The sequence below is a fragment of the Prionailurus bengalensis genome, chromosome B3 (genome assembly GCF_016509475.1).
Source record: "Prionailurus bengalensis isolate Pbe53 chromosome B3, Fcat_Pben_1.1_paternal_pri, whole genome shotgun sequence".
Classification (NCBI taxonomy): Eukaryota; Metazoa; Chordata; class Mammalia; order Carnivora; family Felidae; genus Prionailurus; species Prionailurus bengalensis.
Window position 1 is genome coordinate 70,771,360 of NC_057355.1, and position 72,089 is coordinate 70,843,448.

General features: G+C 37.6%; 3 protein-coding genes and 1 pseudogene across 3 annotated transcripts; 3 read left to right on the forward strand and 1 right to left on the reverse strand.

Moving 5' to 3' along the window:
* The first annotated feature begins 4,498 nt into the window (after window positions 1-4,498).
* LOC122468045 (olfactory receptor 4K13) lies at window positions 4,499-10,739 on the forward strand. Its single transcript, XM_043554529.1, has 2 exons — window positions 4,499-4,511; window positions 9,793-10,739. The coding sequence occupies exon 2, from the start codon at window positions 9,801-9,803 to the stop codon at window positions 10,737-10,739; it is 939 nt and encodes a 312-aa protein (XP_043410464.1). The 5' UTR covers window positions 4,499-4,511; window positions 9,793-9,800.
* A 17,469-nt stretch (window positions 10,740-28,208) lies between these two features.
* On the forward strand, window positions 28,209-29,168 carry LOC122468046 (olfactory receptor 4K14). Its single transcript, XM_043554530.1, has one exon. It carries the CDS (start codon window positions 28,236-28,238, stop codon window positions 29,166-29,168), a length of 933 nt encoding a protein of 310 aa, XP_043410465.1. The 5' UTR covers window positions 28,209-28,235.
* A 3,643-nt stretch (window positions 29,169-32,811) lies between these two features.
* On the forward strand, window positions 32,812-38,832 carry LOC122468047 (annotated as a pseudogene).
* An 18,046-nt stretch (window positions 38,833-56,878) lies between these two features.
* LOC122467883 (olfactory receptor 4K14-like) lies at window positions 56,879-57,817 on the reverse strand. Its single transcript, XM_043554461.1, has one exon. It carries the CDS (start codon window positions 57,815-57,817, stop codon window positions 56,879-56,881), a length of 939 nt encoding a protein of 312 aa, XP_043410396.1.
* Between the last annotated feature and the right edge of the window lie 14,272 nt (window positions 57,818-72,089).

Below are 72,089 nucleotides of genomic sequence, written 5' to 3' on the forward strand. Positions count from 1 at the left end.
TGTGTTTTAAAAACTTGTTATGTGTCCTGCATCTGTGAGCACTACTGTATTAAAGAGGGGTCATACATTGTCTAGGGCCTGGCCTTTCAGTAGGTGTTTGTTAGAGTATGTTACTAGTTGTCTGTTGTTGTGAGTCTAGTTGCTTTATCTTCCTACTTGTAATGATGTTTCAGGCCCTACACCAGGTGTGCCTTGATTTGTTTGTTGAAGTAACCCTGGAAAAGAAAACAAAAAAACAAAGAAAAAAACAAAAACAAAATCAAAACAAAACAAAAACCCAAAACACCAGCAACAACCAAACAACAGGGTGGAGGTGATGGAAGAGGCCTTATCCCATACAAAGAGAGAAGTGACCCGGGTGAGGAAAAAGAAAAGAAAAGAAAATTGATCAGGAAGAGAAACTATACAGCTTAATCCAGAGAGAGAGAGAGAGAGAGAGAGAGAGCAAAATACAGAAGGAGATACAGAACAGGTATAAAGGGAATAGATTAAATATGTCTGGTTAAACAAACCAACAACCAGAATAACCAGACCAGAGGAGTGAAGAAATAAGGAGGAAAGGAAAAAAATTATATATATATATATATATATATATATATATATACACACACACATATATATTATATGTATATATATACATGTAAATATATGTATATATTTATAAATATATGTATATATATGATATATATATATATCATATATATATATATACACATATATATAATAAGAATAAGAATTGTCCAATAGTTAAATCAGAAAATCCAAAACCGCTGGGCTCCCTGGAACCAATGGCAGCACTGTTCTCGAGGAGGGACTGTTTCATTGGCGTCAATCCTACTCCAGTAGATACACAGTTACCAGGCAAGGAGGGGTGTGTTTGGTGTAGGCTGGTCCCGCCTCCACTGTGGGCCCACTGTTCATTCCCTGAAGCCATCCATACCTTGTTGGTGATAGGGAGAAAAGTGACACCCCAGTCTCTCCTCCAAGGACCGGCTGTCCCAAACCATTCTGTTCAGGCTGTCCTCAGTGCAGTGGGCCTGAACGAGGCAGTTTGTCCCTCTCCGCTGACTCCTGCACCTCCCTGGGACTCAGTTGGGACTTAAACCCTGATGTCTTTAAGGTTCCTACTCCCTTCGCCCAGTTTCGGGGAAGTGCCACTCCTTTGGCCGGTTATATAACTTCTTCCCACAGCACTCCAGGCAGAGGATTGCTTTCTCCCTCTGCAGACTGTGTCTCTGGACTAGTTACTGAGCCCTGGGCTGGCTCCCCTCCTCCCCAGGTGCGCAAACAGGGAAGCCGGCCCCACTCCAGAGAAAGCCCTGCAGTTAGAAATTGGATCTTTCTCCCTCTCGGTCTGTGGTTTTTCTCTTGTCCATATAAATACTTCCACAATCTCTCTTTCTCTTCCCTTTGGCTCTCTGCACAAGGGGATCCTTCCTATCCGTGTCTACACTGCCCGTTTTATCTCTCCCAGTTTGCATTCACACACCTATGGCCTGCCAGTTTGTCCCTGTGGGCCCCTGAAGATGTCTCTGTCACGTCATAGCCTGGATTCTTGGAATTCAAAGTCCTTTGGCCTCAACTCTGCTGTGTTTGAGGGATGAGAGAACTTCAGGTTCCTCTACTTTGCCATGTTGGATCTCCGTCCCTATATATAACCCTAAAATAGGCATTTTTTAAATAATCAGGGAATTTACAGGATGACATAAACATGAGAAAAAAAAATAGAAATATTAAAAAAAATCAAATGGAAGTTTTAGGGCTACAAAATACAATATAGAAACCAAAAAAATCCATTCGAAGGACAAAGGAACATCAACAACAAAAATCCCTGGATAGAAAATAGATACAGTTTGGAGCACCTGGGTGGCTCAGTCAGTTAAACGTCCAACTCTTGATATTGGCTCAGGTCATGAATTTGCTGTTCCTGAGACTGAGCCCTATGTGGAGTTCTGAGCTGACAGCATTGAGATTGCTTGGGATTCTCTCGTCTCCCTCTCATTCTGTCCCTCCCCCCACTTTCAAGATAAATAAATAGTTTTTAAAAAGTTAAAAAGAAAAGGGGTACCTTTTAGTCGGTGGTTTAGTCGGTTAAGTGTCTGACTTCAGCCTGGGTCATGATCTCGCCATTTCTGAATTCGAGGTCCATGATGAGCTCTGTGCTGGAGCCTGGAGCTCAGCTCAGAGCCTGGAGCCTGCTTTGGATTCTGTGTCACCCTCTCTCTCTGCCCCTCCCCTGCTCACATTCTGTCTCTCTCACTGTCTCTCTCTCTCAAAAATAAGTAAACATTAAAGAAAAAAAATTTTTTTAAGTTAAAAACAAAATAAAATAGAAACAATTTAAGCTAAAGCAGAAGCTAAAACATTTGTGGAAAAAATTAACAGAGCCTCAGTGACCTATGAAAAATGTCAAATGATTTAACACATGTGGTATTGGATTTAGGGATGACAGGAAAAAAATTTGAAGAAATAATGTTTAAAGAACTCGAGTAAAAAGTATAAATTCACAGAACAAAATTAGGTTTGAATGCCTCAGGAAAAACAAAAAAGAAAATCACTTCAAGACATACAATAATTGCTGAAAATGAGCAATTTATAAAATATTAAAATCTGTCAGAGAAAAAAAGATACATTTTATACAAAAGAACAAAAAATTGATAACTCTAGACTCTTTTCAGAAACTATGCAAAGTATCTTTAAAATATGAAAAGAAAAAACCCTCTCAAACTAGAATTCTATACCAAAATTAAGGGTGAAATAAAGACATTTTCAAGCAAATAACGATTACATATTTCATGGCCATCAGAAATATTAAATAAAGCTGTAATGACAATTTATTACATTTATAATATGTACAAATAAAATGATGACATGATAATATAGTACAAAGGGGAGAAGCAGTAGAGAAGTTCAGTATGTTATATGTGAAATGGAATAATATTATTTGAAGATACTAGAATGTGATAATTTAAAGTTGTATAATATAAACTCTAGAACCATGAAAGAGAGAAAATGGGGCTGGAAAGACAGAACAACCGAATGAAAGAAAGAAGAAGAAAGGAAGGAAGGAAGGAAGGAAGGAAGGAAGGAAGGAAGGAAAGAAAAACAAAGTAGTTAGCTAAAATAACCATGTATGTGTAGTGGCTAATAACTTGGACGGCCCAGGTTTAAACCATTTTATTCCCTCTTGGTCAAATTAAAACAAGCTCCTTGCTTATTGATGTAGTTTGCAAAATGAAGGCCATGTTATTGTTTGTAAATCAACCACTTTAAGTCCTGAAGACAGTAAAACTGAGGAAGAGGAAATCTGTATGGTGGATGCTGTCAAGTACCCTTACTTAGCATTGCAGGAGGAATTAGGTTCATGGGCCAATGATACCTTTAGATGTTGATAGTCTCTTAAGCCAGGGGTCTTGCTATAGGGGCAAGTATACTGGCTCTAGGTAGTTGGAAAATAAAACTACTCTCACTTCCAGCATTCAGTCATGTAAACATTTATGGGAACTTAGAGGAAGATTAAGACAAATCATACAGAAACCACCCAAAAAAGTCCTGGTGCTGAGCCAGGAGATTGGAATATTGAGGTTTATGTCAAATGGTTTAGGGATTCCTGAATTAGCTACTGAGGATAATGAAATAAAATGACATGGAAATATCCAAACAGAGAAAAGGTGGGCATACTTCTCTCATACCCACGGAAGCCATTAGTGTGAACACTGTGGGCTTAACTCAGCATCCATAGGAAGAAACCACCTACTGATGATTTTAGGCAGATTTCTCTGAAGTCAAGGGTCTGCACAAAACCAGCAAATAAATCATACTGGACTCCTTCCAGAAGCCCCAGTGGTCTAAAAACAGGGATTCAGTAGAACTGACACCTACTCAGCTCTAGGATTTGGTTATCCTTTTGTTAGTGAGACTTCTTGCTCAACTATAGACCCCAACAGTTATATCGCACTTTATTAGAACATTGACAATGAATGAAACACTCCAGTCCCTTTATCAGAAAAGCCCTGATAGCAATGGAATGCCTAGAAGACATCCCCCCATATCCCCTTCCTTGCTCATGATCAGGGGCTAAACATATACTGACCTCATCTGTGATCACATGCTCCCTGCCTTCTCTCCTGCATGTAACCCCCTAAACCTGTCCTAAAAAATTCTAGGTGTCCACCTTGCAAGCAGAGAGCTCAGTTGTTAAGGCTTGAGCCTACCAGTTCACACAGATATAGACACCTGGAACTAAAATTTTCCCTCTTTTCTAAGCCCTTATCTCTTGAGTTATTGTTTTCTCTTGCAATGAGTTTATCCAAGTTTGTTTAGCAATAATGTTGGCAAACCCAGCCAGGACCTATTCTTTCAATCTGTCCAGCCACCTCAGGGTTCTCTGGGACAGAGCAGTTGGCTCCATCAGTTCATTAGGGCTCACCCACTCATTTCCTGAGTTAATGGCTGTGATGCATGGTTTCTTACCAATCTTACAGAAGCAGCCAGTGAAAATACAATTAAAGGTTTATAATATTGGAGAGTCTATCAGTGTATTTCATGTGGAACAGTTCCTCTGATCAAGAAAGGCACTTTGCTTTTACTAATCTACAAAAGGGACCAAAGGAACATTGGATTATCTGGCTATATCACATTTCATATCACATTTGGAACAGTGGTCTCATTAAACACAGAAACAGAAATTCAATGTTACTTTAAATAGGCATGGAAAGAGGCATGAACATATGGCTAATATATTGGATAGATATGTTTTTCAATTGGATATGAAAGAGAGCCAAGGAAATACTCCACAGGAAACATTTCTTAGAACCAGAGATGGGACTAAGGAAATGGGGAGACTGCAGTTCCCCAGCTTTATATCTTTATATATTCTGTTTTGATAGACCCAGTTATGCTTATAATAATGCCAGGCATAAGTGTAATATACAGTAAAAGGTAGCTATGTGTTTGTGATTGACCTTTTTTAATACTCTTCAAGTAAGTTTTCATTTTGGAACATTCCAGACCTGATAGTGGTTTTATAGTCCTCTGCTTAACTGTTGTTGATAGTAAAACATGTCAATTTCTATAAGTGTGCAATGCCATAAAAAGTTTTTTCTGTTGTCATTCAGGGAAAACAACATGGCATCTTTAATAATTCCCATTGGTATTTATCATCAGTTGGGTATTGTTAGGTCTCAAAATACATCACATCTATATTACTACCCTCTCAATATATATGACTCGTTATGGAGAAAATAGAGAAAATATTAACATTTGTCATTATTTTAGGGAAATACTATTATTTTTGGAAAGAGAACCTCTCCAGGTTTCAATGTGTCTGACTCAAGTAATGCTCTGAAACACTGTAAAACTGGTAAGTTGTAGGGGAAGCTTTAACATACATTAAAAAATATAGAACCATTTCTAGATACTGAGTTTCAATCCCGTTGTTCATAGGTAGAGTCAAATGTGAAAAGTTCTTTAGGTGAACACCATGATAACATTAGAGAATTCTAGAAGGCATTATCATTCTAGTTGTCATACAAATACAGCATATTTTCCTTATAAGTGTGACAGTATGGGGCAAATTAAATAATTGAGTACACTTTGATATACTTCAAGTGATGTTATTTTCCATTTATTAAAGAATTTTCATGTCAAACTTCATAATGTCCATATCATTACTAATATACATTTGAGAGCATTTCCAATCCGTGCAAAATGGTGACGCCTCAAGAAGTAGGTAGCTGAATGAAATCTTTGCTTTTTTTCTTTTTTTCCAAAGAAATGTGTTATTCCCTGTGCTTATAAACCTACTAGACCTAACACTTCAATTTATCCTGTTCTGTTAAGCAAACAAACAACAAATATCAGCTCAGATGACTAGTATCATGTGGACAAGAATATGATTTTTGGCAAAACTAAGCCATAATAGATTTTATTTCATATTCTTCTGTGTTAAGATTACAAAACTTTTAAAACATTCATTTTAATGGAATAAATTACTCATATATTCTCAAGTAGTTTGACAGATTGTGCTCTGTAGATCAAGCAACTTGTAGATCAATCACAATTTGTCCTTTTTCTTCGTAGTATGATGCCTGTGATCGGTGATTAAATTTCTACTTCTAATACTCAGCTCAACTATATTTTCTGCACGGTGAGTCTGTGTCTTAGAATTAAGAATCAAATGTTGATTTCATTTGTTGTTTATAAAATGCTGTTTATTTATCTTTCTCCTCACCCATTTTAGAACAGTTTGAAAGTTGTTTACAGTAAGAAGAAAGCTAAAGAACTTTGTTTCTATGGGAAGGGGGGATGCTGGGCAGATAATCAAAATGATTCCCTTGAAAACATAAAATTTTTCTTTTTACTCTGTCACCCCTTGCCTCTTCTACACTTGTAGGGAGTGTGTGGGAGAATGTGTATGCATGTGTGTCTATGTCTATGGTTTAGAGTAAAAACTAATATGTAAAAATGTGCTTTAAACAAATATTACAGATTGGTGCAATTTACACTATCAAAGCAGAAAAAAACATAAAAAGTAGAAAAATTCTTTGACTTTGAATAAACCTATCTTTTCTACAGTTATCACTAATTCATTATTCCAAAGTTTTTCTCTTTAAATATCTGTCAGCTTTCACTCACTTCATCAACATCTCTATTGATGACCCTTGTAACATCTATTATGGAGAATATAAGAATAATTGATCTATTTTCAAGGAGCTTAAAAGTGATCTGGGGAAAGAAGAATCACAACACCAAAAATGACAGACCTTGGATTAGAACAAATTTCCATAGCTCTTATTCTAGTGTTCCTTCAATTTCAGAATATTTACACCTAATGCACATGGTATACCTAGTGAATAAGTAAATGGTAGAGCACATGAAATGGACCGTAAATACACTGGAAATTGGTATGGGTTTTATAAAAGAGAGGCCTCAAGGTGTCCTGAAGGATATGGCTATATGGACAGGATTTGTCTACCCAAAAAGAAGAAAACATGTACGGGTAGAAAAAAAGAAATGGACGGGGAATACAGAAAACCACAAATTTGTTTTTTTTACCAAAACAGAAGTTGTATTTTGGCACTATAAGAAAACAATACTGGATATTTAGAGTAGATGAGAGGCTGATTGTGAAGGACTAGGTGAACTTGGGTATTGATGAGCGAGTTAGGTAATTGTTGTTTTTTTAAGTAGACACTGATAGGATGAAAACAGAATTCTTATGAGTAATGTTCAATTCCTAAAAGTAAACTATATTTTTGGGGTAATTACATTATGCATCATCAATAAAATGCAATTCTATATAGCCATAAAATGATTTGGATTTTCATGTGCTCTTAGAAATGTATTTTTTTTTTTTTTTTAGAAAGTCATTTTATTTTTTTTTTAAATTTTTTTTCAACGTTTTTTATTTATTTTGGGGACAGAGAGAGACAGAGCATGAACGGGGGAGGGGCAGAGAGAGAGGGAGACACAGAATCGGAAACAGGCTCCAGGCTCCGAGCCATCAGCCCAGAGCCCGACGCGGGGCTCGAACTCACGGACCGCGAGATCGTGACCTGGCTGAAGTCGGACGCTTAACCGACTGCGCCACCCAGGCGCCCCTAGAAATGTATTTTTAATGTATTGACAAACCCAAGGAAAATAATTATACATGTGAACACTATTCTCTCAATAAATAGCATTGAACACTATGGTTTTAATAAAAAGCATATAAATGTAAACATATACTAGTACCCACAACACACAAAGAACACACACACACACTGTACTAATGTGTATATTACTATTCTCAGAGGATATCCAGGAAATAGATTGTTTACCCAGGAAATAGATTGTTATATCCTGCTGCTCTGTGTACCATGTTTTCTTTTCCATTCACATAAGCTACTTTGATCCTTTTCAAAAATAAATTAGGGAAAAATACGTACTTCTAACAATTTTATTGGAATGGTTATTCTGTTTCTGTTTAAAAATGCTTCAACATCCAATTTGACATTTAAAAGTAAATATGCTTAAAATTCCTAATTTACATGGATTTTGCTTTAACACTGATTTTAATGTAGATCCTGAATATTCATATATATTTTATTAATTCATTCACTCCCTCAATAAATATTAGTAATATGCAAGAATGTGTATAAACTATTTCATCTATATTTGAAGTCTATCCTGTTCTCCTCAAATGCAGTTTTAAAAATGAGATTTCAAAAAGCGTAGTGTGGTTATTTTAAATATTACCCATAAAACTGAAAGAAGATACAACTTTTCCAAACATGGAAATAACTTTATGTACTTAGCGTGGCTTAGTACCAAATTTGTGTCAATCCAAGTTTCTCAGAGTAAGAACTTGGCCAGAGGATATGTCTATGTAGGAAAAATACATCCCCAGTTGGATAAATGTACCCATGGGATTGCCTCAGAGAAACAGAGTGTACAGCATTATGATGCTTCTTCCTTCTGTTTCTGATGATTGGGAGCATAAATTGCAGGAAATTGATGGCAATATGGGAAAAGGAGATGCAAGGCTATTCCTGGGATTCACACGAGGCACTTTCCTATGAAAGTATTTTCCCCGCTCTGGTAAAAAACAATGGCACAAAAGGAAGGCTTTAATTACTGCAGGAGCTTTTTAAGAACCTAGATAACGAGGAACTATTATGGTTGAAAATATTTTTTTAAGAACAAAGCCAACAAAACCAGTGTTGTTATAAGGATGGGCTGATGGGAAAGCTATGGTATAAATTTAGATGACTGTGTTGAAAGAATGGTATTTCTATTACCCACATCAGTCATTTACCTCAATTACCTCATTTTATCGTTTTGAAGCTGTGATAAGTAAACATGCACAAGCTAACCAGTGGTCCTCTGTATAGCACTAAACAAATGAATGAATGAATACACACTGAAAAGAAAATAAATTCAGTTCCATTTGGCTGGGGACTTTCTATATCCTTGGTATATCCTGCTTAAAATTACAGAAGAGGCATTTGAGGTGAATAATGTTAAATTTTGAGTGAATGAATTATATATGCCATATATATATTATGTATACATATGTAAATTCATGGTTTGACTCTACTAATGTGCAGTGACCATCGCTGGTATTAGCATAAGCTATGAGGGATTCATGCAAGAATGGAGCAGGAAAGAGAAGATGTGCTTTTCTCAGGACCTAAAAACTTATAAGGAAGACTTAATTTAAGACATTAATTAATTGTTCTTTACCAGAATCTCTTTCAAAGTATGGGTCTCTAGAATCCTTGCTATATTTTATACATTTATCATTTCCAGGTTAAGAAACTCAATAATATTCTGTGAATGTGGAACCCACCATGATCCTTATCTTATTTATGAAGATCTTTATAGCACAAAGAGACATTCAATATCATGGAGTTTGATTTTTTGTTTGTTTGTTTACTGAGGAGGAAACATAACCCTCAAAAGGAGATACTCGTCATATGTTGCCCAATGAGTAACTCAGCTAGGTGTTGTATTGAGGGGTTTGGAATCCAAGTTCACAGTCTATATGATTGTTATTTCATGTGCTGTTTTTTTTTGTTGTTGTTGTTTTTTTGTCTCTCAGAAATGTATAGTCTGAATTCTTCTTACTGTTTGGAATGCTGCTCTGGGCCATTTATAATATCACTGACCAATAAAATTTCCCAAAAGTGGGAGGTGCGTTAAGTTCACCTGTCTGAGTATCAAAATTAGACACCAACATGAACCATCCTTTGTATAAACACAACTTTTCTGCCCACAATTCTTACTCATTTGGATTATGATGACATAAAGTTGATAACATGGAAAGAGTGAACCATTCAGTGGTGTCTGAGTTCATTTTGCTGGGACTTTCCAAATCTCAGAATCTTCAGATTTTATTCTTCCTAGGATTCTCTGTGGTCTATGCTGGGATTGTGTTAGGAAACCTCCTCATCTTGGTCACCGTGACCTTTGACTCACGCCTTCACACACCAATGTATTTTCTGCTTATCAACCTCTCCTGTATTGATATGATCCTGGCTTCTTTTGCTACCCCTAAGATGATTGTGGATTTCCTCCGAAAGCGGAAGACCATCTCTTGGTGGGGATGTTATTCTCAGATGTTCTTCATGCACCTCCTAGGTGGGAGTGAGATGATGTTGCTTGTAGCCATGGCAATAGACAGGTATGTTGCCATATGCAAACCCCTCCATTACATGTCCATCATGAACCCCCGAGTGCTTGGTGGGCTGCTGCTATCCTCCTACACAGTTGGATTTGTGCACTCATCTAGTCAAATGGCTTTCATGTTGAATTTGCCCTTCTGCGGTCCCAACGTGGTGGACAGCTTCTTCTGTGACCTTCCCCTTGTGATCAAACTCGCCTGCAAGGATACCTACATGCTACAACTGCTGGTCATTGCTGACAGTGGCCTCCTGTCCCTGGTCTGCTTCCTCCTCTTGCTTGTCTCCTACACGGTCATCATACACTCAGTCAGGCACCGTGCTGCTAGTGGTTCCGCCAAGGCCTTCTCTACTCTCTCGGCACACATCACTGTTGTGACTCTCTTCTTTGCCCCATGTGTCTTTATCTATGTATGGCCCTTCAGCAGATACTCTGTAGATAAAATTCTTTCTGTGTTTTATACAATTTTCACACCTCTCTTAAATCCTATTATTTATACATTAAGGAATCAAGAAGTAAAAGCAGCCATTAAGAAGATAAGAACTCGACATATAAATTCAAAGCCCACTTTGTAGATGATGCTTCCAAAGAGGCAATCTTTTGTTTTGGACATTATTAAGGAATAAACTTTTAATGTATTTCAAGTTCTGTATAAGGAAACAGTAGATGTAATTGTTAGATAGGAAACCCCTCTTCTGTCATCATCACTGGTTAAAGCATGACATCTCCATTCTGGAAGACATGCGTTTAAATCCTCTGTTCACTGGGGCACCTGGGTTGCTCAGTGGGTTAAGGGTCTGATTCTTGATTTCGGCTCAGGTCGTGATCTCACTCTTTGTGAGATGGAGCCCTACTTTGGGCTTTTTGCTGATAGTGCAGAGCCTGCTTGGGAGTCTCGTTTTCTCCCTCTCTGCTCCCCCCCCACTCATGCTCTCTCCTTTCTCTCTCTCTCAAATAAATGAACTTAAAAAAATCTTCTCTTCACTACTGTTTCTAATGCAAATTTGAAAAAATGAATAAATTATCTACTTAGCTTCTCTATCTATAAAAACTTCTTTATACATTTCTTTTATAATTTTGGCATGTTTTTAAAGTTTATTTATGTATTTTAAGACAGACAGAGAGAGAGAGAGAGAGAAAGAGAATGAGTGGGGAAAAGGCAGAGAGAGGGAGAGAGAGAATCCCAAGAGTTTCCACAATGTCAGTTCAGAGTCTAACTCCGGACTCAAAATCACAAACTTTGAGACCAAGGACCTTGATCATGACCTTGGAGTTAGATGTTTAACAGACTGAGCCACCCTGGCACCCCAGCGTGTTTTTAATCTTTACAAAATACATTATTAGTGTTGCTATTATACTTGTAGTTTTTGTTGGGAATCTGTATGTAGAAAATGCACACAGATGATGCCTCACATTGCTATTTAGCTGAGTGCCTGGGTAACTGCTCTTTGGTGCTGGAAAAGTACATTTAGTACATAATCCCTACTTAATGTGTCTTAACTTTGTTACTGAGTTGCCCCAAACACAGTGCCTCCAACCATCCTTCACATATGTTGTGAGCCTGGCACAGTGTGCCAGAAGGCTCATCCAGGGTTTCAGAAAGTTTACAGCCCACGGATGGAAAGAGTGAACTAAATTTGCAGTTGTGCTGTGGCATGAACAGTACTATGGTACATGGTTGTAAGTCCAAAACAAATTTTTCAGTAATAACACCAATATTTGTCTCTTCTTTTTTTCTGAGTCCACTGGTAAATTGATTCATGGGGCCTACATGGGGTAGGGGTGATTGATACCTCTGAAAAGTCTATAATCAATTCTTTGTACCAGTATCAAGCCTTTTTGTTTTTAAATACGGTTTACAAATAGAAAAAAAAATCACTGTCTTTAGTATACAATTTTGTGAGTTTTGACAAATGCACAGCCATGTAACGATCACAATGAGATTATAGGAAAATGTCCTCAACCCTCAAATTCCCCTGTGCCCCTTTGTGGTCTATCCCTCTCTCCTAACTTCTGGCTCTGATAATAGGATCTGTTTTTTTGTACCTAGGTTGCCTTTTCTAGACTGTCATGTAAGTGAACTCATATAGTAAATGGCCTTTTTAAAATGTTTTTGTTTTATTTCCAGTTAGTTAGCATATAGCATAATATTAGTTTCAGGTGTACAATATGGTGACCCAACACTTCCACACAATACCTTGTGCTCATCACAAGTGCCCTCCTTAATCCCCATCACCTATTTAATCCATCCTCCCACCTACCTCCCCTCTGGTAACCATCAGTTTGTTCTCCATAGTTCAGAGTCTATTTCTTAGTTTGCCTCTTTTTTCCCCATGCTTGTTTCGCTTCTTTAATTTCACGTATGAGTGAAATCAGATGGTGTTTGTCTTTCTCTGACTGATTTATTTCTCTTAGCATAATACTCTCTAGCTCCACCCACATCCTTGCAAATGGCACAATTTCATTTTTTTTTTATGCCTGAGTGATATTCCATTGTATGGATACACCATGTCATTTTTTTCCCTCCAGATATGTGGTTAGAGTTAGGGTCAGGATTAGGACCAGGGTGACGGTATGTTCCTGGTATCCTGCAGTTCAGAGATTTCTCCAGAGGGTTAGGTTAGGGTTAGGTTTAGTGTTGGGGATTAGGGGCTTGGGGGAGTTATCATTTGGGTAATCGTTAGGTTTAAAGTTAAGGGTAAGGTTAAGTTTAAGGTTAGGTTTAGGATTAAGGTATGTGCCTGGTGTCCTGCAGCTCAGAGACTTCTGCACAGAATAAAACCCCAGATTTCTGCTGGGGTGAGAATAGACATGGCAGCCATCCACTGAGCTGGGCAAGGAGGACATTTGTGGCTGTAAATACTCTCTTGTTATTGTTGTTTCTAAGTTTTTATTTAAATTCTAGTCAGTTAACATACAGTATAATATTAAATTCAAGTGTACAATATAGTGATTCAACATTTTGATACAACACTTGTTCAGCACAAGTGCACTCCTTAATCCCCATCACCTATTTGATCCATCCCCCCACCTCTCCCTTGGTAACCATCAGTTTATTCTCTATAGATAGGAGTCTGTTTCTTGGTTTGCCTCTCTCTTTGTTTCCCTTTGCTCATTTGTTTTGTTCCTAAATTTTACACATGAGTGAAATCATATAGCATTGGTCTTTCTCTAATTTATTTTGCTTAGCAAAATACTCTCTCACTCTATCCATGTCATTGCAAATGTCAAGATTCCGTTCTTTTTTATGGCTGAATAATATTTCATTGTATATATCTAACACTTCTTCTTTATCCATTCACCAGTTGATGGACATATGGGCTATTTCCATAATTTGGCTATCATAAATAATGCTGCTGTAAACATTGGGGTGTATCTTTCCCTTTGAAATAGTATTTTTGTATCCTTTGGGTAAATACCTAGTAGTATGATTAATTGCTGGATCCTAAGGTAGTTCTATTTTTAACTTCTTGAGGAACTTCCATATTGTTTTCCAGAGTGGCTGCACCAGTTTACATTCCCACCAACAGTGCAAGAGGAATGGTTCCCTTGTCTCTACATCCTCACCAGCACCTAATATTTCCTGTACTATTGATTTTAGTCATTCTGACAGGTGTGAGGTGGTATCACGTTGCAGTTTTGATTTGCATTTCCATGTTGATGAGTGATGTTGAACATCTTTTCCTGTGTCTGTTAGCCATCTGCAGGGCTTCTTTGGAAAAATGTCTATTCATGTCTTCTGCCCATTTTGTAATTGGATCATTAGTTTTTCTGGTGTTGAGTTGTAGAAATTCTTTATATATTTTGGTTACTAACTTTATCCAATATGTCATTTGCAAATATCGTCTCCCATTCCATAGGTTGCCCTTTAGTTTGTGCACAGTAAGTAGCCTTTTAAGCATGACTTCTTTCATTCAACATAATGCCTTTGAGATTCCTTCCAGAGCAAGTTGTTTTAATTATTATAAATCTATGGTACATTTTAATATCTGTTAAATAAGTATCCTCATTGCTATTCTTCCTCAAATTGTCTTGAAACCAGTTCAGTTATTTATTAGTTTGAACTAGAATGATTTTATCAAATGACATGAATACTTAGTAATTATAATTGTGTTAATCTTATACATTGATTTAGGGAAAAATATGATATTGACAATATTGGTCTTTTTAATCCTACACATGGTTTATTTCTGTACTTTTAAGGCCTTCTTTTGTATCTCCCAGTAAAGTTTTATAACTTTCTTCATTAAATACTGAAAATATTAATGTTATGAATTATTTTATTTTAATGTTTATGAGGTCATTTTAAAAAATGTTTATTTTAAAAATTTTTTAATGTTTATTCATTTTTTGATAGAGACAGAGCATGAGTGGGGGAGGGGCAGAAAGAGAGGGAGACACAGAATCTGAAGCAGGCTCCAGGCTCCGAACTGACAGCACAGAGCCCGATGTGGGGCTCAAACTCATGGACTGTGAGATCATGACCTGAGCTGAAGTCAGACACTCAACCGACTGAGCCACCCAGGCACCCCACCAAAAATGTTTATTTTAAGAGAGAAAGAGAGAAGGGGGTAAGGGCAGAGACAGATGGATAGAGAAAATCCCAAGCAGGCTCCACGCTGTCAGTGCAGAGCCGGATGTAGGGCTTGATCCCACCAACCGTGAGATCATGGACTGAGCCAAAATCAGGAGTCAAATGCTCAACCGACTGAGCCACCCAGGTGCCCCAAGGTCATTTTTAACTGTCACTTTTTGATAATTCTGTAATGAAGAAAATGTGTAGTTTTATATAGTTATGTGTGTGTATATATATATATATATAGTTTTATATATATATTTACTTGAAATTAGCCACCTACCTGAACACTAAATAATTGACATTTTTAGTCGATTTTCTTGGGCTTAGAATATAATGTTTCAACTATGATAATCTTATTTTTTCCTATTATTTTCTAATATCTTATTTCATATTTTAGCTCATGACATTCTAAGACAATACTTTTTCTGAAATTTTTCTTGAATTCCAATGAACACTATATATATACATATATATATATATGTCATAAATGTTCTGAGATATGTATGGAGAACTACTGATTTTAATATGTTTATACAATATGTTGAAAATGTTATACATTTTTATAAAATAACATATTTGGGATGATAAAAACTAACATTTGCACTTAGCCTATTTGACATAGAAAAATTTACTAATTTCAGGCTATTGTCAACATTTCCAGTGGGTATAAATAAATCTTTTTTAATTGTAGAAGAAATGAATCTAAAGTTCAGTGTGCACAGCTCAATAAAAACTGGAAGAAGTTTACAAGAAGCTTCACTGCCACCTAGTGGCTGAAATCACCTGTTTCTCTTCCTACCTTTAACGAAAACCAAGAATTAGGAAGGAGGATTTATAATGGTCTGGAGTCTTTCCAATCCTCCAGTAGGCAATCTATATGCAGCTTATACCTTTCAAAGAGGCAGTAAAGTTGATTACCATCTCACCATTACCCAAAATAGCCATTTTCTCAGACAGATTTTAATGTTACTTGAAGGTTTTCAGTCTGCTAGTACCCGTCAGGTAAGTCCAGAATTCTAGGGGACATCATAACATATTAAGTCACCATGAGGAATTAGAATATTCTGAAAAAGGTAAGGCAGACTAGGACCAAAAAATTATCTATATGTCAAAAACATTGTTCATGATTTTTAAATCTATTGCCTACCATAGATTTACAAAGCTAAATCTTTAACCTCCCTAAAGTGTGGATGATCCTTCCAAACTGCAAGAGGAGCTAAAAATATATACTACTTGTCATCATTTTGGTCTGCAAGGCTAGAACACTTTGCTCAGAGTTGTTCTGCCATATGATTTTACTTTGAGCATAATTGGCCAGATAGGTTGATGTGTCTAAAGGAAAGTAAGACTCATTTGAGGCTACTAAAGAGAGAGTGGCCTAAAGCAATTCTTCAGTCTGTATCTAAAAGACAGTATTTGAAAAAATAATGAAGTAAATAATTAGGCTGTCTGGTGAAGTCTTTGACTATCTCAGTCTTATGATCTAGGTGCTGTTTTCATTCCCATTTTATGTATGAGAGGACTGAGGCAGAAGACTTTTATAACTTACCTAACTGTCCATAGCTAGAAGAAAACAGAACAGATTTCAACTCAGTCTGTTTTTAGAAGCCATGCACCTCTTTATGATTTTCTATGTTGCCTCTACTAGCGTTAACCAAATTCTGGAAATACATTAATAAATTACCTCTTCCCCAAATTCAGAAATTGTTTAAAATATAATGGAGGGCTTGGAAGGTGACTCCATGGACAAATAAGGCAAAGGTTAATTTATTGCTCTTATATGCTCAAGTCAAAGAAAAGTGATATAGACACTTTCAACTGTAAGATTTACTTTCAAATGGCAATATTTCATTCTTTTTGGTGGCTGAGTAACTTTCCATTTCCACATATATATACCATATTTTCTTATCCATTCACCAGTTGGTGGACATTTGGGCTCTGTCCATAGTTTGGCTATTGTTTATAATGCTGCTGTAAACATTGAGGTTGCATGTACCCCTTCAGAGCTGTATTTTTGTATCCTATCAGTAAATACCTAATAGTGCAATTGCTGGATAGTAGGGTAGTTTTAGTTTTTTGGAGGAACCTCCATACTGTTTTCCATAATGATTGCACCAGTTTGCATTAGTAGATAGAGCTAGAATGTATTATGCTAAACAAAAAAAGCCAGTCAGAGAAAGATACCTAATGATTTCACTCATGGAATTTAAGAAGCAAAACAAATGAACACATGGGAAGGGACGGGGAGAGATGAGAGGGAAACAAATCGTAAGAGACTCTTAATGACAGAGAACAAACTGAGGGTTGACAGAGGAAGGTGAGTGGGGGATGGGCTAGATGGGTGATGGGTATTAAGGAGGGCACTTGTGATGAGCACTGGGTGTTGTATGTAAGTGGTGAATGACTGAATTCTGCTCCTGAGACCAATATTGCACTGTATGTTAATTAACTAAAATTAAGTGAAAAAAAAAAAAAAAGAGAGACTCACTTGTTCACAGGTATTGGGTTTTGAAAATGACTGCATATAATAAAGAGGATAAAATTTACAAATAGTGTTGATTGAAAAAAGCGAAATGATTTACATTTCTGTCCTTGGAAAATCAAACTTGTCCATGCACCCAATGTCCAGGAAGCCAAATTCTGAGACACTTGTTTTGAAACAAAGAAACATTTATTATGAGAAGGCAGACCATCTCGGAAGCTAAGCAGAGTCGGGCCTGGTTAGTACTTGGATGGGAGAAGGCAGCCCAAGGAGAAGTCAGGGGATTATTCCCAAAGCTGCCTTGACCTGTTGACCCTAGGGACAGCTTATATACATGAGAGGAGTGTCATGAGTTTCTTAAAAACTTGTTGGGAGGGGGGTCCTTGAAACAAACTGGGGGTAAGCATTCTTCTGGTCAGTGAGGAGCTTTTTGGGACCTGGTATGATCAGATACATCAACACCAATGCTACTCTCCAGCCCCATTAGGTTTCTAGAATCAGTGGATAAACAGGGAATAAAGGTAAAAAAGACAAAGGCCAAGTTAATGATTGATTGGAATAAGGTTAAGAGATTCATAAACGATGGTTATGTAGAGAGCAAACAGAATGCGGACCTAAGTTAATAATGCAACTAATAGAACTATAGTTCCCCTTAGGCCTTCAAAACGGGTCCAGGAACCAAGCACCTGCCTCAAATCCCCACTCTTATTTTATAGTTCTTCCATCTTGGAGAATAGGGACAATGACCTCTCTGGCTGCTTCCTGCTGCTGAGGGGCAAAGAGCAATAGCCAAGGGAGTGGAAAAGGGAAATCTGCCTTCGAAGACGTTCTCCAGTGTCTGGGCACAGGGCTTGGACCTCGGTTTTCACTGTGACTGTTTCTCGGGAGACTTTCCTCAGGTGGCCACAGCTAGCAAAGTAGCATGCTGTCTCATTACTTTAGTTTGTTTGCTTCTCTGTTTTCTGGACTTGATCCCAGTTATTAGAAACCTCAAAAGCAATCCCTACCAATGCCCAAATAGCCCTCTCTAAAGCTACCACTGTTTTTTGTAATTTCCTTTGACTATCTGGGGCACTTTGGCTAATAAAAGTCATATGTATCACTTTTAAATTTTCAGGTGCTTCAGGGTAGATGTCAGCATACTGACAATATGCTTGATGGATTCATTCAGGAAAAGATGAAGCGTCTTCTAGAGGCAGCTGATTAACTTATTGAATCTTATTTAAAATTTTTTTAAAGGTTATTTATTTATTTTGAGATAGGGAGATGGGGGAGGGGCAGAGAGAGAAGAAGAGAGAGAGAATCCCAAGCATGCCTTGTGCTGTCAGTGCAGAGCCTGACACGGGGCTTGAACTCATGAATGGTGAGATCATGACCTGAGCCAAAGTTAAGTCAGATGGTCAACGACTGAGCAACCCAAGCACCCCTCAAAAATTTTTTTTAAGTTTATTTATTTTGACAGAGAGAAAGAGAGAGAGAGAGAGAGGAAGCGCACAAGTGGGGGAGGAGCAGAGAGAGAGAGAGAGAGAGGGAGAGAATCACAGGCATGTTCCCTGCGCTCAGCACAGAGAGCCTGACATGAGGCTTGATCCCATGAACCTTGAGATCATGACGTCAGTCAAAATCAAGTCGGGTGGTCAACTGACTGAGGCACTAGGCAACCCAAACCTTATTTAGATTCTTTTGTTGAGGTACCTCTGTTTTTTAATCCTATCAGGATACATTCTAGGTAATTTTGAAGTCTCAGGAGTACTCTTGAGTTTACATATTGATTTGGTTGCAGTGTCTCTGGTGCCTCTAATGCCTCTGTTTGGTAGTATTGTTTGAATCTGGTCGACAAAACTCATGGGCTTGTTTCAAGTTAAAAGAATGGGAGGAAATGGGAAACCTTAGTTGGGAGAGTCATAGATGTTCAAAGAAAGCAGAGGAATATAGGATCCAGCCCAGCTGTATAGGCAAACTGCACACATGCAAAGACAATTAATCAGAATTAGAATTTAACATCCACAAAAGTGTGTTACTGAAATATAATTTTTCTCTCCAAATTTACCCTCCTTTTTATTGAAGGTAGCCAAATGAAGTCTAATTTGCTGCAAAATAAATCCAATTTTAACAAACCTGGCCTAATTATTCACATAAGCACAGCAAGAATAGTGATTGGCTATATAGGTTCTTTTAAATCTGCTTCGCTAGATTGTTTCATAAGGAATTTCAGATTAACTTTTAATAGTCTTTTGAGGCCAGAAGCCAAGCCAAGTACTTATCATTATTTTTCTCTGCAATACGTGTAGATGTGGGTTGTTTCCTTTCTTCTCGAGGTCCCTAAAATATCCTGAGGTTCCTGTACCTGCCAGCAAGTGACATTCTTTACTGTCCTAGTACAGGTCCCGGGAGTCTGCAAGCAAGGGACCAGGATAACATTTCCAAGGGCTTCATTGGCACCCGAAGTCAACCTTAGTTTCTTAAAGCTGGTCATATCTGAGTTTATGTGTGCCTCTCTCAACTATGACATTCCAGTCAAAGTCTTAGTAAAATAACCAGTGTTTTCAATGATGTTCTGTTACATGAAAGATTCTTACTGAACTTATGGAAATAACTATAATTGCCATGAAAGAAAGAATACTTACTGAGAGTTTCTGAATTCTGGAGGGTTCAGGTAGGGAGAAAAGATCAATGTGTTCACAAAAGAATACTTTATCAAGTTTCTGTAAGTCATAGATCTCTTAAGAGAAAATTGTTTCTTAAGTCTGGAAAAGCAAACATTCAGATAAGAGTAGTCAAAACTGTAACTCCAAAAGACATGCTTATTTTAATTAAACCAGCAAACTCAAGCTTTCATTTATCAGAGGTTATGCCAGATCATATGAACCTGAGAAGAATTTGAATTAGTTTCCATCTTTGCTTGTAAGGATGTCCCATTCTTAAAAGTGCTTGTTTCTAACTAAATAAAGCTCTTTTGTCATTAATTTTAGTAATATCATCCAGAGGTAGACAACACCATATAAGACAGGCAAAAATAAGAAATTTTAAATAAAGATTTGTATTTTTTTCTTGGCAAATGACCTTATGGAAATTGTGGGATTGATTTTGAGCAAGGGTGTTTTTTGAGTCATTTGTACTTTTAAAAGTCCTTTTTCTTTCCTTTTTTTACTTTCAGTCTCAGGGATGCAAAATGATTTAGATAAGTAGTTCCCAGAGAGGTTAAAGGACTTTGCATTGTCTCAGGGGCAGTATTCCTGGTTTTGCAAAAGAACAGTTCCAATTGTATTGTGGCCAAGATACATTACAAAAGAATATGATTGTTTTCTTTTGATTCATAGAAGCATAGCTAAAAGAAGACCAGTTTGCATAGTGCAACCCAAATCACTACATTCTGGATTGAACTGGTGTTCCCCATAATACAGATAAGGCAGACAGACAGGACTAACAGTATTTTAGCACTGTGGGAGAAAAACAAAAGCAAATGATCCATCAACAAAAGCACTTAAGGATGGCTGTACAACTATTCCATCTTGCAAAATGTGAGGGTCCCTCTTTAAAGGTCTTCTTTGGAAAGATTTCTAAAAAGAACCGAAAGCAAATGAGAGGGAATGCAGTTGCTGATTGCACACACACAAACACACTCTTCAACAACAGAAGCTCTCCCAGAGCCCATGGAATATGTCTTTGCTTCAATTGAGGCTTGGCCTTGAGAAGAGGCCAGTGTAGGTCTCTGGGGCAGCCAGGGGAATTTCCTTGGATTCAGTGGCAATCCAAGCAGCGGTGGGAAATTCCCATGAGGTCACCCCTCTGGCCAGGGCTGGCCTGCTTGGGGCACAAGGCTCCTGGCTGGCTCACCAAATTTCTTAAGGAACTCAAACTTGTCAGTGTGCCTGATGCATAGTTAGTCAATGTCTGAGACATTGGTTTTGATCAAAGAGAGCTTTATTATCAGAAGGGCAGCACAAGGAGAAAGCAGGGGATCATTCCCAAAACTGCCCTGCCCTGTTGAGCCTAGGGATGACTTATATACATGAGAGGAGAGCAATGTGTTTTTAAAAACTTGACGGGGAAAAGAGGGTTTGAAACAATCTGGAGGTAAGCTGGCCATCCTCTCAGCCACCCTGTGCTCTCAAATCTGCCAGAAAGTCCCCCAAGTAGTTACAACACTAATCATAGTCTTGGTGGGGAACTTGCTAGTGTCCCCAGTGCCTAGACTAACATCTGGCACACTGAAAATGAAACACAGAGAGGTTGAGCAATTTCCAAAGATCACACAGCAAGTCAGGAGTAGAGCCAGTCTACAAATCTCATGTTTAATCACAAAGCTGTTTCAAAACCCTGTTCTTGGTGTCTTTGAGTGGAGGTGGATAGGAAGGCTGTGCTGTTGGTCAAGACAACATCTGGGGTGCATTCTAGCTCTGAGGTACTAGAGATAGCAATTCTCCACTGAAATGAGATCTCAGCACCCACTAAGGCAGACCATTTGTCATTTCCTTGTGCTTTGAGGTTCGTTTTAATTATTAAAAAGAATTTGTTTTACTCTCCTGAATATGTGCCTTCAGAGAAAACTTGGCACAGATATACAATGTGGTAGAGCAAAAATGTCCTATAGAAATATCCCAAAATCTTGAAAGTGTTTGAGATTACCCAAAAGTAAAACACCACTCAATCATAATGCCTAGAAAAATTTGTCGTACAGTAAGAATTAAATGTTTGTCAAAAAAATGCCTTCATAACATTTCTCATTATGTGACAAATGAATGCAAATGTTACATTTGTTCTCAGCAGAACCTATAAAAGGACATGGGAACCATCTAATGTCTTAATTAATTAATTAATTAATATATAGCATATGTCTTACAGGGAGCTACAGGGTTTGGGCACCACCCACAATTGTTTACCGTCCCAACGACTCTGTACTTCATTCCACTTTAGTCACGGGAATTGTTTGAACATTGTCGGCGGCAGCCACCTAAGTGCCTCTTCACTGGCTGTTTTCTCTGTTTCACTTTCCGCATCTAGATGTACTCCTGGAGGATCCCATTGCCTCCTTTAAGTCTTTGGTCAAAAGTCACGTTTGCAATGAAGCCTATTCTCAACATCCTATTTAAAATTAAAACTCTGGCATTTCTTTTTTTTTAAATTTTTTAAAACATTTATTTATTTTTGAGAGACAGAGAGAGACAGAGCATGAGCAGGGGAGGGGCAGAAAGAGAGGGAGACACAGAATCCGAAGTAGGCTCCAGGCTCCAAGCTATCAGCACAGAGCCTGATGTGGGGCTGGAACTCACAAACCACGAGATCAAGACCTGAGCCAAAGTCGGACGCTTAACTGAGCCACCACGTGCCCCCAAACTCTGGCATTTCCATTATCTCTTAACCTGCTTGATTTTTTTCCCTTACATTTATTGTAAATTACTATTTTGTTTGTGTTTATGTGTCTGTGTTTTCTCTGAGAATGTAAGTACCGTAAGGGAAGCAATTTTTATCAGTTTCATTCACCAATGCATTCTACAAATGAACACTACATGTGTAGTGTAGCATCCTTTTTTTTTTTAAAACAAAACACCATCATCCTTTCTTAACATATTGAAATATGTATTGAAAATGTTATTTTTCTTGTCATTACCTTCTATACACTGATCTACTTTAATTGATATTAAGTATTGTGGCAAAATTAAATTGTTATAATTTTTAACATATTAATCCACAACTCTGTAATACACATCTTTTACTATAGAAATGCCTAGGTCAAGGTCTATTGGCATTTTTCAAGGAACTTGATTTATATTTCCAAAGTGGCTATCTGAAAGTTGTACTGACATTCTTTTTGTTTGTTTGTTTGAAGTTTTTATTTAAATTCTAGTTAGCTAACATATAAGTTAATATTCATTACTGACATACAATCTTATTAGGAGTGGGGAGGCAGCATTCCACAGTTTAAGAATATGGATTCTGTGCCTGGGTTAGAGCAACGACTCTGCAGCTGACAGTGTGTGCATCCAAACATGTTAGCTTCAGCGTCCTCATTTGTAAACTGGGAATGATAGTGTTTCTCTCATTAGAATTTTGTGAAGATTAATTGAAAAAATCAACATAGTGCTGACATAGAGTAAGCCCTCAGTAGATGTCAGGCATTTAAATTTGTATTGTTACTTTTATTACTAAATTATCCATTTTCATCAGACCTGACCATGAGTTTGATATATTTATTACAAATTGATATGTGAATACAAGTATCTCTTGTTATTTTTGGTTATTGAGGTCAACTTTTTAATGTTTATTGGACTATTCTCTTCCTTTTAAAAAATAATTTTTTTGAATTCTTTACTCATTTTCCTCTTCAGGTTTCCCTCACTTATTGATTTCTAAATACTTTTTCTGTGTCAAGGGTATTAGGACTTTGTCATCAGGGCTAATGTAGACACACTGGAGCTTTGTGGGGGTTAGGAAAAAAGTACTTCCAAAGTACTTCCAAAGGCCTGGTCAGGATATATTGTTTGTTGGATGGGTGGGGCACAGGCTGGATATTAGTCCCCACAGACCTTGGCCCCCCAGTAGATCTTGAGCAGTTAAAGTCTACACAACACTATGTAGTGACTTTGGGGGTCACAAGATTGGAAATAGAGTTAACTAGTTTGTAGTTGGATATAAGTGACACTTCCTCAAATACAAAGGATTTTTTTTAATTTTACATATTTTTGTATATTGTTATTTTGCTTTCTGAATTCTTCTATTACTGAATTTATAGTTAGCATATCAGTTAAGGTTTTCAAGAAAGAGAGAGAGAGAGAGAGAGAGAGAGAGAGGCAGAGATGGGGGTGGGGAGATATTTATTACAAGGAATGGTTCATGTGTTTTTCAGAGGCTGGCAAGTCCAGAATCTATACTGTAGACTAGAAGGCTGGAGTCCCAGGAGAATTGGTGATGCAGATGAAATCCAAAGACAGTCTACTGGAGAATTCTTTCTTGCTTGGGAAGGCCAGTCTTTTTGTTATAGTCAGGTCTCCAAATGATTGGATAAGTCCCACCCACCTTGTGAAGGGGAATCAATTTTACTCAGAGTTCAGGAATTTCAATGTTAACTTCATCCAAAAACACTTCCCCAAATTGACACATAAAATTAATCATCATGTTTAGGAAATCTTACTCTACCTTCAAATCAAACATTCACTTGTTATTTGTCATAAGCTTCTCCATAATTCTTGGCTTTACATAGCATATTTGTACCTGCATAATGACTGAATATCAAAAACAAATGACATTGATGCATAGAAGTTAGTTCTACAATTTTTCTTCAGCAATTATTGTGTGTTTTAAATAGAGAAAGAGAAACTTAGAAAGGTTTTGTGATTCCTTTACAGCGAAACACAATAATCTAAAGCCAGTTTAGAACATGAAACATCTTATTATACCCAGATACTGATTTGGCACTGACATCCCTTCTAAACTGGGTTGTGCTCAAACACCTAATATGGAATTGAAGGTAATGTGAATAGTTGCAAACATGATGATCATTCACCAGAACGTTCTAGGATATTTGTAATTGATGTATGGCCATTAGCAAAAGAATTTTGAATTAACTTCAAAATGATTCAGGGAGGTAAGTGGGATAACAATCATAAATAATGTACAAAGTAACCCAGATGCTAGGAAATTTCATTATACATGACCATACGAATCTGGAGAAATATTTTGGCACATACAAATCTGATGCTCCAAAGTATTTTGCATGATCAAAGTTACATTAAAAAAAATGTACAAGGTTGGCAGATTTTCAATATATTTTTTTAAATGTATGCTGTTGGGGCACCTGGGTGGCTCAGTTGGTTAAGCAGCTGACTTCAGCTCAGGTCATGATCTCACAGTTTGTGAGTTCGAGCCCGTGTTGGGCTCTGTGTTGACAGCTTAGAGCCTGCAGCTTGCTTCAGATTCTGTGTCTCCCTTTCTCTCTGCCCCTACTCCACTTGCACTGTGTCTCTCAAAAGATGAAAAAATGTTAAAAAAATTAAAATAAAACGTATGTTGTTAATTTTTTCATCTAAAGGAAAAGCACATTTTCAGTCTATTAACTGGATAAGTATACATTAAATAATTGCAAATGTGTTTATAGAATTTGACATCTTTAAAATCTTTCTTTTTTGTCACTTGGGGAAATGAACATGATTTATTAGCACAAATTTCTACTTGAAGATAGTTTATTCCCCAAGCTCCATTACGGTAATTGGCCATCAATGTCCCATCTTTAAGGGATTCTTAGCTTTAGGGAAAGAAGAGATAGATATTTATATCTAAAGTTAAAAGAAGATTCACATATGAAGTTCTCTACCTTCTTAAAGTGATGCTTTTCTTGAATTATTTTCCAGGAATAGGAGAAAGAGATTATTAAATCCTCTACAGAAAAACAAACAAACAAACAAAAAACACATGTTTTCAAAAGTTCCATTCAAACATAGTAGATTTGAGATACAAATTGAGGGATCTGCAGCATCAGCAGTGAGCATCTTAACTCCAGGTTAGTAAACAGCCTTTGTTAGATATTTAGTGAATATGTGTCTGAATATACAAGTTAGCCAGAGACTAATTTATTGTGTTGTATTTTTACATAAAAATCATTGGAGGAAATAAATTAACTTGTCAGTTAAAATCAAATTTTGTTATTGTTTTATTTTTTTTCATTTGAGAGAGAGACAGAGCAAGCGAGCACAGGGCAGAGGAAGAATCTTAAGCAAGCTCCGTGTACAGTGTAGAGTTCAACATGGGGCTCAATCCTATGATCCTGGGATCATGACCTGAACTGAAATCAAGAGTCAGAATCTCAACTGACTGAGCCACCCAGGTGCTGTATTTGTTTTTTAAGTAGCATTTATAAGTATGTAAAATCAACCGTAATTGTTTCTGATTACAAATTTAACATTCATTGAATAATGTTTAAAATGCCATTGTAAATCACAAAGAGTTCTCTGAAATCAGAGCCCTACTTAAGTTCATTTATTCTGCTTCTTTTAACTTACATTTTTAAAAGAGCTTTATTGGTATATAATTTACATACCATAAAGTTTACTTATTTTAAGTGTACAAGTCAATGGTTTTTAGTATATATACAGAGTGCAATTATCACCAATATCTAATTTTAGAGCATCTTTAATTCAATAGAAAGTTAAACATTTTTTAAAAAATTTTGTTTCCTGAGTTTTCCTTTTGATTATTTCAACTTTCCATTCACTTAATCTCTAGAAAACACTAAATTAAACCCAGTAATATGTATGCTAGGATGGTGTCAGGGTCATCTAACTAAACTTGTGAACAGATCCTGAATTGTGATTATAGCCATTGTGTCCACAGTGGTCTTTAACTTCAGATTTATAATTTCCTCCTCCTTCTCTGCCCCCTCTTCCTGCTTCTTCTTCTTCTTCTTCTTCTTCTTTTTTTCTTCTTCTTCTACTTCTCCTTCGTCCTTCTTGTCCTCTTCATCTTCTCCTTCTCCTTTTTTTTTTTTTTTTTTAGAGGGAGAGTACAGCCCAAGTGACGGAGAAGGGCAGAGAGAGAGAGAGAGAGAGAGAGAGAGAGAGAATTTTAAGTAGGCTCCATGGTCAGGATGGAGCCTGATTTAGGTCTCGATCCCATGACCCTGAGACCATGACACCAACCAAAATCAAGAGTCAGACACTCAATAGACTGAGCCACTCAGGAATCCCTATAATCCTCTTCTAAAGAGGGGTAGTACCTATTCACAGAAAGTTTTGCCATTAAATCTTTTAAAATAGTTGATTTGGAAAATGTCAAGTTGGAACTGAAGAATTTGAATTCCTATTATCCTGACAAAAGCCTGGGCAAGATGGGTGCTATTTGAGTAGACTAAAAGAGATATAACAACCATGAATTCCTCTAGATTTTTAAATTCTATCACTATATCATGTTTACATCATTGGAATATTTCAGATATGGAATATGTTACTTTAGTTCCCTGTAGAAGTATTACCAACTATTATTTCATGTTATATCCTTCAATTTTAAAAAGGGCCAACATAAAAAAAACTCAAACGAGGACAATTCTACATCTTTTGTGAAATTACCCATGAAGAATTCTGTTCAATGTCTTTGTAAAACATTTTATACTATATCTTCCTCCTAGTGAGAAGACTGGGGTGCCAGTTCATTTATCATGATAAATGGATTAGACTTATTCATCCCATCTCAGTTCTTATGGAAATTCAGAACTACATTTTTAATCAAATGTTGAATTTATCAGCCACTCATGTATATTGTAAAAGCTACGCACCAAGATATTATTGCATAAGTTTTATGCTCTGGTCCTTATTGAGAGGTCTTGGAAAACATCTTTTGCATTGAAGCCATCCCCAAATCCTATCATAAGTAGTCAATTTATACAAAATAAATATACAAATGAATTGGATCATTGGCTTTTTAATCCCAAACCCAATGGATTAAAAGAGATTAAAAGAGATTAGGGAACTATATAAACCCTAGGTTAATTGATTTATTTCTCTTTATGCTAATTGCTTTAACAACTGAATTAAGTGAGAATGAGAGACTGTCAATGTTACATAGATGTGGTCTGAATGAGTGAGCTTGTGAATGAGCAAACAAATACAGTAGAAGAAGATTTCTCCTTCTACCAGGAGAAATCTGGAAGGAGTCTACATTGTTAAGATTTCAAAACAAGCATTATGGGAATGGTTGCATAACTTTGTAAATTTGTTTAAAAATCATTGAGTTTTACACTTAAAATGGGTGTATTTTGGTAGGTAGGTACATTTTATTTTAATAAAGTGGTTTTTTTTTTTTAAAGGAAGATTCCAAGCAGCCTGAACATGGGAGAAAAGCAAACTCTGCTGTTGGACTTCGTTTTAATCTTCTCTGTATTCTATTTTATGTTATGTCTTACAAATTAAAATTATATTCTGATAAAATTTAGTTGATCACTTTCATGTGCCTGATAGTTGACAGGTCCTTTCATATCCATCTCTTTATATAGATTCAGAACAAAATCTGAAACTTGAGATAATGGAACTGCAGAATTATTCCTTGGTGTCAGAATTTGTGTTGTATGGACTTTGCACTTCACAGCATCTCCAACATTTTTTCTTTATATTTTTCTCTGGGATCTATGTGGTCACTGTGCTGGGTAACCTCATTATTGTGGTCACTGTAATTTCTGACCCCCACTTGCACTCTTCCCCTATGTACTTCCTTCTGGGAAATCTATCCTTCTTGGACATATGGCTAGCCTCATTTGCCACCCCCAAGATGATCAGGGACTTTCTTAGTGATCGAAAGCTCATCTCCTTTGGAGGATGTATGGCTCAGATCTTCTTCTTGCACTTTATTGGTGGGGCTGAGATGGTGCTTCTGGTTTCCATGGCCTATGACAGATATGTGGCTATATGCAAACCTTTGCATTATATGACCATGATGAGTCGGAAAACCTGTATGGGACTGGTGTTGGTTTCATGGGTCATTGGATTTGTGCACTCCATCAGCCAAGTAGCCTTTACTGTGAATTTACCTTACTGTGGTCCCAATGAAGTGGACAGCTTCTTCTGTGACCTTCCTCTTGTGATCAAGCTTGCCTGCATGGACACCTATGTCTTGGGTGTACTCATGATCTCAGACAGTGGGTTGCTCTCTATGAGCTGTTTTGTGCTCCTCTTGGTCTCCTACACTGTTATTCTCATCACTGTCCGACAGCATGCTGCTGGTGGGGTATACAAAGCACTCTCTACTTGCTCTGCACATATCATGGTAGTCCTGCTCTTCTTTGGGCCCTGCATTTTCATTTATGTGTGGCCTTTCAGTCGGTTCTCTGTGGACAAGCTCTTATCTGTATTTTATACAATTTTTACTCCTCTCTTGAACCCCCTTATCTACACATTGAGAAATAAAGAGATGAAAACAGCTATGAAGAAGCTGTGTAACCAACATGTGACTTCTCACTGAATTCCAGCTTTGCATAGAGCTACATGTTCTTACTCATTCAGTGTATATAATTTCTTTAATATGATTCTGCTCAAATATTTCAATCTGATGGTTTATTGATAGAATTTGTATTGTGTTATATTTCGGAGAAATAGTTGATTTCAACAAAAATCATATATATAGTTTTATTCTATATAATATAATTTTGTATTATAATATAATTTTATAATATAACTATAACATCACTTATTTGTTTTTGTATATCACAATATTATATAATTTTATATTATAAACATAGTTTATAACTGTAACTCCATTGTACTATGACATTAGTATGATCATTTAATAACTATATAATATAAATCTATATACACACACATACACGTACATACACGTTTAACCCAACAATTTCACTTTGTACTTGGCGATTTTCTTTCTCTGTTTTTTTAGAACTTTTTTTACATGTTTATTGATTTCTGAGAAAGAGACAGAGCACAAGTTGCCCCTGAGAAAGAGGGGCAGAGAGAAAGGGAGACACAGAATCTGAAGCAGGCTCCAGGTTCTGAGCTGTCAGCACAGAGCCCAACATGGGGCTTGAACCAACAAACTGTGAGATTATGACCTGAGCTGAAGTTGGACACTTAACCAACTGAGCCACCCAGGTGCCCCTCTTCAACTCTGTTATGATGAGATTTCTCTTACTATTTTATTTTGTCTAAAATATTTATATAAAATGGATTTTATTTTCCTAATCATAGTCCAACACAGCAAGAGCTGTCAGTTCATAGGCATTCAAGACACGAGACATTCAGCACAAGGAAACTAACCCAAGAATAAAATGCTCTATGAATCTTTCTCCTGGCTTTCAAAGACTGCAAGGAGGAAAAAAGACACTATTTCAAGATCCTATTGATTTAAAAAGTGTACTTTTTCTTGTGAATGTGTATTATGCTTAACGTTTTTATTGAAAAATATGAATGTATGCCAGTAAAATTCAATTACAGAAGTTAATTTTCACATGGGAAGAATCAGTATTTTATGGCTCAATATTTCATGGTATAAATTAAGGTATTGTGTTACTATTTAATATGCACTGGATCAGGAAATTAAAACCTTTTTACCCACAGATTTTTAAACACTGGATCTACACTGCATCTTAATGAGTTGATCTGTCCCTTGGGGAGTCATCTATTAGGAAGTATGTTTGAGTATGACAGATTCAGATCTTATGCTGAGCTTTTAAATGTCTTTGGAACCTAAAAAGATAATCATAAGCAAGAGTTAAATTTTATATTAACCAAATGGTCAGAGAATTTAAACAATTTTCTTATATGTTGATTCTGGAACACCAAACCAAAGGAGAGAATTGGGTAATATTCAAATTATGTGAATAATTGGATGAAGCTTCCAGTAATTTTAGACAATGTTTTTAATCAGGAGAAACATGCTCCTGGGTACTTCTGGCTTCTCTAATGACTGTAATCTTACACATTTGCATAAACACTAGAAGAACACAGTTTGAAAACATCTGCCTTAGGAAAAATTTCTCAGCACTCCCCTTGCTTGCTACTGCAATAATACTGTGTTTTGGTTTCATAGACTTTAGACAGTTAATTTTTATTATGTTTATATGTAAACATTTAAAGAGTTTAAAAACTCCAAAGAGATATATACACCCCTATGCTCACTTAGTATTATTTACAATAGCCAAGATTTGGAAGCCACCTAAGTGTCCAAGTTTAGATGAATGAATGAAGTAATTGAATATATTTATGGTGGAATATTATTCCACCATTAAAAAAGGAGGAAATGTTACCATTTAGAACAAAATAGATGGACCTAGAAGGTTTTATGGTAAGTGAAGTCAGAGAAAGACAAATGCCATATGATTGCACTTATATGTAGAGTCTCAAAAACAAAAGAAACAAACAATGGAGACCCAGACTTATAGATACAGAGAACAAACTGGTGGTTGTCATATGGCAGGAGGGAGAGGGATGGGGAAAAAAAATGAAGGGAAATAGATACAAAGTTTCAATTATAAAATAAATTTCAGGAATATGAAGTACAGCATAGGGAATTAATCAATAATATCATAATAACTTAGTATGTGGACACCTAGCAACTAGACTTCCTGTGGAGATCCTTTTCATAATATATAAAAATATCAAATCACTGATGTACACTGGAACCTAATAGGACTGTATATGTCAATTATACTTAAAACGAAGAAAAGAGTGGTGTTAAAAAGCTTTCAGGAAGATGACACCTTATTCCTCTCTTATATTGTTGAAGAGAGCAAAAGAATGCCTAAAATCTGAAGGATAAAAGTTATATTTATAAACCTGCTAGAATACATTGAAATAAAAAAGGAGGAAACATATGTCGTGTCTTCCAGGTTAAATCCCATTTTGAAGAGAGCAAAAGAAGGCCTAAAATCTGAAGGATAAAAGTTGTATTTATTAAATTTTTTTAAATGTTTTTATTTATTTTTGAAGGAGAGAGAGAGAGACAGAGCATGAGCGGGGGAGGAGCAGAGAGAGAGGGAGACACAGAATCAGAAGCAGGCTCCAGACTCTAAGCTGTCAGCACAGACCCCGATGCGGGGCTGGAACCCACAAACTGTGAGATTATGACCTGAGCCGAAGGCGGCCGCTCAACTGACTGAGCCACCCAGGCGCCCCTAAAAGTTGTATTTATAAACCTGCTGGAATACATTGAAATAAAAAAGGAGGAAAAATATGTCGTGTCTTCTAGGTTAAATCTTTTTTATAAGTAAACAGCATTTCTATGGGACTCTATTTCATTTTTTCCTCTTAATGGCTTTATTGCAAAATTTTGCAGGGACACTTGAGTTTCCCTTTGAAGAAATGGGACAAAAAGTGTTGGTTGCCCTGACTCCTCTCCCCGCCCTCCAGCCAAATAAGTTTCAGCTGTTTGGGCATTTCTGTTGCCTCTAAAATCAAAAGAAACAGCAGCAAGCAAGAGTTACCGCGCGGAGTAGGACCCAGAAACCTGTGAGGCGGGGCATTCCCAGGTGTGCTGAGAATGCGAGGGCTCCAGGCCTTGGTGGAGCCGCAGGTGGGCGGTGCGCAGGGGCAGTGGGGAGGTGGGCCAGGGCTCAGGGCGCCGCCAGGAGGGCTGCAGACAGTGTGGTCAGGACGTGGTGCCCCCTGGCTTGCCTTCTTTCGGACCTCTGTGCTTGCACGTCTATGGCACCACCTGGCTGGGCGGCCGGTGATGTCCAGGGGGTCTCCGGGCAGGATTGGCCGCTGGTCGAACACACACTGGGGGGAAGCCTGGCTGCCTCCGTGAGACCTCAGGTGGGCGTGGACGCCTTGAGGGCAGATGGGCCTTCCTGACAACGTGGGGGCGCTGGCCAGCGGGGACTCCTCCGAGGCATGGCCTGCTTCCTGTTGAGGATCCTTAGATGTCAGCAGCCACTTTTTGGGGACCCTGGATCTCGGCCAGGTAGGTGGACCGTCAGCACGCAGGTGTAGAGGCGGTGCCGGGCCGTGGAGAAGAAGCGGGTGGGGTCCACGGGCGGGTTCTTGCTGTGGAAGAGCGTGCCCCGCGTGTTGTCCTCATGCAGTGTCCCCTCTTTGTGTGATGTTCCTGCCGGGCACGTTCTTGATGGGTCCCACATAACGGCTCCCCGTAAGGAATGTTCTCTGGGTCGGCCTCTGGTACAGCCCTCCTTCCTCCTGGTCATGTAGTTGGGGGCCTGTATTGTGATGATGATTTCACAGTATATACAAACGGAATTATTACATTGTACACCTCAACTTTGACCCAACCTCAGGCAGCTTTCTGTCAGGGACATGGCAGTGATTTCTCAGTTGTGTGGGGCACACAGCAGCTGTGGTCAGTCTGGTCCCCAAAATGAGGGGAAAATAAGTTGTTGTGGTTGTCCCAGTGAGGGGGTGATTAGTACTCTTTTACACGTAGTCCTGGTTAAAATGCCAAAATTGAGAGCTTTCCAGAGAGTTCATGAGAATGAGACGCAGAGAAGGGACTAGTCTTGGACTGTCTTCCACTTGAATTGAGACAGTGTTCTTTTGGGACAAGAATCACATCACAGACATTTCAGCTTCTGCAGTGCTTCTATAATGCCTGTAACGGGGAGAAGAACTTAAAAGGAAATCTGCCTTAGGATTAATTTCCTTGGTTTTTAATGGTGCAATACTGATTATTGACTTTGTAGACATTACAGATAGCTATTTTTTTTTTACCATCAAGGTATATTTAATACTATTCACATATTTATTTATGCAATTAAATGTTTGTCAAGCATCTGCTGTGTTTCAGATTCCATGAATGGAGCTAGGGGTGGATATAGAGTATTTAGGAACACACATTCCCAGCTTAGTGGAATTAAAGCAAGTATATAGTCACAAAATATTCTATCAGGTGAGAGCTATGATAGAGATAAACATGATGTATGGGAGTATAGGAGAGGGAAACTTAATCCAGTCCTGATGATTAGCAAAGGCTTCCCTTATTACCTCAATTTTTCTCTGATTCCTGAGGACCCTGTATTTTGTCCGGTTACTGTGCACACATACACACACACGCACAGCATGTTTAGCACAGAACCAGTCCTAGAGTAAATGCTGAAATAGATGCTAGATCCCACAGGTGTTTATGACTTTTTAGAGGTATCCGTGGCTCTTGTCTCATCCCCAATCTCTGCTCAGCTCTCCTTGCTTTGGTCAGATCCATGAAGATGGATATGGACCCTGCACCCTCGCTTTAGGCACAGAAATCCCTGGAGTTGAGGTGTCTGGACTGGGTAAGGATGGCTGCTTGCCATGTTAGTGAAACTTGAGTGAGTAAAGTCACCAGTTTTCCCCAAACTGTGGACTTTTGCAGGGAACTTGTCATTGTCAGTGCACAGAGAGCCATACATTTATTTTATTTTTTACACATTTTTATTTAAATTCCAGTTAACATACAGTGTAATGTTGTTTTCGGGTGTACAATATAGTGCTTCAACATTTTTGTACGACACTGGGTGCTCATCGCAAGTGCACTCCTTAATCCCCATCACCCATTTTACCCATCAACCCACCCACCCTCCCTCTGGTAACAGTTCTCTCTAGTTAAGAGTTTGTTTCTTGGTTTGTCTCCTCTCTCTCTCTTTTTCTCCTTTGTTTCTTAAATTCCACCATAGATTTTAAACAAAGGAATGTCTTTGAATTTTGAAGAAGGATTTATGAGACTCACTTTCCTATTTTGAAATAAATTAAAATACAGAATACAGTGTTTTCAAACTGTAATTTGAAAACTACTTATATTAAAATCACCTGAGATGCTTTTAAAATGCAAACAATCTGGATGCATCATTGCTTTGCTTAATTAGAATTCTGGGAACAAATCCCAGAAATATGCTTTTTACTATAAACTACTTCAGGTAATTAAAATTCACAGTCATGACTGAGAACCTCTGGATTATTGTCACATTATCCATCCAGAAGAGTAGTTGCTATTAAAGGATGGTTAGAATAATTTCCTTATGTGAGGAGTCTCTGTTAATGGACCATGATGCATTCTTAGAAATACATCACTAGGATATATTAATTCTAAAACTGTGACCTCATAAAATATGTTGTTTATGGACCGAAGAGTAGGTCACTGAGAATTTGCTCAGTGAAGTTCAAGGCATCTTTTTCTATTTTTAAATAATTAGCATGAGTGGGAGACAGGGGAAGAGGGAGAGAGAGTCCCATGACCCTGCTATCATGATCTGAGCTAAAATTGAGTGGGATTATCCACTGATTGAGCCACCCAGGCCCCCTGAAGTTGAAGGCATCTTAAATATTTATTTACCTGTAGTCACTAAGAGATAAGCTGCTTCCTCTTTTAGTTCTCTGTGTTTTATAAATGTTTTTCTTTAACATAAATATTTAAATAGTCTAAATCAAACTATTTTTGTCTAAAGAATCCTTCAAGTAAGTAATTTAAATGTCAAATTCTTAAAGCAGGGCCCCCAAATTTAAGAATTACCATCTGAAGTAAAATTTCATTGGATACTCCTCCTGCTTTGTCAAAGATTAGTTGGCCATACATTTGAGGGTCCAGTTCTGGAGTCTCTATTCTATTCCATTGGTCTATGTGTCTGTTTTTGTGCCAATACCATACTGTCTTGATGATTATAGCTTTGTAGTAGAGGCTAAAGTCTGGGATTGTGATGCCTCCCACTTTGTTTTTCTTCTTCAATATTACTTTGGCTATTCGGGGCCTCTTGTGGTTCCATAGAAATTTTAGGATTGCTTGTTCTAGCTTCGAGAAGAATGCTGGTGCAATTTTGATTGGGATTGCATTGAATGTGTAGATAGCTTTGGGTAGTATTGACATTTTGACAATCTTTATTCTTCCAATCCATGAGCATGGAATGTTTTTCCATTTCTTTGTGTCTTCTTCAATTTCCTTCATAAGCCTTCTATAGTTTTCAGCATACCGATCTTTTACATCTTTGATTAGGTTTATACCTAGGTATTTTATGGTTCTTGGTGTGATTGTAAATGGGATCAGTTTCTTTATTTCTCTTTCTCTTGCTTCATTATTGGTGTATAAAAATGCAACCAATTTCTGTATGTTGATTTTGTACCCTGAAACTTTGCTGAATTCATGTATCAGTTCTAGCAGACTTCTGGTGGAGTCTGTTGGGTTTTCCATGTAGAGTATCATGTTTTCTGCAAAAAGTGAAAGCTTGATTTCATCTTTGCCAATTTTGATGCCTTTGATTTCTTTTTGTTGTCTGCTTCCTGATGCTAGGACTTCCAACACTATGTTAAACAACAGTGGTGAGGGTGGACATCCCTGTCATGTTAGTCACTTAACAAATGGTGCTGGGAGAACAGGACAGCAACATGCAGAAGAATGAAACTTGACCACTTTTTTACACCATACACGAAAATAAATTCAAAATGTATGAAAGACCTGAATGTGAGACAGGAAACCATAAAAACCCTAGAGGAGAAAGCAGGAAACAACCTCTTTGACCTCAGCCACAGCAATTTCTTACTTGACACATCTCCAGAGACAAGGGAATTAAAAGCAAAAATGAACTGTTGGGACTTCATTAAGATAAAAAGCTTCTGCACTGCAAAGAAAACAATCAATAAAATTAAAGGCAACCGATGGAACGGGGAAAAATATTTGCAAATGACATGTCAGATAAAGGGCTAGTATCCAAAATCTGTAAAGAACTCAGCTAATTCCACACCCAAAAAACAAGCAATCCAATGAAGAAATGGACAGAAGACATAAATAGACACTTCTCCAAAGAAGATATCCAGATGGTTAATGGACACATGAAATGATGCTCAGCATCACTCATCATCAGGGAAATACAAATCAAAGCCACACTGAGATACCACCTTACACCAGTCAGAGTGGCTAAAACAAACAAATCAGGAGACTATAGATGCTGGCGAGGATGTGGAGAAAGAGGAACACTTTTGCACTGTTGGTGGGAATGCAAACTGGTGCAGCCACTCTGGAAAACAGTGTGGAGGTTCCTTAAAAAATTAAAAATAAAACTACCTTATGACCCAGCAATAGCACTGCTAGGAATTTACCCAAGGGATAAAGCAGTGCTGATGCATAGGGGCACATGTACCCCAATGTTTATAGCAGCACTTTCAACAATAGCCAAATTATGGAAAGAGCCTAAATGTCCATCAACTGATAAATGGATAAAGAAGATGTGGTTTCTATGTACAATGGAATACTATTTGGCAATGAAAAGAATGAAATCTGGCCATTTGCAGCAACATGGATGGGACTGGAGGGTATTATGCTAAGTGAAACAAGTCAGTCAGAGAAAGACAAATACCATATATTTTCACTCATGTGTGGATCTTGATTAACTTAACAGAAGACTATGTGGGATGGGAAGGGGAAAAAGTAGCTACAGAGAGGGAGGGAGGCAAACCATAAGAGACTCTTAAATATAGAGAACAAACTGAGGGTTGATGGGGGATAGGAGAGAGGTGGAAAGTGGGTGATGGGCGTTAAGGAGGGCACTTGTTGGGATGAGCACTGGGTGTTTTTTGGAAACCAATTTGACAATATATTTAAAAATAAATAAATAAAATAAATAAATAAATAATAAAATGAAAAATAAGTAAAATTTCATTTCTATACAATGAGAAAATTAGTTTTTTCATTTCTGTGTTTTCCTCCTTGATCTCAGATGCAGTTTGAAGAAGAAAAGGTTAGGAAGACTTTCATAGAAAGAAATGTATGTCCAGCTGTTGGATCTCCTGATATTGCCATTTTCTTCCATTAGAAGGGCCCTGAGGATCTTGCTGAAGGAAGGGTCACTTGCAGTTTTATGATTCTGCTTAAGAAACATATTCTTCCCAATTCATTCCTTTAAATCAGTTATCAGAATTCTGTGAAGCTATTATGTAAATAATATGTAAATAGCTATTATGTAAAGCTATAATGTCTAATTCCAACATTAACCTGTAAATCTCCTGAAGTCAGGATCAGTGTTTTACCTCAAAACTTTACATAGTACTAGGCAAATGGTAGAAGCTTATTAGGAATATTAGTTATTAAATATTTTAGCCAAATGGATAAGTTAACACACTATTTAAAAAAAAAACCTTATAGCTTTAACGAAGATTTCTTCTTAAATCAGATTTAATAAAAGCTTAAATGTGTGTTTTTAAATAATAATTTTTGATAAATTCTTTATTATTTTGGTTTTGGTCTTTTAGGTATCACCAGACATAGCCAATATGTGAAGCAAATTACTCTGAAGTCTTAATTTGTATTCCTGGGACTTTCTACCTGTGGACCAGTGCTACATTTTCTCCTTGCTTTCTCTACTGGGTTTTCTGTAACAATGGTCCTGGGAAACCTCCTTGTGTTTACAGTGACCTTTGATCCTCATTTACATTACCCCCCATGTACTTCCTTTTAGCTAAACTCTCCTTTATTGATTTGTGTCTTTCCACCTTAAGGGTTTCTAAGATGATTGTGACCTGTATTCTGGGCACAAAACCACATACTTTCAGGGGTGTGTCACCAGATGTTTGCCCTTCATGTTCTGGCTGGATCTGAGATGGTCCTGCTCATTGCTCTGGCCTTGGACAGATATGTGGCCATATGCAAGCCCCTCCACTACCTGACTATCATGAGCCCACAGATGTGCATTTTGCTTCTGTCTGGTGCTTGGGTTATTGGCCTCATTCATGCAGTGGTCCAGTTAGCTTTTGTCGTCCATTTGCCTTTTTGTGGTCCTAATGAGATAGATAGCTTTTACTGTGACCTTCCGTGGCTTATCAAACTTGCCTGCACAGACACCTACAGAATGGAATTCATGGTTAATGCCAACAGTGGATTCGTTTCCATGGGCACCTTCTTCTTAGTGCTTATCTCCTCTATCTTCATCCTGGTCACTGTATGGAAATGTTTCTCATGTGGTTTGTCTAAAGCCTTTTCTACTCTGTCAGCTCACATCACTGTGGTGGTTTTGTTCTTCGGACTGTGCATCTTTGTTTATGTGTGGCCATTTCCCACAGTGCCAATGGATAAGTTTTCTTGCCATGTTGGACTTTATGATCACACCCATTCTGAATCCCATTATCTACACATTGAGGAACAAGGACATGAAGTTGGCAATGAGGAGACGGAGTTTGAGGATGATCTTCTAAATAGCTCTAAATGAGAAAACAAGTCATGCCTTCTGCAAGCAATACTGTATGCACAAGTATTGAAGGGTTAAATATTATCTTAAGACCATTTGTTTTCTTTATTTCAGTAGCACAAATATCTTGGGTAGTTTATTTCATCTTAAAGGCCAATAGTGTGATTATAAATTTATTTAAGGCTATTTTGCATATTTTAAGATTTTAAATTACTGAAATACACATTTTGTTTCACTTACATATTGACTGGTCTATAGAATATTGGAAAGTTTTTTGAGTTTCAAGGCACATTTGCAGAGGTACCGGTGTATGCTGATATTTTTCTCTGTCACTGGGTTGAAAATATTCTTATGTAAAGGATGATTGGTTCTCCTAAGTTATTTTTGGCAAGCAAATCAGGCTTGTCCTTAAGTTGATTCAGGTGTGTTGTTACTTTTGTTAATAGATGCACTCAGTTACATGAATATAATTTTTGTCATATATTAAGTATTGTCTGATAATCATATATGCACAAAGTAACACATTGGGCAAAGATAGTTAAACAGTTTTTAGTGTTTGAGATCGTATTAGGATCTGGCATCTAAGAGGACAATGTTATATCTTTTTCATCTCAACTTTGCTTTCAACTATTCCCTTTAAATGTACAAAGTGACAGCAAAAAGATATGACTTAAGAAATAACATTCATTAAAGAGAGTAGAACTAGGATGGGGTTTAGAAAATGTTAAAGAGAAGGAACTCCTATGTAGTATTGCTTAACTGTGGATACAAAGCAGCACTGAACACTCCATGCTCAAGCATTAAGCCTGTGCTGTTTAGACTTGCAGGACTGACAGTTCACCACCCCACAAAGCAAAACAATGCCTTTTTAAAAACTTTGTTGAAATTTTATTCTTATAGTGGAGTGGAATTTACTTCCCTTTGTATTTCATATTTCTTGTTTTTAATCTACAATTGTGCAGAATGAAATATCTTCCATAATGTCTCCTCCTTTTGTGTTTGAAATTTACACATGATGATATAGCTTATAACTTTAAGAATAAATATTGCCTCTGATGGTAAACATCTTAAGTCTTTTTAGGCAAAATTTCCCAATTTGGAAATTTCATGAGATTTATTTTGAGGCTACCTGAAATGTCCATTTAATTTTCTGTTAAAATCTGTTTCTTTTGGAACCTGGGTATAAGCTGATATTGATTCCAGCCATGAAGCAGGGAAAAATATATGATAACATTCCATCATAAAATGAAATGTCATTAAATCTGTAATATAAGATCTGTAAGAACATCTGAATCAGAAATTAAAAATCTTTGACTACAAAGGACTGAAAATTTGGAAATAACAGTAAGAGTCATCTGCTACTCAGAAGAAAATTCAACAAGACAAAATTACAATTTACAGTAGCCAAACTATGGAATCAGTCCAAGTGTCATTTAATAGATGAGAGATAGATAAAGAAGAGGTGGGACATATATACCCACCTCTGTGTGTGTATGTGTATATATATATACACACATATATACATTTACATATACATACATGTACATATACATATATACATACATGTACATGTACATATATAATATATACATGTACATATATAATATATATACATGTACATATATAATATATATATATACACATATACATAAAAAATGAAATCTTGCTAGTTGCTACAATGTGGATAGATCTCAAGAGTATAATGCTAAGTGAAATAAGTCAGTTAGAGAAAGACAAATACCATATGATCTCACTTATATGTGGAATTTAAGAAACAAAACAAATAGGCAAAGAGAAGAAAAGAGACAAAGTAATAGACTCATAACTATAGAGAACAAAGTGGTGATTACCAAGGGAAGGGTAGTGGGGGGTGGGTGAAATAGAGGATGGGGATTAAAAAGTATACTTATCATGATGAAAAAAATAAAAAAAAAAACCCTACAAATTCTTTTTCCAAAACCCAGGAAAAACAATAATCAAAAAACAAAAAACCTTTACAGAATAGAGCTGGTCAAATTGTCACTTTCTTGAAATTTGGGAATCATATGAATGTTCCCTTATGCTCCTTGGTTGTTCAGGGAATAAAATACTGCACACAGTCTAACTCTGAATTCATATTATTATATGTTGTAATATAAAACATTGTGTAATCACCCAAACTGCAGCTATTAGAATTTGTGTAAAGTCTGTCTTATTAAGAAAAAATGGGTTAAAAGAAACACAGGTTAAAATTGTTAGTTTGTTCTAAAGACCGTTTTGCTGAACCTCACAAACACAAAAATGAGGAATCAACTACCAGATACCCAATGGAGAACAGAATGGCCAAAATTACAATGAGAGATACAGGATAAAAGGATGTTTCATAGAACTGGGCAAGGGGTAGTCAATATTTGTATAATTTAAAATGCAATAGAGTAGAATTAACATATCAAAATTTTTTTATTAATGTGTCAAAAATAAAAGACCAGAATATATACATAATGATATATCTTATAATGAATTTGGAAAAGTTGGTACAAAATGGTGAATTCCAAGGCCTAGCCTAGTAAAATTATTACCTATTTAAAATGTTGTACAGGGGCGCCTGGATGGTTCAGTCAGTTAGGCGTCCGACTTCGGCTCAGGTCATTATCTCTGTCCATGAGTTCGAGCCCCGGATCGGGCTCTGTGCTGACAGGTCAGAGCCTGGAGCCTGTTTCGGATTCTGTGTCTCCCTCTCTCTCTGTCCCTCCCCTATTCACGCTCTGTCTCTCTCTGTCTCAAAAAAAAAAAAAATAAACGTTAAAAAAAATTAAAAAAAATTTTTTTATCTTCTGAGCCTCTTACCAAAATAACTGAACAAGGTCGATAGGAAAGAAAGTCAGGATGGAATCTGACTTCTAGATAGTAGTATGCAAAGAAAGGCAACAATGGATCTATATTTCCAAAAGATTCAAAGAAATAAAATGTGATATAAAAATTAGTTTAGAGCCAATCTATCTTCCAAGTATATGAGGGTTAAAGGAAACAACTTTAAGTATGCAAACCTTTGTAGGATGTTGAATGCATAAGCACTTCCTGAGATACCTAGAGGATTCTCCATCTAAGTTAAGGGAGATTGGGAGAACCTTCAGTTATACTGTTGCTTAGAATTTATTTATTTATTTTTTTCAATATATAAAATTTACTGTCAAATTGGTTTCCATACAATGCCCAGTGCTCATCCCAAAAGGTGCCCTCCTCAATACCCATCACCCACCCTCCCCTCCCTCCCACCCCCCAACAACCCTCAGTTTGTTCTCAGTTTTTAAGACTCCCTTATGCTTTGGCTCTCTCCCACTCTAACCTGTTTTTTTTTCCTTCCCCTCCCCAGTGGGTTTCTGATAAGTTTCTCAGGATCCACATAAGAGTGAAACCATATGGTGTCTGTCTTTCTCTGTATGGCTTATTTCACTTAGCATCACACTCTCCAGTTCCATCCACGTTGCTACAAAGGGCCATATTTCATTCTTTCTCATTGCCACGTAGTACTCCATTGTGTCTATAAACCACAATTTCTTTATCCATTCATCAGTTGATGGATATTTAGGCTCTTTCCATAATTTGGTTATTGTTGAGAGTGCTGCTAAAAACATTGGGGTACAAGTTCCCCGATGCATCAGTACTCCTGTATCCCTTGGGTAAATTCCTAGCAGTGCTACTGCCGGGTCATAGGGTAGGTCTATTTTTAACTTTTTGAGGAACCTCCACACTGTTTTCCAGAGTGGCTGCACCAGTTTGCATTCCCACCAACAGTGCAAGAGGGTTCTCGTTTCTCCACATCCTCTCCAGCATCTATAGTCTCCTGATTTGTTCATTTTGGCCACTCTGACTGGCGTGAGGTGATACCTGAGTGTGATTTTGATTTGTATTTCCCTGTACAATGTCCTCCCTGATGAGGAGCGACATTGAGCATCTTTTAATGTGCCTGTTGGCCATCCGGATGTCTTCTTTAGAGAAGTGTCTATTCATGTTTTCTGCCCATTTCTTCACTGGGTTATTTGTTTTTCGGGTGTGGAGTTTGGTGAGCTCTTTATAGATTTTGGATACTAGCCCTTTGTCTGAAATGTCATTTGCAAATATCTTTTCCCATTCCGTTGGTTGCCTTTTAGTTTTGTTGATTGTTTCCTTAGCTGTGCAGAAGCTTTTATCTTCATGAGGTCCCAGTAGTTCATTTTTGCTTTTAATTCCCTTGCCTTTGGGGATGTGTCGAATAAGAGATTGCTACGGCTGAGGTCAGAGAGGTCTTTTCCTGCTTTCTCCTCTAGGGTTTTGATGGTTTCCTGTCTCACATTCAGGTCCTTTATCCATTTTGAGTTTATTTTTGTGAATGGTGTCAGAAAGTGGTCTAGTTTCAACCTTCTGCATGTTGCTGTCCAGTTCTCCCAGCAGCATTTGTTAAAGAGACTGTCTTTTTTCCATTGGCTGTTCTTTCCTGCTTTGTCAAAGATGAGTTGGCCATACATTTGTGGGTCTAGTTCTGGGGTTTCTATTCTCTTCCATTGGTCTATGTGTCTGTTTTTGTGCCAATACCATGCTGTCTTGATGAGGACAGCTTTGTAGTAGAGGCTAAAGTCTGGGATTGTGATGCCTCCTGCTTTGGTCTTCTTCTTCAAAATTACTTTGGCTATTCGGGGCCTTTAGTGGTTCCATATGAATTTTAGGATTGCTTGTTCTAGCTTCGAGAAGAATGCTGGTGCAATTTTGATTGGGATTGCACTGAATGTGTAGATAGCTTTGGGTAGTATTGACATTTTGACAATATTTATTCTTCCAATCCATGAGCATGTAATGTTTTTCCATTTCTTTATATCTTCTTCAATTTCCTTCATAAGTTTTCTATAGTTTTCAGCATACAGAGCTTTTACATCTTTGGTTAGATTTATTCCTAGGTATTTTATGCTTCTTGGTGCAATTGTGAATGGGATCAGTTTCTTTATTTGTCTTTCCGTTGCTTCATTATTAGTGCATAAGAATGCAACTGATTTCTGTACATTGATGTTGTATCCTGCAACTTTGCTAAATTCATGTACAGTTCTATCAGACTTTTGGTGGAGTCTATCGGATTTTCAACGTATAATATCATGTCATCTGCAAAAAGAGAAAGCTTAACTTCATCTTTGCCACCTTTGATGGCTTTGATTTCCTTTTGTTGTCTGATTGCTGATGCTAGGACTTCCAACACTATGTTAAACAACAGCAGTGAGAGTGGACATCCCTGTCGTGTTCCTGATCTCAGGGAAAAAGCTCTCAGTTTTTCCTCATTGAGGATGATGTTAGATGTGGACTCTTCATAAATGGCTTTTGTGATGTTTAAGTATGTTCCTTCTATCCCGACTTTCTCGAGGGTTTTTATTAAAAAGTTGCTGAATTTTGTCAAATGCTTTTTCTGCATCAATTGACAGGATCATATCATTCTTATCTTTTCTTTTATTACTGTGATGTATCACGTTGATTGATTTGCGAATGTTGAACCAGCCCTGCATCTCAGGAATGCATCCCACTTGATCATGGTGAATAATTCTTTTTATATGCCATTGATTTTGATTTGCTAGTATCTTACTGAGAATTTTTGCGTCCAAATTCATCAGGGATATTGGCCTATAATTCTGTTTTTTTACTGGGTCTTTGTCTGGTTTAGGAATCAAAGTAATTCTGGCTTAATAGAATGAGTCTGGAAGTTTTCCTTCCCTTTCTGTTTTTTGGAATAGCTTGAGAAGGATAGGTATTATTTCTGCTTTAAACGTCTGGTAAACCTCCCCCGGGAAGCCATCTGGTCCTGGACTCTTATTTGTTGGGAGATTTTTGATAACTGATTCAATTTCTTCTCTGGTTATGGGTCTGTTCAAGCTTTCTATTTCTTCCTGATTGAGTTTTGGAAGTGTGTGGGTGTTTAGGAATTTGTCCATTTCTTCCTGGTGTTCCAGTTTTTTGGCATATAATTTTTCATAGTATTCCCTGATAATTGCTTGTAATCTGAGGGATTGGTTGTAAGAATTCCATTTTCATTCATGATTTTATCTATTTGGGTCCTCTCCCTTTTCTCTTTGAGAAGCCTGGCTAGAGGTTTATCAATTTTGTTTATTTTTTCAAAAAACCAACTCTTGGTTTCGTTGATCTGCTCTACAATTTTTTTAGATTCTATATTGTTTATTTCTGCTCTGATCTTTATTATTTCTCTTCTTCTGCTGGGTTTAGACTGTCTTTGCTGTTCTTCTTCTATTTCCTTTAGGTGTGCTGTTAGATTTTGTATTTGGGATTTTTCTTGTTTCTTGACATAGGCCTGGATTGCAATGTATTTTCCTCTTGGGACTGCCTTCGCTGCATCCCAAAGCTTTTGGATTGTTGTATTTTCATTTTTGTTTGTTTCCATACGTTTTTTAATTTCTTCTCTAATTGTCTGGTTGGCCCATTAATTCTTTAGTAGGGTGTTCTTTAACCTCCATGCTTTTGGAGGTTTTCCAGACTTTTTCCTGTGGTTGATTTCAAGCTTCATAGCATTGTGGTCTGAAAGTATGCATGGTATGATCTCAATTCGTGTATACTTATGAAGGACTGTTTTGTGACCCAGTTTGTGATCTATCTTGGAGAATGTTCCATGTGCACTTGAGAAGAAAGTATATTCTGTTGCTTTGGGATGCAGAGTTCTAGATATATCTGTCAAGTCCATCTGATCCAATGTCTCATTCAGGGCCCTTGTTTCTTTATTGACCGTGTGTCTAGATGATCTATCCATTTCTATAAGTGGGGTGTTAAAGTCCTCTGCAATTACCACATTCTTATCAATAAGGTTGCTTATGTTTGTGAGCAATTGTTTTATATATTTGGGGGCTCCCGTATGTGACGCATAGACATTTATAATTGTTAGCTTTTCTTGATGGATAGACCCTGTAATTATTATATAATGCCCTTCTTCATCTCTTGTTACAGCCTTTAATTTAAAGTCTAGTTTGTCTAATATAAGTATGGCTACTCCAGCTTTGTTGTGACTTCTAGTAGCATGATAAATAGTTTTCCATCCCCTCATTTTCAACCTGAAGGTGTCCTTAGGTCTAAAATGAGTCTCTTGTAGGCAGTAAAGAGATGGGTCTTGTTTTTTTTTATCCATTCTGATACCCTATGTCTTTTGGTTGGCGCATTTAGTCCATTTATGTTCAGTGTTATTATAGAAAGATATGGGTTTAGAGTCATTGTTATGTCTGTAGGTTTCATGCTTGTAGCGATGTCTCTGGTGATTTCTCTCACAGGATCCCCCTTAGGATCTCTTATAGGGCTGGTTTAGTGGTGACGAGTTTCATCAGTTTTTGTTTGTTTGGGAAGACCTTTATCTCTCCTTTTATTCTAAATGACAGACTTGCTGGATAAAGGATTCTCGGCTGCATATTTTTTCTGTTCATCACATTGAAGATTTCCTTCCGTTCCTTTCTGGTCTGCCAAATTTCAGTAGAGAGATCCGTCACGAGTCTTATCAGTCTCCCTTTTATTTAAAAAAATTTTTTTTCAACGTTTTTTATTTATTTTTGGGACAGAGAGAGACAGAGCATGAACAGGGGAGGGGCAGAGAGAGAGGGAGACACAGAATCGGAAACAGGCTCCAGGCTCTGAGCCATCAGCCCAGAGCCTGACGCGGGGCTCAAACTCACGGACTGTGAGATCGTGACCTGGCTGAAGTCAGACACTTAACCGACGGCACCACCCAGGCGCCCCTTATCAGTCTCCCTTTATATGTTAGAGCACGTTTATCCCTTGCTGCTTTCAGAATATTCTTTATCCTTGTATTTTGCGAGTTTCACTATGATATGTCATGTAGAAGATCAATTCAAGTTACGTCTGAAGGGAGTTCTCTGTGCCTCTTGGATTTCAATGCCTTTTTCCTTCCCCAGATCAGAGAAGTTCTCAGGTATTATTTCTTCAAGTACACCTTCAGCACCTTTCCCTCTCTCTCCCTCCTCTGGAATACCAATTATGCGTAGATTATTTTTCTTTAGTGCATCACTTAGTTCTCTAATTTTCCCCTCATATTCCTGAGGTTTTTTTATCTCTCTTTTTCTCAGCTTCTTCTTTTTCCAAAATTTTATCCTCCAGTTCACCTATTCTCTCCTCTGCCTCTTCAATCCGAGCTGTGGTCATCTCCATTTTATTTTGCAGCTCATTAATAGCATATTTTAGCTCCTCCTGGATGTTCCTTAGTCCCTTGATATCTGTAGCAATAGATTTTCTGCTGTCCTCTATACTGTTTTCAAGCCCAGCGATTAATTTTATGACTATTATTCTAAATTCACTTTCTGTTATATTGTTTAAATCGTTTTTGATCAGTTCATTAGCTGTTGCTATTTCCTGGAGATTCTTTTGAGGGGAATTCTTCCGTTTCATCATTTTGGATAGTCCCTGGAGTGGTGCAGGACTGCAGGGCACTTCCCCTGTGCTGTCTTGAATAACTTGCGTTGGTGGGCGTGGCCGCATTCAGTCCTGATGTCTGCCCCCAGCCCACAGCTGGGGCCACAGTCAGACTGGTGTGTACCTTCTCTTCCCCTCTCCTAGCGGTGGGATTCACTGTAGGGTGGTGTGGCCCGTCTGGGCTACTTGCACACTGCCAGGCTTGTGGTGCTGGGGATCTGACATATTAGCTGGGGTGGATTGGCAAGTTGCACAGGAGAGGGAAGGGCAAGCTCAGCCTGTTTATCCTTGGGTTATCTGCTTCGGTTGGGGCCCTGCGCTGGGAGGGAGTCAGACCTGCCCCAGCCAGAGGGATGGTTCTGCAGAAGCACAGTGTTGGGTGTTTGCATGGTGCAAGCAAGTTCCCTGGCAGAAACTGGTTCCCTTTTGGATTTGGGCTGGGGGATGGGTGAGGGAATGGCGCTGGTGAATGCTTTTGTTCCCCGCCAAGCTGAGCTCTGTCGTCTGGGGCTCAACAACTCTCTCTCCCATTGTCCTCCAGCCCTCCCGCTCTCCGAACAGAGCTGTTAACTTATAACCTTCCAGATGTTAAGTCCCGCTTGCTGTCAGAACACACTCTGTCTGGTCCTCCACTTTTGCAAACCAGACTCAGGGCCTCTGCTTGGCTGGCGGGCTGCCCCTCTGCCCTGTCTCCCTCCCGCCAGTCCGTGTAGCGTGTACCGCCTCTCTGCCCTTCCTACCCTCTTCCGTGGGCCTCTCCTCTGCGCTTGGCTCTGGAGAATCCGTTCTGCTAGTCTTCTGGCGGTTTTCTGGGTTATTTAGGCAGGTGTATGTGGAATCTAAGTGATCAGCAGGACGTGGTGAGCCCAGCATCCTCCCACCCCACCATCTTCAATATATTGTCTTTTTAAGAACCTTTAAAAAGTTCCCAGGTGACTCTTGATACTTTTGCACAATGCCAGAGTGGAGCATATAAAGACTAAGATATTCTTATGTATTTCAGAGTGCCCTTAGGGAAACAACTTGCACTTTGTAACTGGGCAGGATATTGTTTGGTTAGAAGGGTAAAGGAAACGGAGGCCGGTGGTGTTACCCTAGCACAGGCCCGCCATTACTCCTGAGGAAACTGCCTCACTCCGACAGCTCCTCATCCACCTAGCAGGACAGCTTTTCCCACCTAGAATTTAATACATTGTGTTATACACTTAAAGATGAGGCTACACATGAAAAGAATAGTATGTAAGGCTTAATTCTGTGATAAATTGAATATTTTTAATGGGGGAGATATAGAGAAATAAAAAGTATGGAATAATTTTGATTTTTCTCATCAGCAATAGGTAGGAGTCAGAAAATATCGTAGAACTGTCAATGCCAAAAATGAAAGCCCTTTATTAAGTGAGGGAACTCAGCACATTACATAAATGTAGACAGTATAATAAGGTATAAAATTTTATACCAAAACAATACAGAAATAAATTTCAAAAAATTAAAAATAGCAAATAAAGGAGACAATATTGTGGAGGAAATGTTAATAATAGCACAAAACAAAGCAAGACAATAAACAATGGAGGGAGGTTTTATTTATTAATGCTGTCAATGTTCAATCTGAAATAGGCCAAGTGGGAAACACAATACTTAAGTATTAAAATCTTCAAATAATGTAATAGTAAGCTAGATACTTGGGGGTCTATGAACATAGATCAAATTTTATAGCACAGTAATAGAATACAGTTTATCAAGTGTACATGTAACATGGAACTGGACACACCAGTGATCATTTAATGTCTATTTCCTCTACTAAGGAGTATATTTCCTGAAGGCAGATGAGAGTTTTATGCCAGAACTTGACACAGTATCTGGTATATTTTTGGGTATTTTCAATAGGTGGTCAGTGAAAGCTGGTTGAATGAATGCGCTCTTAAAAGCCTCTTGTGTCTGATAGTAAAGATTGTTTAAAATTTCCCACAGTTGGCAACCAATTAAAATCTTCTTTCAGCATTTCTACCATACTTAGTTTTAGTTTTTTCTTTTAATGTAAACACAGAGTCAGTGAAGAAAGGGAACTCATTTGTGGTGACTGAATTTATGTTCCTGGCGTATAACTTTTGGCCAAGTTAACTTTTCCTATTATCTATTTCTTAAAACATGTTCATCACCCTAAATAAACCTCATACCTGTTAGCAGTCAGTCCCGGTTCTGTCTCCTCACATCTCCCGGCAACCATGAAGCTGCTTTCTGTCTCTATGGATTTGACTTCTCTGGACATTTTATATAAATGAAATATTATGTGACTTTTTGTGTGTCTGGCTTCTTTCACTGAGCAAACTGTTTTGAGGGGTTATCTATATTGTAGCATGCATCAGAATTTAAGTTCTTTCATGATTGAATAATATTCTATTGAATGAATATACCACATTTTATTCATCGGTTGGTGAATGTTTGGATTATCCCTACCTTTTGGCTATTGTGAATAGTGTTTCTACAAATATTTGTGCACGATTTTTTGTTGAACACCTGTTGTCAGTTCTCTTGAGTATAACTGCTGGATCATATGGGTCCTATAGTAACTTTATGTTTAGCATTTTGAGGACCTGTCAAATGGTTTCCACAGTGGCTGCACCATTTTATGTTCCCACCAGCAGTGTATACACATTTAAGTTTCTCCATATCCTCACCAAAACTTGTTATTTTATAATTTTTATTATAGCCAATCCAGTTGGTGTGAAATGAGAATGCATTCTGGTTTTGATTTGAATTCATCTAACGATTAATGATATTGGGCATCTTTTCATGTGCTTCCTGGTTGGCCATTTGTTTATCTTCTTGAGAGATATGTATTTTCAAATCTTTCATTCAGTTTAAAATGAGATTGTGTTTTTATTATGGAGTTTTAGGAGTCCTTTATATTTAGACCTGTATTAGTTTTCTAGGACTGCCATAATAAATTACCACAGTCTTGGTGGTTTAAAACAGAAATTTAGTGTCTTGCAATTTTGGAGGCTAGAAATTGGCAATAAGTATGTTGACATACTCATAAATATCTAGGGAAGAATCCTTTATTGCCACTTCCAGCATCCACTTATGTCTGCATGATTTCATCCTCTACCTCCGCTTTCACATGGTCCTATTCCCTGTATTCTTGTCTTTTCCTCTTTGTCTCTTTTTAGGACAGTTGCTTTTAGATTTAGAGCCAGCCCAGGTTCTCCAAATTAATGTCATCTCAGTACCCTTATTACATTTACAAAGACCTTTTTTCCAAGTAAGGTCACATCAGTAGTTTCAGGAGTTGTGATATAGCATATAGACCTATCTCTTTGAGGGCCACCACTCCACTGGCTACCAGATCTTCATTAGAGGAGTCTTACAACTACTTTCTCTTATCTGCAGGTCTTATTTTCACTTTATTGAGTGGAGGCTTTGACACAAATATTTTTAGTTTGGATGAAGTCCAGTGTACCTATTTTTTCTTTTGTTGATTATGCTTTGGGTGTCCTTTAAAAAAAAATCACCCACAATAAACCAACAGCAAATAATAAATATACTATGAATTTCTAGGATTGTATCATCTGTGGTTTTTGTTTTGTTTTCCATTCATGGCCTGGAGAAGCTGAGATGATAATGAGGATCGTGGTTTTGGGGTGTGTCTGCAGACAGAAATCATATTATGCAGGGCCTTTAAGGTGTTGAAAAACATCACAGTTTGAACTTTATCCTAACAATAAATGGATGGCCTTTGGGAGCTTTCATAGTATGTATGTTTGCTTTGTGAAAGACACTGTTAAGTGTTTTATGCAACTTATGTGTTTTATCCTTGACATGCTATGAGAATGTAGTGCTATTTTACAGAAACTGGTTTAGAGAAGTTATGCTTCTTCTCAAAACTCCTACACTGACCCCCTTTCATAGGTGTGAGTTTCCAGTGTGGGGTCCTCTAAGCTTCTGAGTTTTAATAATGCCAAACTCTCCCCTTTATTCCTCCAGCTCTGAAGTTGGTATTTTTTTTTCCTTCAGATGCTTTTAAAATGATCCCTTAGTGCTTTAAAAAGTCTATTTTTAGTTCTTCAATACCTAGTTAACCATCTTTAGATTATATTATTTTATTAGAAGAACAAATATGCATTTTTGTAATATATTCTGATTCATAAATTTGTAACAGAATTGGTCCCAGGAAACAGCTCCTTAAATATGGGGATTGGGAATTGGCTTGGTCTTGTCCTTGGGAATGAGCACAGCCTGAGATCCTTGTCCGTGGGAAATGGCATGCTAGTGACCCATTACCAGCAGGCAGTGGCATTGCAGATAATTGTGTTGATTGCATTGAAGGCTAACTGAAGCAAGTGGCTATTGTACTTGACCATTTTGCTACTAATGATGATTATAAGGAGTGTGGTGAGTGATGGATTCTTCTGAATACTTATAGAAAGAAATGACAAACTCAGATTTTTAAAATTTGATTTCAAGTTATAGTTTGAGAACCAGAAAAGTTCTATGACAGTTCTTAAATATCTTGCTTTTGTAGTTATGGATGTAATCCTGCTGAAATCAGCCACAGAATTTAATTTTGTAGTTTTCAGAATAACAACTTAATTTGCAAAATTAAAGGCATTGCTTAGTAAGAAGGGGAAATATGTTTGGAATTAACATGCATAGAGCCTTCCAAACTTCCAGAAATATGTGTAATTTTTCTTTAAGTGCTGGCTTCCTAAGAGTTGCCTATGGATCAGAGTAGCTTATTTTTCAGGCCGTGTTTGTTCAGAGGTGTACTTTATTCCTGAGCCTTTGAAACTTCATTTTTCATTGGATCTTTGTGTGGCTTAGGAGATGCTTTCAAGTCTTCCCTAATTCTCCTGAGTGGGTGCAGCCTAGCACATGCAAACAGCCTTCCTGTCCCTGAAGTTTATGATCTTAGGAGGGATCTTAGATGGTTCTTTCTGTCTGATGTCTAGTTTCTCTGCTGTTTTGTTAATGGCTGCCAGCATCAAGGAAATTCTAACACTTGTTCATTGTTCTTAACCAAGATTCCCGTGTTTTTTGAGAATGTCCTTCATCATGGAATTCTCCACACCAAGTTCCAAAATGAAGTCAGCCACCTCAGATAAGGCTGCAGGGCTTTTTGTCTTTAAAGCCTTTCTCTCCCCGAATCAGAACCTTTGAACCACTGCATAGGAGTTGGGGAAGAAGATCTTACTTATAATTTTTCTTCACCACTATCAATATAGTCCACATTCCTTTTTATCTTTAGGCTAAACTATTCTAAATGTTTATGACTATTACTCATGTAATATGGTTCTGTTTACTTACTGTCCTTGAATGGACTTCAGATTCTTTGTATTAAGTTTGATTCTCTAAATATAATCTGACCACAAAGTCATAAAATATGGGAGGAGAAGAATGGAAAAGAAAGGAGAAGAAAGAACATGAATGAAGGCTTCCTCTTTCTTTATGAATGACTATAGCATTTATGATTTAAAAAATAATCTCACAATCTCCCTTCTGCATTACTGTGTGGACCCAGGTCAGAAGAATGTGTCTGGCTTCCCTTTGCCAAGTATTACTTTCAGTATTACATTAAGAGAATTGTTTTGAGATTAACTTAATGTACTAAGTAAACTATCTTGTGATTGTTTAATGGAGGCATCTTTACATTTGTAGTTATTAACTTGAAGGTATACATATTTGTGTAGTTAACAGACTTAATATTTAAAAGTATATACATATGCATATATATCCGTATATATATATATGGATATATATGTATAATGTTTATTATGAAGCAACAATTCACATACCACAAAATTCATCCATTTGTCACAATATATTCTGTAGAAATCTTGATCATTCAATACTCCACAAAACATCATACCAGTCCACTACATTGATGTGGTAAATCTGACTGGACCCAATAAAAGGAAAAAAGCAAATATTTTGGATGCCATAGACATATCTGAGTTAGATCGTGGGAAATAAACCACCTCAGTAAAGTTTCTAGGGTTCCCATGGCTAGCATCCCCCTGAGCTCTAGTGTAGCTTGTAGATCTCAAATGCCTAAACTTGGGCTTCAAGTGATTGTGTGATCTCAGCTACCTATGATGAACTGAATGCTATCTTATTCTTTAAGCCATAAAATTGAAATTCAGAACCAACATTATATCATTAAGTGGAAATGGCACATAATAAACTGGGCTTAGCAGGTCAAGAGGCATAAGAAGTTACATTAGATTATAGTAAAGTCCTTCAACAACTATTACTGCCTGATTGCCTTATCTCTTTATTATATATCTATGACTACATGGACTAAAAATTAAATATTTAGAGCTTAATATACAGTTGGTTTCTTTTATATAATTGACAGCAACTAGAAGTGAAACTCTGAAGCTCTACTACTGCAGTTTAGTGAAGTATTGTGGTTAGATTTGGTTAGTTATGGTAGTATTATGATTTTGCCCCTGAATGAGTGTGGTGAGGAGAAATTCTCCTAAGGGAAGAATTTCAAGCAGTACTTTTAGTTGTCCACTTTGTTTGACTAGAAGCATGGGTATATATTTATTCCTGAATAGTTACTAATGGTGTAATTAGATGGTCAGAGCTTGGACTGAATAGTAGGAAGCCTACTGACAGAATTCCTGGGGGAGAGTTCTAGTGATAGACCTCTCAGAATGGGCATAGATTATGAAAATAAAGATGTCCCATGTGAGTGATACTACGGGGCAGCTCCTACAGAGGAATCTTTAGAAGTCAGGTAGGCAAATTACAAGTTATGTGCGTGTTAACATCTTTCTTCAGTCACCTCAGCACTTGCTGAATGGGTTCCTATGCAAAATGACCAAGGTTAGAGATCATTCATTGCTAAACAATTTGGAATTCCTTACAAAGCTTGATCTGGCTGTTAGTGTTACCTGACCTTTAATGCTGAGCCACTAAATGGCACAATTTACTGCGGGGATCAGCCAGTGAACTGATGGCAGGTTAATTATATTGAAACATGTCCATTGTGGAAGAAGTAGAATTCTGACCTCACTGAAATGAACATATGGGTATGCATTTTTTTCCTAACTAAAATACCATAGGCTAAACTCCCATCCATGGATTGAAAAAAATGCTTTGTCACAACGGTGGTATTCTATATAACATTGCATCTGATGAGCCAAACAAGTGCAGCTGTGGTCTCATGACCAAGAATGCCCTGATATTAACACTTGTTCACTCATAAACAGCTGGTCTAATAGAATGATAGAATGATATACTGAAGACTCATTTATGACTATTTTGGGAGGTGAGATCTTCATTCTCTTTGGGAATCAAGATGTAGAAATTGTAATAAATCCTGTCACTGTTATATCTAACAACTCAATAATTTTTTGCTTCCCATTTGCATCACTCTGAGCTCTACTGTGTTGGAGGTCTTGGTGCCTAAGAAAGAATGACTTCCACCAGAGTAGACAATATTTTCATTAAATGCAAATTAAGACCAACTGCTGGCCATTTGAAGTTGACTAGAGAATATAAGTCTTCTAGGTTAATGTCTGTGAAGATGATTCTAATAGAAACCAGTGAGAATTAAGGAGAATTTGCCTATCTGATAAATGTAAATACTAAGCTTGAATAGCATGGAAAAAAGTGACTAAAATGTTTGAGTTGAGAGCATGTAATTCTTGGATTTTGTTGTGGCAAATTATATTACAAAGAAATTTATAAGCTTATTTTTTACTTAAAAATTTTTTAATGTTTATTTTTGAGTGAGAGGGAGAGACAACAGACAGATAGACACAGAGTGCAAGCAGGGGAGGAGCAGAGAGAGGGAGACACAGAATCTGAAGCAGGTTCCAAGCTCTGAGCTGTCAGCACAGAGCTTGACACCAGGCTCAAACTCACAAACTGTGAGATCATGACCTGAGCCCAAGTTGGACATTTAACCGACCAAGTCACCCAGACGCCCCTGTATTTTTTTTATTCTTAACCCTTCTTTTTCACATGTTAGGAAATCCATAAAAATAGTACTTAACACTCAGGTTTATCTTATAAGGACAAACAGAAAAAAAAAAGATACTTAGTGTTCTGGGCAGAAAAAAATTTCTTATACAGTGGTGACAATAGAGTGAATGAATAGTATACCCATGAGAATGAATTGGGGCTATCGCCCAAGGTAGAGACAGCTAAATGGTTGACTGTTAATACTTTACCATTTGTGTGCAGGTTTGTTCTTAGGTGATGTTTCTCCCATTCCCATTTTATACTGCATAATCAATTTAGATTGCAAAATGCCATTTCCAGTATATTATTTATTTTGTTTGGTTAATATTCTATTATTGACTTAGGTTCTCTGGTTCTATTAATTGACTCAGGTCATGATCTCACAGTTTGTGAGTTCGAGCCCCACATTAGGCTCTGTGCTGGCAGCTCAGAGCCTGGAGCCTGCTTCCAGTTCTGTCTCCCTCTCTGCCCCTCCCCTACTCATGCTCTGTGAAGAACTTTAATTCACATTTCCGAGTCTCATTTTCTTATTCATAAATTGGAAATAATAATAAAAGCACTTAAATTAATGCCTATAAAAGAGTGGCATACAGTAGGCATTCAAGGAGGATCAGTGCATTATTTTTATTGTCATTTTGTTGTTTTTTGTTTTGATGTTAAGAGATATAAAACCTGTGTATGTACTAAATTTTTTTTCTGACTTTTATTGTTGATTCTTCCAAGTGAATTTCAATCCACTTAATTTACAATTCTGCAAGAAATAAAATAAATTTTATTTGTAAGTTGAAACTTAGGAAATTCTTTTAATGACAAAGGCTGCACTTCAATACGCCACGATCAATAAATGTTATGGGTATTTGAATGGATAAATTATCCTTTATATATTCATTAAAATATATTTATTGAGTGTTTGTGTATTAACCAATATACTAAGTACTGCTATTTCAAAAATTGATCAGGTAAGGCATGGCTCTTGCCCTTGAAGAGCATACATTTTAGGACTTTTACACAGATGATTAATAATAGTTTGAAGTATAATAAATATTAGTCCTTGAGACTGAGATAACCAAGGGAAATATCATCAGGTTTTACCTTTTTTTTTTTTACATTTATTGAGTTAATGGAAATGAAACACAGAATATCCTTCACTCTATGATTTTACCACTGTTGTCACATTCTCTCTAGTTTTTTCTCCCACTGCTTCCCATTGGTATTTGCATGGAAGCTAAGTTAAAGAAAAAATAATAATTGAGTTACCTCTTGACAAGAAGTTGGATGAAAGATTTGAGAGAAGGAGTCAGTGTTATAGGAGTACTTTCCAAATGGAGTTAGGAGAAAATTCAAGAGAAATTTGTTAAGATACTATCCATCAGGATGGATGGATGGCTTTGTTGAATGAATTTTAGATTCTCAATTAGCATAGTTAAAGTCATAGGAAGACTGATTAGCCAATTCCCTCAGAAAGAGGGATCATTAGTGTTTGGGCTTTAGGGATATATTTTGTGGTGTTCTACTGGATGATTAATAAATGTTGCCATTTCTTGAATTATATTTACCCTATTCCTGAACTTGGAGACAACTATAATATGTAGAAATAAACTGAATGCCTAGAATTTTCAACTTATTTTACAAGGTCAATGTATTATCAATTTGAAATGCTTACAGTAAGGTTTTTGGGGCATTAAATATTTCCCTTGTAATGCATATAATAGCTTCTGAATCTCTTCATGGCATCTTTAATCTCTTTATTTCTCAGAGTATAAATGGCTGGATTTAGGAGAGGTGTAATAACAGAGTAAAACACAGCAAGAAATTTGTCCACCCAGGTGATGCTGAGTGGCCACACATAGATGAAGATGCAAGGCCCAAAGAAGAGCACCACCACTGTGATGTGGGCAGTACAGGTAGAGAGTGCCTTGGAAGCACCAGTTTTAGTGCTTTGGCGGATGGTGAGAAGAATATATGTATAGGATATCAACAACAGAATAAAGCAAGTCATAGCTAGAACCCCACTGTCAGCATTCATTAATATTCCCAAATTGTAGGAATCTATGCAGGCAAGCTTGATGACCAGTGGTATGTCACAGAAGAAGCTGTCAATTTCCCTGGGGCCACAGAAAGGCAATTGCACAATCACAGCCATCTGACTCATGGCATGCACGAAGCCAATGCTCCAGGAAGTTACCACCAGACTAGTGCATTTTTGCAGGCTCATCATGGCCGAATAGTGGAGTGGCTTACAGATAGCCACATAGCGGTCATAGGCCATTACCACCAATAGTACCATCTCACCCCCTCCAACAAAATGTACATAGAGGATCTGGCACATACACCCTCCAAAGGAAATAGTCTTGTTCTCCCTGAGAAAGTCCGTGATCATCTTTGGAGTGGTGACTGAAGAAAGCCACATATCAACAAAGGACAGGTTGGCCAACAAGAAATACATGGGGGAATGAAGATGGGAATCAGTGATGATTAGGATCATGATGAAAACATTTCCAGATACAATAATCAGGTAAAGCATAAAAAATATGATTAGGAATAAGACCTGCATATTCCATGAGTGGCAAAGTCCCAGAAGCACAAATTCTGACACTATAGACAAATTTCCTTTATCCATTTTATTCACTGTGTCCTCTAAAATAACCTAGGAAGAAGGATAGATTGTCAGTTAGTGGTGTGGGAATGGGTACTTAACTTTTAGTATTTAATTGAAATTCTATTTCATTTAAATTTAAATTTCCTTGAAAATTAGCATTTATACCTGAAAGTGGAAAATATAACTGGGAAGACAAATATTGGCAAAATATTCCTGACATTATGCCTTTTTTTAAAATTCTCAAGTCACTTAACATACAGTGTAGCCTTGGCTTCAGGAGCAGAATCTAGTGATTCATCACTTACATATGAAAACCCAGTGCTCATCCCAACAAGTGCCCTTGTTAGTACCCATCGCCCATTTTCCCTACCCACATCAACCCTCAGTTTGTTCTCTGTATTTAAGATGCTTTTAGGGTTTCTCTCCCTCTCTGTTTTTATCTTATTTCTCCTCGCCTCCTCCTATTATCATCTGTCAAGCTTCTCAAATTCCACAGATGAGTGAACCTCTTTTATAAAACACCATAAACCTAATTTTTTTGCTTATTACTATAAAATATATGTTGGAACAGTCAGTAGGAGAAAAGCTATATAGAAAACCTTATAATAAATACCATGGCATGATAATTTAAATGCAAAATCAGGCACACAATTTATCATTAAGATCACAGTTAAATGAAATTCATTTAGTAAACTAAATGTATTAGAAAAAGATGTCTGTGGGGAATTAGATGAGAAAGTGATTAACCACAGAGGAAGGTAACTCAGAGTCTGACTTGAAGTCTGAATGGAAGCTTGTTATAATCAAGCTTATCCATAGAGAATATTTATTTTCATTTACAGTTGACTTTTGAACAACACAGGATTGAATTCTGTGGGTCTATTATATGCAGATTTTTGTCAGTAGGCACAGCACTGTAAATGTATTTTCTCTTCTTTATGGTTTTCTTAATAACGTTTTCTTGAGGCGCCTGGGTGGCTCAGTCAGTTAAGCGTCCGACTTTAACTCAGGTCACCATCTCGTGGTCCATGAGTTCGAGCCCTGCGTTGGGCTCTGAGCTGATGGCTCAGAGCCTGGAGCCTGCTTCAGGTTCTGTGTCTCCCTCTCTCTGCACCTCCCCCATTCATGCTCTGTCTCTCTCTGTCTCAAAAATAAATAAACATTAAAAAAAATAACGTTTTCTTTTTTCTAGCCCACTTCATTGTAGTAATGCAGCATATAACATGTAAAAAATACAAAATATCTTTCAATCAACTCTATTATTGCTAAGGCTTTTGGCCAACAGTAGGCCATTGGTTGAATTTTGGTTGATTCAAAAGTTGTGCAAAGATTCTTGACAGCATGTCAACCATATATCAATGGATGCCATGAAATCCCTAGGTTTAAAAATATTGCCATACAAGTTTCAAATACATATAAATGTTATTTAGAGGATGTGAATAAATTGTAGACATATGGAATCAGAATACATGTTTGTTAGTGCTGAGTGAGCATGAAGTTAAAACTTCAGAGATCACCAATTATTTATCTCTAAATATATATTTATAATTTTTTTTTATTTTGTACAAATATGTAAATACAATAATGATATTGTTTATATTCATCCTTCAGTAAATTGATTATTTTTTCACTGGATGGTGGAAAGCTAATTGTTTATCTCTCTTCTCCCTTTATTATTTATTTCCCTTTGCTTTATTTTTTATGTGTCTATTCTTTTTTTACCCTTTGAAATCTTAACAGTGATGCCAGAGAGCAGAACTGTGAAAACCTACTGCATCATGAACACTAGTTTCCCCTTCCCTTATACTGAGAACTCAGAAGCACAGGATAGAAATGAAGAAGATATTCCTAAAGAATTAGGTAAAGCACACATTTGCTGGGGACAAGGGGACATGTGTTAGTATTCTCATAACTTACAAGTTAACATATCCTCCATGATAGAGATTTAATTTCTAAAGAAAATATGCTGATATTACACCCAGTAGACTTATGTCCCCTGAGAAACTTGAACATTTTGGCCTTTACCTTGAAATTTAATTTTGGTCAAGACAAACACCTTTCTGGGATTAGTTGTCAATAACTAGTTCCATGTGTTTTGGAATAAATGATGTAGAAGATAGCTAATAGCAAAAGCATGATTTCAGTTGTGTTTGAGAAAGGATTTTGCAAAAGATGAATATGTACATGGTGTAGTGGTGAGCATAGCTGCCTTCCAAAGATGAATATGTACATTGCTATGGAACAATTTACCAATAAATCCTTCTGTTTTTTAATCAGTTTTGAAATTAATATTCCACAATATTGGTATATTATGTTACATATGAATATTAATCCAATAATTAGGACAATAAGTAGAATGAACATGGACTTTTTAAATTAGTCCAATCTGGTCTGAAATATAACTCTATTACTTGTTGACTCTGTGACCTTGAGCTAAACTCATTTCTGTTTCCATTTCCTCATCTGTTAAAAAGGGAGAACTCAATTTAATAATGGACTTATTATGACAGGGCAATAAGTATACAGAAAGCACTTAAATTTTTCCGGTACTCAGTGCATGATTAGTAAATATTAGTTATTTCCATTCTTTGTTCATTAAAATGCAACTTAAAGCAGTACAGTGTCTAAAACTTACTGGCAGCAATCTTAACAGCCAACTAGTCTATGTAAACAAAATACATGGTACCACCTTTTTAGAAAAAATGCCTACCTCTTACGTTTTCTCTAAATTAACAAGCAAATTCTTAGCAAGCAGTAGGATGTACACATGGAAAAGAAGTTTCCCAAATGCTGCTTGCTTTCGAATACCTTAGCAATTTTTTTTTACCTTTTGGTCTACTTTTGTCCAAGAGGGGTTATTAATATTTTAAGAAACTTCCATGAGGCAAAAGTACATTCTATTAAAGAACATTTGAGATTTTTAACTGTAATTTGGAGAATTTTCACAAAGGGACTAATGATAACCTTTGGATCAGTAAAACAAAAATTAGGAAAGAAGACTAATTGAGTTATTATTTAGGAGTTTTAAAATACAGCAACATGGGGCGCCTGGGTGGCGCAGTCGGTTAAGCGTCCGACTTCAGCCAGGTCACGATCTCGCGGTCCGTGAGTTCGAGCCCCGCGTCGGGCTCTGGGCTGATGGCTCAGAGCCTGGAGCCTGTTTCCGATTCTGTGTCTCCCTCTCTCTCTGCCCCTCCCCCGTTCATGCTCTGTCTCTCTCTGTCCCAAAAATAAATAAACGTTGAAAAAAAATTAAAAAAAAAAATAAAATACAGCAACATGTTTGTCATGTTCTTCTAGATTCAGTGTTTATCCACTAAGATATTTAAAATAATGATCATCCTAAAACTGAAATTCTCACTGTTTATATTCTTACAAGAAGAAAATTGGACTTAGATAATTTGATGGATTTCCTGACCTATACACTGTGTGAAGTGCACAGGGAGAAAGTTCAAGTTCCTTCTGCTAGCTAAAGATGCCTTCCTTTTCTCTCAGGTTGTAAGTTTTATCTTACTTCTGTAGTAATTGAGTTTTATATCATTTCTCACTGGATATATAACATTTTTTACTTCTCTTTAAAAAAATTTTTTTAACGTTTATTTATTTTTGAGAGAAGGAGACAGCATGAGGGGGAGAGGAACAGAGAAAGAGGGAGACACAGAATTGGAAGCAGGCTCTAGGCTCTGAGCTCTCAGTACAGAGCCTGATGCAGGGCTCAAACTCACGAACCGTGAGATCATGACCTGAGCTGAAGACGGACACTCAACCAACTGAGCCACCCAGGTGCCCCACAGTTTTCACTTCTATCTCTATGTTAGAAGTTATCTTAGTGTAAAATACTCTGACATGAAAAGCTTTATCTTCTTAAATGGCAAATTCCACCTAAGTGAAGAAAGCTTGAACTTGCTAAAATCAAGTAGCCATCAAAGGATGGAGATCTTCCAAAGCAGACCTGAGAGCATCTCTGTGGTGCTGCATGATGGTGATATGCACACCTTTGTTTGAGAGACCATAGAAGCTCCCATAGGAATAGGATGGGAGGAGAAAAACTTTATTACCTTCTTTAAAAGTTGGCAGTTAAACAAGCCATATTCAACTTCAAGCAAGTGGGCATGGGTGATACAGATATATACAGATATTTTAAAAATTATTATATGATCCCATTCACAATTGCACCAAGAAGCATTAAATACCTAGGAATAAATCTAACCAAAGATGTAAAAGATCTGTATGCTGAAAACTATAGAAAGCTTATGAAGGAAATTGAAGAAGATATAAAGAAATGGAAAAACATTCCGTGCTCATGGGTTGGAAGAATAAATATTGTTAAAATGTCTATACTACCCAAAGCTATCTACACATTCAGTGAAATCCCAATCAAAATTGCACCAGCATTCTTCTCGAAGCTAGAACAAGCAATCCTAAAATTCGTATGGAACCACAAAAGACTCCAAATAGCCAAAGTAATTTTGAAGAAGACCAAAGCAGAAGGCATCACAATCCCAGACTTTAGCCTCTACTACAAAGCTGTCATCATCAAGACAGCATGGTATTGGCACAAAAACAGACACATAGACCAATGAAAGAGAATATAAACCCTAGAACTAGACCCACAAATGTATGGCCAACTAATCTATGACAAAGCAGGAAACAATACCCAATGGAAAAAAGACAGTCTCTTTAACAAATGGTGCTGGGAGAACTGGATAGCAACATGCAGAAGGTTGAAACTAGACCACTTTCTGACACCATTCACAAAAATAAACTCAAAATGGATAAAGGACCTGAATGTGAGACAGGACCCGTCAAAACCCTAGAGGAGAAAGCAGGAAAAGACCTCTCTGACCTCAGCTGTAGCAATCTCTTACTCGACACATACCCAAAGGCAAAGGAATTAAAAGCAAAAATGAACTACTGGGACCTCATGAAGATAAAAGCTTCTGCACAGCAAAGGAAACAATCAACAAAACTAAAAGGCAACCAACACAATGGGAAAATATATTTACAAATGACATATCGGACAAAGGGCTAGTATCCAAAATGTATAAAGAGCTCACCAAACTCCACACGCGAAAAACAAATAATCCAATGAAGAAATGGGCAGAAAACATGAATAGACACTTCTCTAAAGAAGACATCCGGATGGCCAACAGGCACATGAAAAGATGCTCAATGTCGCTTCTCATCAGGGAATACAAATCAAAATCACACTCAGGTATCACCTCACGCCAGTCAGAGTGTCCAAAATGAACAAATCAGGAGACTATAGATGCTGGAGAGGATGTGGAGAAACGGGAACCCTCTTGCACTGTTGGTGGGAATGAAAATTGGTGCAGCCGCTCTGGAAAACAGTGTGGAGGTTCCTCAAAAAGTTAAAAATAGACCTACCCTATGACCCAGCAATAGCACTGCTAGGAATTTACCCAAGGGATACAGGAGTACTGATGCATTGGGGCACTTGTACCCCAATGTTTTTAGCAGCACTCAACAATAGCCAAATTGTGGAAAGAGCCTAAATGTCCATCAACTGATGAATGGATAAAGAAATTGTGGTTTATGTACACAATGGAGTACTACATGGAATGAGAAAGAATGAAATATGGCCCTTTGTAGCAACGTGGATGGAACTGGAGAGTGTGATGCTAAGTGAAATAAGCCATACAGAGAAAGACAGATACCATATGTTTTCACTCTTATGTGGATCCTGAGAAACTTAACAGAAACCCATGGGGGAAGGGAAGGAAAAAAAAAAGAGGTTAGAGTGGGAGAGAGCCAAAGCATAAGAGACTGTTAAAAACTGAGAACAAACTGAGGGTTGATGGGGGGGTGGGAGGGAGGGGAGGGTAGATGATGGGCATTGAAGAGTGCATCTTTTGGGATGAGCACTGGGTGTTGTATGGAAACCAATTTGACAATAAATTTCATATATTAAAAAATAAATACACTGTTAAAAAATTATTATAAAGAAGAGAGTCACAGAGAACATGAGATAACTTACTAACACAAATTTTCTTCAAGACCAGATTACTATTTCGTCTTCTCTTCTGATGTATGCTTGAGATGACATCCACAGTTGGGTGGAGACAGTATCTTTGGAAGCAATTTTCCTCAGCCTTATGTATATTCACCACTAGAAGATATCCCTTGGGTAAAATTTTCCTATTCTGTACTCTGGGCAGGACAAGCATCATGAAAATAATTTACATTGGACATCTCTTGGGGACTTATTTGTAAGAATAACTTTTGCATATTCTAGAAATCAGAACAAAGAGATGAGAAAAATTATACTTCAAACAGCTATGCATTAAACATTAGTGAAATTTTAAAGTAGTTTTCATTTAACATATAAGTACTCAGGACATGTCTTTGGCAATATTAATCTCTAACTAGATTTATATAATCAAATTCAATTAAGGTTTTACTTCCAGTTGCAAGAGGAGTCATATCCTGACTGGTATGATACATAACCAACATCATAGGTGACCTCATGATGAGAAGCTCTCTGTACCCACCTGCCCAATCCTAAAGTTAATATAGAGGCCTTAAGTGGATTCAGCCATGTATAGTGCCCTGACAGTCTCAACACCACATCACTCCCTCAAGGCTGTATCCTTGGAGCAGCTTCTGGTAGTGGGGAAGGCCAGGGAAATGCATATTCCAAGGACAGGGGAGTGGGGAGGAGCTTCCCATTGCCCAGGTCCAGCTCAGGAATCAACTGATGGTCATGTTCTCTTGATGATCCCGCCTTCTAATTCTCCGAATATATTCTTAAAAATTATTTCTACTTGTAGCTGTATCAGTTTTTGCTTCCTATGTTTTAAAACTCTGTATTAGGAACATAAATAAACTGTTACTACCTCCTGATTGATTTCTTTCTCAACACAAAATGACATTCTTTATCCCTGGTAATATTCTTTTTTTTTTCAATATATGAAATTTATTGTCAAATTGGTTTCCATACAACACCCAGTGCTCATCCCAAAAGGTGCCCTCCTCAATACCCATCACCCACCCTCCCCGCCCTCCCACCCCTCTGCACCAATTTGCATTCCCACCAATAGTGCAAGAGGGTTTCCTTTTCTCCACATCCTCTCCAGCCTCTGGAGGGATGAATCCGCAGAAGCACACAATTGGGCGTTTGCTTGGTTCAAGCAAGTTCCCTGGAAGGAACTGGTTCCCTCTGGGCTTTTGGCTGGGGAATGGGCGAGGGAGATGGTGCTGGTGAGTGCCTTTGTTTCCCGCCAAGCTGAGCTCTGTTATCCAGGGCTCAATAATTCTCCCACCAGTTGTCCTCCAGCCTTCCTGCTCTCTGAGCAGAGCTATTAACTTATAACCTTCCAGATGTTAAGTCCTGCTTGCTGTCAGAACACACTCGTTCTGGCCCCTCCGCTTTTGCAAGCCAGACTCGGAGTCTCTGCTTGGCTGGCAGGCTGCCCCTCTGCCCCGGCTCCCTCCCGCCAGTCCATGTAGTGTGCACCGCCTCTCCGCCCTTCCTACCCCCTTCCATGGGCCTCTCATCTGCTCTTGACTCTGGAGAATCCATTCTGCTAGTCTTCTGGCGGTTTTCTGGGTTATTTAGGCAGGTGTAGGTTGAATCTAAGTGATCAGTAGGACACAGTGAGCCCAGCATCCTCCTGCGCCGCCATCTTCCCTCTGTCCTCTAAACCACAATTTCTTTATCGATTCATCCGTTGATGGACATTTAGGCTCTTTCCATAATTTGGCTATTGTTGAAAGTGCTGCTGTAAACATTGGGGTACAAGTGCCCCTATGCGTCAGAACTTCTGTATCCCTTGGGTAAATTCCTAGCAGTGCTATTGCCGGGTCATAGGGTAGGTCTATTTTTAACTTTCTGAGGAAACTCCACACTGCTTTCCAGAGCGGCTGCACCAGTTTGCATTCCCACCAACAGTGCAAGAGGGTTCCCGTTTCTCCACATCCTCTCCAGCATCTATAGTCTCCTGATTTGTTCATTTTAGCCACTCTGAGTGGTGTGAGGTGCAGTTTTGATTTGTTTTCCCCTGATGAGGAGTGACATTGAGCATCTTTTCATGTGCCTGTTGGCCATCTGGATGTCTTCTTTAGAAAAGTGTCTATTTGTGTCTCTTGCCCGTTTCTTCACTGGATTATTTGTTTTTCGGGTGTGGAATTTGGTGAGTTCTTTACAGATTTTGTATACTAACCATTTGTTTGATATGTCATTTGCAAATATCTTTTCCCATTCAGTCAGTTGCCTTTTAGTGTTGTTGATTGTTTCCTTTGAAGTGCAGAAGCTGTTTATCTTTATGACGTCCCAATAGTTCATTTTTGCTTTTAAACCCTTTGCCTTTGGAACTGTGTCAAGTAAGAAATTGCTGCGACTGAGGTTGGAGAGGTTTTTTCCTGGTTTTTCTTCCAGGGTTTTGATGGTTTCCTGTCTCACATTCAGGTCTTTCATCCATTTTGACTATATTTTTGTGTATGGTGTAAGAAAGTGGTCTAGTTTCATTCTTTTGCATGTTGCTGTCTGTTTCTCCAGCACCATTTGTTAAAGAGACTGTCTTTTTTCCATTGGGTATTGTTTCCTGCTTTGTCATAGGTTAGTTGGCCATACTTTTGTGGATCCCATTCTGGGTTCTCTATTCTATTCCATTGGTCTATGTGTCTTTTTTTTTGTGCCAATACCATACTGTCTTGATGATTACAGCTTTGTAGTAGAGGCGAAAGTCTGGGATTGTGATGCCTCCAGCTTTGGTTTTCTTCTTCAATATTACTTGGGCTATTTGGGGTCTTGGGTGGTTCATACAAATTTTAGGATTGCTTGTTCTAGCTTCGAGAAGAATGCTGGTGCAATTTTGATTGGGATTGCACTGAATGTGTAGATGGCTTTGGGTAGTATTGACATTTTAACAGTATTTATTCTTCCAATCCTTGAACATGGAATGTTTTTCCATTTATTTATATCTTCTTCAATTTCCTTCATAAGCTTTCTATAGTTTTCAGCATACAGATCTTTTACATCTTTTTAGTAAGGTTTATTCCTAGGTATTTTATGCTTCTTGGTGCAATTGTGAATGGGATCAGTTTCTTTATTTGTCTTTCTGTTGCTTCATTATTAGTGTATAAAAATGCAACTGATTTCTGTACATCAATTTTGTATCCTGTGACTTGGCTGAATTCATTTATCAGTTCCAGCAGACTTTTGGTGGAGTCTATCAGGTTTTCCATGTATAGTATCATGTCATCCGCAAAAAGTGAAAGCTTGACTTCATCTTTGCCAATTTTGATGCCTTTGATTTCCTTTTGTTGTTTGATTGCTGATGCTAGCACATCTAACACTATGTTAAACAACAGGGGTGAGAGTGGACATCCCTGTCATGTTTCTGATCTCAGGGGGAAAGCTCTGTCTTTCCGCCTTGAGGATGATGTTAGCTGTGGGATTTTCATAAATGGCTTTTATGATGGTTAAGTATGTTCCTTCTATCCCGACTTTCGTGAGGGTTTTTATTAACAAAGAATGCTGAATTTTGTCAAATGCTTTTTCTGCATCGATTGACAGGATCATATCGTTCTTATCTTTTCTTTTACCAATGTGGTGTAACATTGATTGGTTTGTGAATATTGACCAGCCCTGCAGCCCAAGAATGAATCCTACTTGATCATGGTGAATAATTCTTTTTATATGCTGCTGAATTCGATTTGTTAGTATCTTATTGAGAATTTTTGCATCCATATTCATCAGAGATATTGGCCTGTAGTTCTGTTTTTTTTGCTGGGTCGCTGTCTGGTTTGGGAATCAAAGTAATGCCGCCTTCATAGAATGAGTCTGGAAGTTTTCCTTCCCTTTCTATTTTTGGAACAGCTTGAGAAGGATAGGTATTATCTCTGCTTTAAATGTCTGGTAGACGCTCTTGTTTAACATAGTGCTGGAAGTTCTAGCATCAGCAATCAGACAACAAAAGGAAATCAAAGCCATCAAAGGTGGCAAAGATGAAGTCAAGCTTTCGCTTTTTGCAGATGACATGATATTATACATTGAAAATCCGATAGACTCCACCAAAAGTCTGCTAGAACTGTACATGAGTTTAGCAAAGTTGCAGGATACAACATCAATGTACAGAAATCAGTTGCATTCTTATACACTAATAATGAAGCAACAGAAAGACAAATAAAGAAACTGATCCCATTCATAATTGCACCAAGGAGCATAAAATACCTAGGAATAAATCTAACCAAAGATGCAAAAGATCTGTATGCTGAAAACTATAGAAAGCTTATGAAGGAAATTGAAGAAGATATAAAGAAATGGAAAGACATTCCCTGCTCATGGATTGGAAGAATAAATATTGTCAAAATGTCAATACTACCCAAAGCCATCTACACATTCAATGCAATCCCAATCAAAATTGCACCAGCATTCTTCTCGAAACTAGAACAAGCAATCCTAAAATTCATATGGAACCACAAAAGGCCCCGAATAGCCAAAGGAATTTTGAAGAAGAAGACCAAAGCAGGAGGCATCACAATCCCAGACTTTAGCCTCTACTACAAAGCTGTCATCATCAAGACAGCATGGTATTGGCACCAAAACAGACACATAGACCAATGGAATAGAATAGAAACCCCAGAACTAGACCCACAAACGTATGGCCAACTAATCTATGACAAAGCAGGAAAGAACATCCAATGGAAAAAAGACAGTCTCTTTAACAAATGGTGCTGGGAGACCTGGACAGCAACATGCAGAAGGTTGAAACTAGACCACTTTCTCACACCATTCACAAAAATAAACTCAAAATGGATAAAGACCTGAATGTGAGACAGGAAACCATCAAAACCTTAGAGGAGAAAGCAGGAAAAGACCTCTCTGACCTCAGCCGTAGCAATCTCTTACTCGACACATCCCCAAAGGCAAGGGAATTAAAAGCAATAGTGAATTACTGGGACCTTATGAAGATAAAAAGCTTCTGCACAGCAAAGGAAACAGCCAACAAAACTAAAAGGCAACCAATGGAATGGGAAAAGATATTTGCAAATGACATATCAGACAAAGGGCTAGTATCCAAAATCTATAAAGAGCTCACCAAACTCCACACCTGAAAAACAAATAACCCAGTGAAGAAATGGGCAGAAAACATGAATAGACACTTCTCTAAAGAAGACATCCGGATGGCCAACAGGCACATGAAAAGATGTTCAACGTCGCTCCTTATGGGGGAAATACAAATCAAAACCACACTCAGATATCACCTCACGCCAGTCAGAGTGTCCAAAATGAACAAATCAGGAGACTATAGATGCTGGAGAGGATGTGGAGAAACGGGAACCCTCTTGCACTGTTGGTGGGAATGCAAACTGGTGCAGCCGCTCTGGAAAGCAGTGTGGAGTTTCCTCAGAAAGTTAAAAATAGACCTACCCTATGACCCGGCAGTAGCACTGCTAGGAATTTATCCAAGGGATACAGGAGTACTGATGCATTGGGGCACTTGTACCCCAATGTTTATAGCTGCACTCTCAACAATAGCCAAATTATGGAAAGAGCCTAAATGTCCATCAACTGATGAATGGGAAAGAAATTGTGGTTTATATACACAGTGGAATTCTACGTGGCAATGAGAAAGAATGAAATATGGCCTTTTGTAGCAACGTGGATGGAACTAGAGAGTGTGATGCTAAGTGAAATAAGCCATACAGAGAAAGACAGATACCATATATTTTCACTCTTATGTGGATCCTGAGAAACTTAACAGAAACCAATGGGGGAAGGGAAGGAAAAAAAAAAGACGTTAGAGGGAGAGAGCCAAAACATAAGGGACTGTGAAAAACTGAGAACAAACTGAGGGTTGATGGGCGGTGGGAGGGAGGGGAGGGTGGGTGATGGGTACCGAGGAGGGCACCTTTGGGGATGAGCACTGGGTGTTGTATAGAAACCAATTTGACAATAAATTTCATATATTAAAAACAATAAAATAAAAAAAAATAAATGTCTGGTAGAATTCCCCAAAAAGCCATCTGGTTCTGGACTCTTATTTGTTGGAAGATTTTGATAACTGATTTAACTTCTTCACTGGTTATGGGTCTGTTCAAATTTTCTATTTCTTCTTTTTGAATTTTGGAAGTCTGTGGGTGCTTAGGAATTTGTCCATTTCTCCCAGGTTGTCCTGTGTGTTGGCATATAATTTTTCATAGTATTCCCTGATAATTGCTTATATTTCTGAGGGATTGATTTTAATAATTCCATTTTCATTCATGATTTTATCTATTTGGGTCCTCTCCTTTTTCTTTTTAGAAGCCTGGCTAGAGGTTTATCAATTTTGTTTATTTTTTCAGGAAACCAACTCTTGGTTTCATTGATCTGCTGTACTGGTTTTTAGATTCTATTTTGTTTATTTCTGCTCTGATCTTTATTATTTCTCTTCTTCTGCTGGGTTTGGGGTGTCTTTGCTGTTCTGCTTCCATTTCCTTTAGGTGTGCTGTTAGATTTTTGTATTTTGTATTTTTCTTGTTTCTTGATACAGGCCTGGATTGCAATGTATTTTCCTCTCAAGACTGCCTTTGCTGCATCCCGAAGGATTTAAATTGTTTTATTTTTATTTTTATTTGTTTCCCTGTATTTTTGAATTTCTTCTCTAATTGCCTGGTTGACCCATTCATTGTTTAGTAGGGTGTTCTTTAACCTCCATGCTTTTGGAGGTATTCCAGACTTTTTCCTGTGATTGATTTCAAATTTCATAGCATTGTGGTCTGAAAGTGTGCATGATATTACCTCAATTCTTTTATTTTATGAAGGGCTGTATTGTGACCCAGTATGTGATCTATCTTGGAGAATGTTCCATGTGCACTCAAGAAGAAAGTATATTCTGTTGCTTTGGGATGCAGAGTTCTAAATGTATCTTTCAAGTCCATCTGATTCAATATATCATTCAGGGCCCTTGTTTCTTTATTTATTCTCTGTCTAGTTGTTCTATCCATTGTTGTAAGTGGAGTATTAAAGTCCCCTGCAATGACCACATTCTTATCAATAAGGTTGCTTATGTTTGTGACTAATTGTTTTGTATATTTGGGGGCTCCCGTATTCGACTCATAGACTTGTATAATTGTTAGTTCTTCCTGATGGAAAGACCCTGTACTTATTATATAATGCCCATCTTCATCTCTTGTTACAGCTTTTAATTTAAAGTCTAGTTTGTCTGATATAATTATGGTTACTCCAGCTTTCTTTTGACTTCCAGGAGCATGATAGATAGATCTCCATCCCCTCACTTTCAATCTGAAGGTGTTCTCAGGTCTAAAATGAGTCTCTTGTAGACAGCAAATAGATGGGTCTTGTTTTTTTGTCCATTCTGATACCCTATGTCTTTTGGTTGGCGCATTTATTTCATTTACATTCAGTGTTATTACTGAAGGTTATGGGTTTAGAGTCATTGTGATGTCTGTAGGTTTCATGCTTATAGTGATGTCTTTGGTACTTTGTGGTCCTTACAACATTTCACTCACAGAATCCCCCTTAGGATCTCTTATAGGGCTGGTTTAGTGGTGATGAATTCCTTCAGTTTTTGTTTGTTTGGGAAGACCTTTAGCTCTCCTTCTATTCTGAACGACAGACTTGCTGGGTAAAGGATTCTTGGCTACATAGTTTTTCTGTTCATCACATTGAAGATTTCCTGCCATTCTTTTCTGGCCTGCCAAGTTTCAGTAGAGAGATCCATCACTAGTCTTATCGGTCTCCCTTTATATGTTAGAGCGTGTTTATCCCTAGCTGCTTTCAGAATTTTCTCTTTATCCTTGTATTTTGCCAGTTTCATATGATATGTCATGCAGAAGATCGATTCAAGTTACGTCTGAAGGGAGTAGTCTGTGCCTCTTGGATTTCAATGCCTTCTTCCTTCCCCAGATCAGGGAAGTTCTCAGCTATTATTTCTTCAAGTACACCTTCAGCCCCTTTCTCTCTCTCTTCTTCTTCTTCTGGAATTCCTATGATACGGATATTGTTCTGTTTGATTGTATCACTTAGTTCTCTAATACACCCCTCATACTCCTGGATGTTTTTATCTCTCTTTTTCTCAGCTTCCTCTTTTTCCATAATTTTATCTTCTAATTCACCTATTCTCTCCTCTGCCTCTTCAATCCACACTGTGGCTGCCTCCATTTTATTTTGCACCTCATTTATAGCATTTTTTAATTCATCATGACTATTTTTTAGCCCCTTGATCTCTGTAGCAATAGATTCTCTGCTGTCCTCTATGCTTTTTTCAAGCCCAGTGATTAATTTTATGACTATTGTTCTAAATTCTTGAGTTATATTGCTTAAATT

Coding starts and splice junctions, on each gene's coding strand:
- LOC122468045 (XM_043554529.1), top strand. CDS start 9,801: ATGGAAAGAGTGAACCATTCAGTGGTGTCTGAGTTCATTTTGCTGGGA.
- LOC122468046 (XM_043554530.1), top strand. CDS start 28,236: ATGGAACTGCAGAATTATTCCTTGGTGTCAGAATTTGTGTTGTATGGA.
- LOC122467883 (XM_043554461.1), bottom strand. CDS start 57,817: ATGGATAAAGGAAATTTGTCTATAGTGTCAGAATTTGTGCTTCTGGGA.